Genomic DNA, 72,089 nt, shown 5'->3' on the forward strand with positions numbered 1-72,089 from the left:
GAATGGAACGAATTGTCTTGAGGGAGATGACAGATGCGGCAGGTGTGGGATGAGCAGGAGATCAGACCTAGCCAGCATGGGTTCGTGAAGGGCAGCTCCTGCTTGACCAATCTGATCTCCTTCTACGATCCTGTGACCCATCTGATGGATGAAGGAAAGAAAGAAAGGCTGTTGATGTGCTCTACTTGGACTTCAGCAAAGCCTTCACAACTGTCTCCCATGCTATTCTCCTACAAAAGCTGGCAGCCCTTTTCCAACCTTGAGAATTCTGTGATTCTGTGAGGCAGCATCTCTTGGACATCGCTCTGCAGTGAAGACCGCCCCAGCTTCCTCAGCGAAGGCATCACCACTGGTGAGTTTCTCTCTCGCTCAGAACCTCTGTACATTTGTTACCATCTTTGTTACCATCTGTATTGTTACCACCTAGACAGGGGGACATAGAGAGACACTGGGACCCATAGGGACCCATAGAGAGACACTGGGACCCATAGGGACACGTAGACACCCATAGACAGTCATTGGGAGCCATAAGGATAAACTGAGAACCATAGAGACCCCATTGAGACCCATAGTGCCCCATAGTGCCCCAAAGAAACCCATAGCGACCCCATAGTCACCCATAGCGCTCCATAGGAACACAAAGATACCCCATAGAGCCCCGTAGACACCCCATAGTGACCCATAGGGGCCCAAAGAGACCCCATAGCACCCCATAGCTACTCCATAGTGCCCCATAGCAGCCCATGGAGCCTCATAGACACTCCATTGTGCCCCACAGCACCCCATTGCACCCCATAGGGACCCATAGACACAGCATACTGTACAATAGAGCCCAATAGACACCCCATAGTTCCCCACAGCACGCCATAGCAGCCCACAGTGCCCCATAGACACCACATAAGCCCCTACAGCCACACCATAGAGCCCAATTGAACCACATAGACACCCCATATCGCCCATAGTGCCTGTAGACACCCCATAGAGCCCCATAGAGACCCACTGAACCCCATACAGACCCCATGCAGACCCCATAGAGCCCCACAGACAACCCATAGATCCCCAAAGACACCCCATAGACTCCCCATAGAGCCCCATAGGGACCCCATAGCACCCATAGAGACCCCATTCTTCCGCATAGAGCCCCATAGCAAACCATAGCACCCCATAGTCACCCATAGCGCCCCATAGGAACCCAAGGATACCCCAAAGAACCCACATAGCCACCCTACAGCACCGCATAGCCACCACATAGAGCCCCATAGACAACACATAGTGACACATAGCGCCACATAGCGACCCATAGGAACACAAAGATACCCCATATAGCCCCAAAAACACCCCATAGAGCCCCATAGGGACCTCATAGCGCCCCATAGAGACCCCATTTTTCCGCATAGAGCCCCATAGCAAACCATAGCACCACATAGTCACCTATAGCGCCCCATAGGAACCCAAGGATACCCCAAAGCACCCCATAGCCACCCTACAGCACCGCATAGCCACCCCATAGAGCCCCATAGACACCACATAGTGACCCATAGCGCCCCATAGGGGCACAAAGAGACCCCAAATCATCCCATAGCTACTCCACAGTGCCCGATAGCAGCCCATGGAGCCTCATAGACACTCCATTGTGCCCCACAGCACCCCATTGCACCCCATAGGGACCCATAGACACAGCATACTGCTCCATAGAGCCCCATAGACACCCCATAGTTCCCCACAGCACCCCATAGCAGCCCACAGTGCCCCATAGACACCACATAAGGCCCTACAGCCACACCATAGAGCCCAATTGAACCACATAGACACCCCATATCGCCCCATAGTGCCTGTAGACACCCCATAGAGCCCCATAGAGACCCACTGAACCCCATACAGACCCCATGCAGACCCCATAGAGCCCCACAGACAACCCATAGATCCCCAAAGACACCCCATAGACTCCCCATAGAGCCCCATAGGGACCCCATAGCACCCCATAGAGACCCCATTCTTCCGCATAGAGCCCCATAGCAAACCATAGCACCCCATAATCACCCATAGCGCCCCATAGGAACCCAAGGATACCCCAAAGCACCCCATAGCCACCCTACAGCACCACATAGCCACCCCTTAGTGCCCCAGAGACACCACATAGTGACCCATAGGGGCCCAAAGAGACCCTATAGCACCCCATAGCTACTCCATAGTGCCCCATAGCAGCCCATGGAGCCTCATAGACACTCCATTGTGCCCCACAGCACCCCATTGCACCCCATAGGGACCCATAGACACAGCCTACTGCTCCATAGAGCCCCATAGACACCCCATAGTTCCCCAAAGCACCCCAGAGCAGCCCACAGTGCCCATAGACACCACATAAGGCCCTACAGCCACACCATAGAGCCCAATTGAACCACATAGACACCCCATATCGCCCCATAGTGCCTGTAGACACCCCATAGAGCCCCATAGAGACCCACTGAACCCCATACAGACCCCATGCAGACCCCATAGAGCCCCACAGACAACCCATAGATCCCCAAAGACACCCCATAGACTCCCCATAAAGCCCCATAGGGACCTCATAGCGCCCCATAGAGACCCCATTCTTCCGCATAGAGCCCCATAGCAAACCACTGCACCACATAGTCACCCATAGCGCCCTATAGGAACACAAGGATACCCCAAAGCACCCAATAGCCACCCTACAGCACCGCATAGCCACCCCATAGAGCCCCATAGACACCACATAGTGACCCATAGTGACCCATAGGGGCCCAAAGAGACCCCATAGCACCCCATAGCTACTCCATAGTGCCGCATAGCAACCCATGGAGCCTCATAGACACTCCATTGTGCCCCACAGCACCCCATTGCACCCCATAGGGACCCATAGACACAGCATACTGCTCCATAGAGCCCCATAGACACCCCATAGTTCCCCACAGCACCCCAGAGCAGCCCACAGTGCCCATAGACACCACATAAGGCCCTACAGCCACACCATAGAGCCCAATTGAACCACATAGACACCCCATATCGCCCCATAGTGCCTGTAGACACCCCATAGAGCCCCATAGAGACCCACTGAACCCCATACAGACCCCATGCAGACCCCATAGAGCCCCACAGACAACCCATAGATCCCCAAAGACATCCCATAGACTCCCCATAGAGCCCCATAGGGACCTCATAGCGCCCCATAGAGACCCCATTCTTCCGCATAGAGCCCCATAGCAAACCATAGCACCCCATAGTCACCCATAGCGCCCCATAGGAACCCAAGGATACCCCAAAGCACCCCATAGCCACCCTACAGCACCGCATAGCCACCCCATAGAGCCCCATAGACACCACATAGTGACCCATAGCGCCCCATAGGGGCACAAAGAGACCCCAAATCATCCCATAGCTACTCCACAGTGCCCCATAGCAGCCCATGGAGCCTCATAGACACTCCCTTGTGCCCCACAGCGCCCCATTGCACCACATAGGGACCCATAGACACCCTATACTGCTCCATAGAGCCCCATAGCACCCCATAGTGCCTCACAGCACCCCATAGCACAACATAGTGCCACATAGACACCAAATAAGGACATATAGCCGCGCCATAGAGCCCCATAGACATCCCATAGAGCCCCGTAGGCAACCCATTGTGCCCCATAGAGCTCCCATAGCCACCCATAGAAACTCATTTTGCCACATAGACACACCATAGCGTTCCATAGACACCCTATAGATCTCCATAGAGCTCCATAGGCACCCCATAGAGCCCCATAGAGACCCCATTGAGACACTTAGCAACACATAGGAGGGACATTGGGACACATAGGGACACATTGTGACCCATAGGCTGACACTGGGACCCATAGGGTGACATTGGGACACATAGGGACACCATGGATTACAGTGGGGGACAGTGATACCCGTAGACATATAGAGACTCTGCTGAGAGCCATAAGAGACCCCATAGAGGCACATAGGGACTGCATTGAAACCCATAGATACCCATAGGAGGACATTTAAGCCCATAGATACAAATAAGAGACCCCATAGAGGCACATAGCTACCCATAGGGGGGATATTGGGACACATAGGGACACATAGTGACCCATAGGGTGACACTGGGACCCATAGGGGGACATTGGAACACATAGGGATCCCATGGATTACAGTTGGGGACAGTGAGACCCATAGAGGCACATAGGGACCACATTGAAACCCATAGGTACCCATAGGAATACATTTGGGTCCAGAGATACCCATAAGATACCCCACAGAGGCACATAGCAACCCATAGGGGAGACGTTGGGAAACATAGTGACTCATTAGTGACCCAAAGGGAGTCACTGGGACCCATATGGATACATAGAGATCCATAGGGGGACATTGGGACACATAGGGACCCCATAGAGAGACATAGAGACACATAGGGACCCATTTAGAGGCATAATAACCCCATAGAGACCTATAGGGACAGCTAGAGACCCGTAGGGAAACATTGGGACCCATAGGGGCTGTATGGGAGATTGGTAATCACAGCCTGAACCTCTGATTAATCAGCTGAGGCAAGTGTGGGGTCAGCTGCGGGAGCACAGGTGAGAGTCATGGAGCTGTGCTCCCGGGAGGGCTGGAGCTCGACTCCACCTCCTCTGAGACCTCATTTAAGGGCTGACCCTCACTCGAGCCGCTTTCCATTATCTTTCCGAGCTCCCTGTTACCGGGTGAGGTCCCAGAAGACTGGAGGCTTGCCAACGTGACTCCCATTTCCAAGCAAGGTTGTCAGGAGGATCCGGGCAACTCCAGGCCTGTTAGCCTGACCTCGGTGCCAGGGAAGGGAATGGAACGAATTGTCTTGAGGGAGATGACAGATGCGGCAGGTGTGGGATGAGCAGGAGATCAGACCTAGCCAGCATGGGTTCGTGAAGGGCAGCTCCTGCTTGACCAATCTGATCTCCTTCTACGATCCTGTGACCCATCTGATGGATGAAGGAAAGAAAGAAAGGCTGTTGATGTGCTCTACTTGGACTTCAGCAAAGCCTTCACAACTGTCTCCCATGCTATTCTCCTACAAAAGCTGGCAGCCCTTTTCCAACCTTGAGAATTCTGTGATTCTGTGAGGCAGCATCTCTTGGACATCGCTCTGCAGTGAAGACCGCCCCAGCTTCCTCAGCGAAGGCATCACCACTGGTGAGTTTCTCTCTCGCTCAGAACCTCTGTACATTTGTTACCATCTTTGTTACCATCTGTATAGTTACCACCTAGACAGGGGGACATAGAGAGACACTGGGACCCATAGGGACCCATAGAGAGACACTGGGACCCATAGGGACACGTAGACACCCATAGACAGTCATTGGGAGCCATAAGGATAAACTGAGACCCATAGAGACCCCATTGAGACCCATAGTGCCCCATAGTGCCCCAAAGAAACCCATAGCGACCCCATAGTCACCCATAGCGCTCCATAGGAACACAAAGATACCCCATAGAGCCCCATAGACACCCCATAGTGACCCATAGGGGCCCAAAGAGACCCCATAGCACCCCATAGCTACTCCATAGTGCCCCATAGCAGCCCATGGAGCCTCATAGACACTCCATTGTGCCCCACAGCACCCCATTGCACCCCATAGGGACCCATAGACACAGCATACTGCTCCATAGAGCCCCATAGACACCCCATAGTTCCCCACAGCACCCCATAGCAGCCCACAGTGCCCCATAGACACCACATAAGGCCCTACAGCCACACCATAGAGCCCAATTGAACCACATAGACACCCCATATCGCCCCATAGTGCCTGTGGACACCCCATAGAGCCCCATAGAGACCCACTGAACCCCATACAGACCCCATGCAGACCCCATAGAGCCCCACAGACAACCCATAGATCCCCAAAGACACCCCATAGACTCCTAATAGAGCCCCATAGGGACCCCATAGCGCCCCATAGAGACCCCATTCTTCCGCATAGAGCCCCATAGCAAGCCATAGCACCCCATAATCACCCATAGCGCCCCATAGGAACCCAAGGATACCCCAAAGCACCCCATAGCCACCCCACAGCACCGCATAGCCACCCCTTAGTGCCCCAGAGACACCACATAGTGACCCATAGGGTCCCAAAGAGACCCTATAGCACCCCATAGCTACTCCATAGTGCCCCATAGCAGCCCATGGAGCCTCATAGACACTCCATTGTTCCCCACGGCACCCCATTGCACCCCATAGGGACCCATAGACACAGCATACTGCTCCATAGAGCCCCATAGACACCCCATAGTTCCCCACAGCACCCCATAGCAGCCCACAGTGCCCCATAGACACCACATAAGGCCCTACAGCCACACCATAGAGCCCAATTGAACCACATAGACACCCCATATCGCCCCATAGTGCCTGTAGACACCCCATAGAGCTCCATAGAGACCCACTGAACCCCATACAGACCCCATGCAGACCCCATAGAGCCCCACAGACAACCCATAGATCCCCAAAGACATCCCAAAGACTCCCCATAGAGCCCCGTAGGGACCCCATAGCGCCCCATAGAGACCCCATTCTTCCGCATAGAGCCCCATAGCAAACCATAGCACCCCATAATCACCCATAGCGCCCCATAGGAACCCAAGGATACCCCAAAGCACCCCATAGCCAACCTACAGCACCGCATAGCCACCCCTTAGTGCCCCATAGACACCACATAGTGACCCATAGTGACCCATAGGGGCCCATAGGAACACAAAGATACCCCATAGAGCCCCATAGACACCCCATAGTGACCCATACGGGCCCAAAGAGACCCCATAGCACCCCATAGCTACTCCATAGTGCCCCATAGCAGCCCATGGAGCCTCATAGACACTCCATTGTGCCCCACAGCACCCCATTGCACCCCATAGGGACCCATAGACACAGCATACTGCTCCATAGAGCCCCATAGACACCCCATAGTTCCCCACAGCACCCCATAGCAGCCCACAGTGCCCCATAGACACCACATAAGGCCCTACAGCCACACCATAGAGCCCAATTGAACCACATAGACACCCCATATCGCCCCATAGTGCCTGTAGACACCCCATAGAGCCCCATAGAGACCCACTGAACCCCATACAGACCCCATGCAGACCCCATAGAGCCCCACAGACAACCCATAGATCCCCAAAGACACCCCATAGACTCCCCATAGAGCCCCATAGGGACCCCATAGCGCCCCATAGAGACCCCATTCTTCCGCATAGAGCCCCATAGCAAACCATAGCACCCCATAATCACCCATAGCGCCCCATAGGAACCCAAGGATACCCCAAAGCACCCCATAGCCACCCTACAGCACCGCATAGCCACCCCTTAGTGCCCCAGAGACACCACATAGTGACCCATAGGGGCCCAAAGAGACCCCATAGCACCCCATAGCTACTCCATAGTGCCCCATAGCAGCCCATGGAGCCTCATAGACACTCCATTGTGCCCCACAGCACCCCATTGCACCCCATAGGGACCCATAGACACAGCATACTGCTCCATAGAGCCCCATAGACACCCCATAGTTCCCCACAGCACCCCATAGCAGCCCACAGTGCCCCATAGACACCACATAAGGCCCTACAGCCACACCATAGAGCCCAACTGAACCACATAGACACCCCATATCGCCCCATAGTGCCTGTAGACACCCCATAGAGCCCCATAGAGACCCACAGAACCCCATACAGACCCCATGCAGACCCCATAGAGCCCCACAGACAACCCATAGATCCCCAAAGACACCCCATAGACTCCCCATAGAGCCCCATAGGGACCCCATAGCGCCCCATAGAGACCCCATTCTTCCGCATAGAGCCCCATAGCAAACCATAGCACCCCATAATCACCCATAGCGCCCCATAGGAACCCAAGGATACCCCAAAGCACCCCATAGCCACCCTACAGCACCGCATAGCCACCCCTTAGTGCCCCAGAGACACCACATAGTGACCCATAGGGGCCCAAATAGACCCTATAGCACTTCATAGCTACTCCATAGTGCCCCATAGCAGCCCATGGAGCCTCATAGACACTCCATTGTGCCCCACAGCACCCCATTGCACCCCATAGGGACCCATAGACACAGCATACTGCTCCATAGAGCCCCATAGACACCCCATAGTTCCCCACAGCACCCCATAGCAGCCCACAGTGCCCCATAGACACCACATAAGGCCCTACAGCCACACCATAGAGCCCAATTGAACCACATAGACACCCCATATCGCCCCATTGTGCCTGTAGACACCCCATAGAGCCCCATAGAGACCCACTGAACCCCATACAGACCCCATGCAGACCCCATAGAGCCCCACAGACAACCCATAGATCCCCAAAGACACCCCATAGACTCCTCATAAAGCCCCATAGGGACCTCATAGCGCCCCATAGAGACCCCATTCTTCCGCATAGAGCCCCATAGCAAACCACTGCACCACATAGTCACCCATAGCGCCCCATAGAAACCCAAGGATACCCCAAAGCACCCAATAGCCACCCTACAGCACCGCATAGCCACCCCATAGAGCCCCATAGACACCACATAGTGACCCATAGTGACCCATAGGGGCCCAAAGAGACCCCATAGCACCCCATAGCTACTCCATAGTGCCGCATAGCAACACATGGAGCCTCATAGACACTTTATTGTGCCCCACAGCAACCCATTGCACCCCATAAAGACCCATAGACACAGCATACTGCTCCATAGAGCCCCATAGACACCCCATAGTTCCCCACAGCACCCCATAGCAGCCCACAGTGCCCATAGACACCACATAAGGCCCTACAGCCACACCATAGAGCCCAACTGAACCACATAGACACCCCATATCGCCCCATAGTGCCTGTAGACACCCCATAGAGCCCCATAGAGACCCACTGAACCCCATACAGACCCCATGCAGACCCCATAGAGCCCCACAGACAACCCATAGATCCCCAAAGACATCCCAAAGACTCCCCATAGAGCCCCATAGGGACCCCATAGCGCCCCATAGAGACCCCATACTTCCGCATAGAGCCCCATAGCAAACCATAGCACCCCATAATCACCCATAGCGCCCCATAGGAACCCAAGGATACCCCAAAGCACCCCATAGCCAACCTACAGCACCGCATAGCCACCCCTTAGTGCCCCATAGACACCACATAGTGACCCATAGTGACCCATAGGGGCCCATAGGAACACAAAGATACCCCATAGAGCCCCATAGACACCCCATAGTGACCCATACGGGCCCAAAGAGACCCCATAGCACCCCATAGCTACTCCATAGTGCCCCATAGCAGCCCATGGAGCCTCATAGACACTCCATTGTGCCCCACAGCACCCCATTGCACCCCATAGGGACCCATAGACACAGCATACTGCTCCATAGAGCCCCATAGACACCCCATAGTTCCCCACAGCACCCCATAGCAGCCCACAGTGCCCCATAGACACCACATAAGGCCCTACAGCCACACCATAGAGCCCAATTGAACCACATAGACACCCCATATCGCCCCATAGTGCCTGTAGACACCCCATAGAGCCCCATAGAGACCCACTGAACCCCATACAGACCCCATGCAGACCCCATAGAGCCCCACAGACAACCCATAGATCCCCAAAGACACCCAATAGACTCCCCATAGAGCCCCATAGGGACCCCATAGCGCCCCATAGAGACCCCATTCTTCCGCATAGAGCCCCATAGCAAACCATAGCACCCCATAATCACCCATAGCGCCCCATAGGAACCCAAGGATACCCCAAAGCACCCCAGAGCCACCCTACAGCACCGCATAGCCACCCCTTAGTGCCCCAGAGACACCACATAGTGACCCATAGGGGCCCAAATAGACCCTATAGCACTTCATAGCTACTCCATAGTGCCCCATAGCAGCCCATGGAGCCTCATAGACACTCCATTGTGCCCCACAGCACCCCATTGCACCCCATAGGGACCCATAGACACAGCATACTGCTCCATAGAGCCCCATAGACACCCCATAGTTCCCCACAGCACCCCATAGCAGCCCACAGTGCCCCATAGACACCACATAAGGCCCTACAGCCACACCATAGAGCCCAATTGAACCACATAGACACCCCATATCGCCCCATAGTGCCTGTAGACACCCCATAGAGCCCCATAGAGACCCACTGAACCCCATACAGACCCCATGCAGACCCCATAGAGCCCCACAGACAACCCATAGATCCCCAAAGACACCCCATAGACTCCCCATAGAGCCCCATAGGGACCCCATAGCGCCCCATAGAGACCCCATTCTTCCGCATAGAGCCCCATAGCAAACCATAGCACCCCATAATCACCCATAGCGCCCCATAGGAACCCAAGGATACCCCAAAGCACCCCATAGCCACCCAACAGCACCGCATAGCCACCCCTTAGTGCCCCAGAGACACCACATAGTGACCCATAGGGGCCCAAATAGACCCTATAGCACTTCATAGCTACTCCATAGTGCCCCATAGCAGCCCATGGAGCCTCATAGACACTCCATTGTGCCCCACAGCACCCCATTGCACCCCATAGGGACCCATAGACACAGCATACTGCTCCATAGAGCCCCATAGACACCCCATAGTTCCCCACAGCACCCCATAGCAGCCCACAGTGCCCCATAGACACCACATAAGGCCCTACAGCCACACCATAGAGCCCAATTGAACCACATAGACACCCCATATCGCCCCATAGTGCCTGTAGACACCCCATAGAGCCCCATAGAGACCCACTGAACCCCATACAGACCCCATGCAGACCCCATAGAGCCCCACAGACAACCCATAGATCCCCAAAGACACCCCATAGACTCCCCATAAAGCCCCATAGGGACCTCATAGCGCCCCATAGAGACCCCATTCTTCCGCATAGAGCCCCATAGCAAACCACTGCACCACATAGTCACCCATAGCGCCCCATAGGAACCCAAGGATACCCCAAAGCACCCAATAGCCACCCTACAGCACCGCATAGCCACCCCATAGAGCCCCATAGACACCACATAGTGACCCATAGTGACCCATAGGGGCCCAAAGAGACCCCATAGCACCCCATAGCTACTCCATAGTGCCGCATAGCAACCCATGGAGCCTCATAGACACTTTATTGTGCCCCACAGCAACCCATTGCACCCCATAGGGACCCATAGACACAGCATACTGCTCCATAGAGCCCCATAGACACCCCATAGTTCCCCACAGCACCCCATAGCAGCCCACAGTGCCCATAGACACCACATAAGGCCCTACAGCCACACCATAGAGCCCAATTGAACCACATAGACACCCCATATCGCCCCATAGTGCCTGTAGACACCCCATAGAGCCCCATAGAGACCCAGTGAACCCCATACAGACCCCATGCAGACCCCATAGAGCCCCACAGACAACCCATAGATCCCCAAAGACATCCCATAGACTCCCCATAGAGCCCCATAGGGACCTCATAGCGCCCCATAGAGACCCCATTCTTCCGCATAGAGCCCCATAGCAAACCATAGCACCCCATAGTCACCCATAGCGCCCCATAGGAACCCAAGGATACCCCAAAGCACCCCATAGCCACCCTACAGCACCGCATAGCCACCCCATAGAGCCCCATAGACACCACATAGTGACCCATAGCGCCCCATAGGGGCACAAAGAGACCCCAAATCATCCCATAGCTACTCCACAGTGCCCCATAGCAGCCCATGGAGCCTCATAGACACTCCCTTGTGCCCCACAGCGCCCCATTGCACCACATAGGGACCCATAGACACCCTATACTGCTCCATAGAGCCCCATAGCACCCCATAGTGCCTCACAGCACCCCATAGCACAACATAGTGCCACATAGACACCAAATAAGGACATATAGCCGCGCCATAGAGCCCCATAGACATCCCATAGAGCCCCGTAGGCAACCCATTGTGCCCCATAGAGCTCCCATAGCCACCCATAGAAACTCATTTTGCCACATAGACACACCATAGCGTTCCATAGACACCCTATAGATCTCCATAGAGCTCCATAGGCACCCCATAGAGCCCCATAGAGACCCCATTGAGACACTTAGCAACACATAGGAGGGACATTGGGACACATAGGGACACATTGTGACCCATAGGCTGACACTGGGACCCATAGGGTGACATTGGGACACATAGGGACACCATGGATTACAGTGGGGGACAGTGATACCCGTAGACATATAGAGACTCTGCTGAGAGCCATAAGAGACCCCATAGAGGCACATAGGGACTGCATTGAAACCCATAGATACCCATAGGAGGACATTTAAGCCCATAGATACAAATAAGAGACCCCATAGAGGCACATAGCTACCCATAGGGGGGATATTGGGACACATAGGGACACATAGTGACCCATAGGGTGACACTGGGACCCATAGGGGGACATTGGAACACATAGGGATCCCATGGATTACAGTTGGGGACAGTGAGACCCATAGAGGCACATAGGGACCACATTGAAACCCATAGGTACCCATAGGAATACATTTGGGTCCAGAGATACCCATAAGATACCCCACAGAGGCACATAGCAACCCATAGGGGAGACGTTGGGAAACATAGTGACTCATTAGTGACCCAAAGGGAGTCACTGGGACCCATATGGATACATAGAGATCCATAGGGGGACATTGGGACACATAGGGACCCCATAGAGAGACATAGAGACACATAGGGACCCATTTAGAGGCATAATAACCCCATAGAGACCTATAGGGACAGCTAGAGACCCGTAGGGAAACATTGGGACCCATAGGGGCTGTATGGGAGATTGGTAATCACAGCCTGAACCTCTGATTAATCAGCTGAGGCAAGTGTGGGGTCAGCTGCGGGAGCACAGGTGAGAGTCATGGAGCTGTGCTCCCGGGAGGGCTGGAGCTCGACTCCACCTCCTCTGAGACCTCATTTAAGGGCTGACCCTCACTCGAGCCGCTTTCCATTATCTTTCCGAGCTCCCTGTTACCCGGTGAGGTCCCAGAAGACTGGAGGCTTGCCAACGTGACTCCCATTTCCAAGCAAGGTTGTCAGGAGGATCCGGGCAACTCCAGGCCTGTTAGCCTGACCTCGGTGCCAGGGAAGGGAATGGAACGAATTGTCTTGAGGGAGATGACAGATGCGGCAGGTGTGGGATGAGCAGGAGATCAGACCTAGCCAGCATGGGTTCGTGAAGGGCAGCTCCTGCTTGACCAATCTGATCTCCTTCTACGATCCTGTGACCCATCTGATGGATGAAGGAAAGAAAGAAAGGCTGTTGATGTGCTCTACTTGGACTTCAGCAAAGCCTTCACAACTGTCTCCCATGCTATTCTCCTACAAAAGCTGGCAGCCCTTTTCCAACCTTGAGAATTCTGTGATTCTGTGAGGCAGCATCTCTTGGACATCGCTCTGCAGTGAAGACCGCCCCAGCTTCCTCAGCGAAGGCATCACCACTGGTGAGTTTCTCTCTCGCTCAGAACCTCTGTACATTTGTTACCATCTTTGTTACCATCTGTATTGTTACCACCTAGACAGGGGGACATAGAGAGACACTGGGACCCATAGGGACCCATAGAGAGACACTGGGACCCATAGGGACACGTAGACACCCATAGACAGTCATTGGGAGCCATAAGGATAAACTGAGAACCATAGAGACCCCATTGAGACCCATAGTGCCCCATAGTGCCCCAAAGAAACCCATAGCGACCCCATAGTCACCCATAGCGCTCCATAGGAACACAAAGATACCCCATAGAGCCCCGTAGACACCCCATAGTGACCCATAGGGGCCCAAAGAGACCCCATAGCACCCCATAGCTACTCCATAGTGCCCCATAGCAGCCCATGGAGCCTCATAGACACTCCATTGTGCCCCACAGCACCCCATTGCACCCCATAGGGACCCATAGACACAGCATACTGTACAATAGAGCCCAATAGACACCCCATAGTTCCCCACAGCACGCCATAGCAGCCCACAGTGCCCCATAGACACCACATAAGCCCCTACAGCCACACCATAGAGCCCAATTGAACCACATAGACACCCCATATCGCCCATAGTGCCTGTAGACACCCCATAGAGCCCCATAGAGACCCACTGAACCCCATACAGACCCCATGCAGACCCCATAGAGCCCCACAGACAACCCATAGATCCCCAAAGACACCCCATAGACTCCCCATAGAGCCCCATAGGGACCCCATAGCACCCATAGAGACCCCATTCTTCCGCATAGAGCCCCATAGCAAACCATAGCACCCCATAGTCACCCATAGCGCCCCATAGGAACCCAAGGATACCCCAAAGAACCCACATAGCCACCCTACAGCACCGCATAGCCACCACATAGAGCCCCATAGACAACACATAGTGACACATAGCGCCACATAGCGACCCATAGGAACACAAAGATACCCCATATAGCCCCAAAAACACCCCATAGAGCCCCATAGGGACCTCATAGCGCCCCATAGAGACCCCATTTTTCCGCATAGAGCCCCATAGCAAACCATAGCACCACATAGTCACCTATAGCGCCCCATAGGAACCCAAGGATACCCCAAAGCACCCCATAGCCACCCTACAGCACCGCATAGCCACCCCATAGAGCCCCATAGACACCACATAGTGACCCATAGCGCCCCATAGGGGCACAAAGAGACCCCAAATCATCCCATAGCTACTCCACAGTGCCCGATAGCAGCCCATGGAGCCTCATAGACACTCCATTGTGCCCCACAGCACCCCATTGCACCCCATAGGGACCCATAGACACAGCATACTGCTCCATAGAGCCCCATAGACACCCCATAGTTCCCCACAGCACCCCATAGCAGCCCACAGTGCCCCATAGACACCACATAAGGCCCTACAGCCACACCATAGAGCCCAATTGAACCACATAGACACCCCATATCGCCCCATAGTGCCTGTAGACACCCCATAGAGCCCCATAGAGACCCACTGAACCCCATACAGACCCCATGCAGACCCCATAGAGCCCCACAGACAACCCATAGATCCCCAAAGACACCCCATAGACTCCCCATAGAGCCCCATAGGGACCCCATAGCACCCCATAGAGACCCCATTCTTCCGCATAGAGCCCCATAGCAAACCATAGCACCCCATAATCACCCATAGCGCCCCATAGGAACCCAAGGATACCCCAAAGCACCCCATAGCCACCCTACAGCACCACATAGCCACCCCTTAGTGCCCCAGAGACACCACATAGTGACCCATAGGGGCCCAAAGAGACCCTATAGCACCCCATAGCTACTCCATAGTGCCCCATAGCAGCCCATGGAGCCTCATAGACACTCCATTGTGCCCCACAGCACCCCATTGCACCCCATAGGGACCCATAGACACAGCCTACTGCTCCATAGAGCCCCATAGACACCCCATAGTTCCCCAAAGCACCCCAGAGCAGCCCACAGTGCCCATAGACACCACATAAGGCCCTACAGCCACACCATAGAGCCCAATTGAACCACATAGACACCCCATATCGCCCCATAGTGCCTGTAGACACCCCATAGAGCCCCATAGAGACCCACTGAACCCCATACAGACCCCATGCAGACCCCATAGAGCCCCACAGACAACCCATAGATCCCCAAAGACACCCCATAGACTCCCCATAAAGCCCCATAGGGACCTCATAGCGCCCCATAGAGACCCCATTCTTCCGCATAGAGCCCCATAGCAAACCACTGCACCACATAGTCACCCATAGCGCCCTATAGGAACACAAGGATACCCCAAAGCACCCAATAGCCACCCTACAGCACCGCATAGCCACCCCATAGAGCCCCATAGACACCACATAGTGACCCATAGTGACCCATAGGGGCCCAAAGAGACCCCATAGCACCCCATAGCTACTCCATAGTGCCGCATAGCAACCCATGGAGCCTCATAGACACTCCATTGTGCCCCACAGCACCCCATTGCACCCCATAGGGACCCATAGACACAGCATACTGCTCCATAGAGCCCCATAGACACCCCATAGTTCCCCACAGCACCCCAGAGCAGCCCACAGTGCCCATAGACACCACATAAGGCCCTACAGCCACACCATAGAGCCCAATTGAACCACATAGACACCCCATATCGCCCCATAGTGCCTGTAGACACCCCATAGAGCCCCATAGAGACCCACTGAACCCCATACAGACCCCATGCAGACCCCATAGAGCCCCACAGACAACCCATAGATCCCCAAAGACATCCCATAGACTCCCCATAGAGCCCCATAGGGACCTCATAGCGCCCCATAGAGACCCCATTCTTCCGCATAGAGCCCCATAGCAAACCATAGCACCCCATAGTCACCCATAGCGCCCCATAGGAACCCAAGGATACCCCAAAGCACCCCATAGCCACCCTACAGCACCGCATAGCCACCCCATAGAGCCCCATAGACACCACATAGTGACCCATAGCGCCCCATAGGGGCACAAAGAGACCCCAAATCATCCCATAGCTACTCCACAGTGCCCCATAGCAGCCCATGGAGCCTCATAGACACTCCCTTGTGCCCCACAGCGCCCCATTGCACCACATAGGGACCCATAGACACCCTATACTGCTCCATAGAGCCCCATAGCACCCCATAGTGCCTCACAGCACCCCATAGCACAACATAGTGCCACATAGACACCAAATAAGGACATATAGCCGCGCCATAGAGCCCCATAGACATCCCATAGAGCCCCGTAGGCAACCCATTGTGCCCCATAGAGCTCCCATAGCCACCCATAGAAACTCATTTTGCCACATAGACACACCATAGCGTTCCATAGACACCCTATAGATCTCCATAGAGCTCCATAGGCACCCCATAGAGCCCCATAGAGACCCCATTGAGACACTTAGCAACACATAGGAGGGACATTGGGACACATAGGGACACATTGTGACCCATAGGCTGACACTGGGACCCATAGGGTGACATTGGGACACATAGGGACACCATGGATTACAGTGGGGGACAGTGATACCCGTAGACATATAGAGACTCTGCTGAGAGCCATAAGAGACCCCATAGAGGCACATAGGGACTGCATTGAAACCCATAGATACCCATAGGAGGACATTTAAGCCCATAGATACAAATAAGAGACCCCATAGAGGCACATAGCTACCCATAGGGGGGATATTGGGACACATAGGGACACATAGTGACCCATAGGGTGACACTGGGACCCATAGGGGGACATTGGAACACATAGGGATCCCATGGATTACAGTTGGGGACAGTGAGACCCATAGAGGCACATAGGGACCACATTGAAACCCATAGGTACCCATAGGAATACATTTGGGTCCAGAGATACCCATAAGATACCCCACAGAGGCACATAGCAACCCATAGGGGAGACGTTGGGAAACATAGTGACTCATTAGTGACCCAAAGGGAGTCACTGGGACCCATATGGATACATAGAGATCCATAGGGGGACATTGGGACACATAGGGACCCCATAGAGAGACATAGAGACACATAGGGACCCATTTAGAGGCATAATAACCCCATAGAGACCTATAGGGACAGCTAGAGACCCGTAGGGAAACATTGGGACCCATAGGGGCTGTATGGGAGATTGGTAATCACAGCCTGAACCTCTGATTAATCAGCTGAGGCAAGTGTGGGGTCAGCTGCGGGAGCACAGGTGAGAGTCATGGAGCTGTGCTCCCGGGAGGGCTGGAGCTCGACTCCACCTCCTCTGAGACCTCATTTAAGGGCTGACCCTCACTCGAGCCGCTTTCCATTATCTTTCCGAGCTCCCTGTTACCGGGTGAGGTCCCAGAAGACTGGAGGCTTGCCAACGTGACTCCCATTTCCAAGCAAGGTTGTCAGGAGGATCCGGGCAACTCCAGGCCTGTTAGCCTGACCTCGGTGCCAGGGAAGGGAATGGAACGAATTGTCTTGAGGGAGATGACAGATGCGGCAGGTGTGGGATGAGCAGGAGATCAGACCTAGCCAGCATGGGTTCGTGAAGGGCAGCTCCTGCTTGACCAATCTGATCTCCTTCTACGATCCTGTGACCCATCTGATGGATGAAGGAAAGAAAGAAAGGCTGTTGATGTGCTCTACTTGGACTTCAGCAAAGCCTTCACAACTGTCTCCCATGCTATTCTCCTACAAAAGCTGGCAGCCCTTTTCCAACCTTGAGAATTCTGTGATTCTGTGAGGCAGCATCTCTTGGACATCGCTCTGCAGTGAAGACCGCCCCAGCTTCCTCAGCGAAGGCATCACCACTGGTGAGTTTCTCTCTCGCTCAGAACCTCTGTACATTTGTTACCATCTTTGTTACCATCTGTATAGTTACCACCTAGACAGGGGGACATAGAGAGACACTGGGACCCATAGGGACCCATAGAGAGACACTGGGACCCATAGGGACACGTAGACACCCATAGACAGTCATTGGGAGCCATAAGGATAAACTGAGACCCATAGAGACCCCATTGAGACCCATAGTGCCCCATAGTGCCCCAAAGAAACCCATAGCGACCCCATAGTCACCCATAGCGCTCCATAGGAACACAAAGATACCCCATAGAGCCCCATAGACACCCCATAGTGACCCATAGGGGCCCAAAGAGACCCCATAGCACCCCATAGCTACTCCATAGTGCCCCATAGCAGCCCATGGAGCCTCATAGACACTCCATTGTGCCCCACAGCACCCCATTGCACCCCATAGGGACCCATAGACACAGCATACTGCTCCATAGAGCCCCATAGACACCCCATAGTTCCCCACAGCACCCCATAGCAGCCCACAGTGCCCCATAGACACCACATAAGGCCCTACAGCCACACCATAGAGCCCAATTGAACCACATAGACACCCCATATCGCCCCATAGTGCCTGTGGACACCCCATAGAGCCCCATAGAGACCCACTGAACCCCATACAGACCCCATGCAGACCCCATAGAGCCCCACAGACAACCCATAGATCCCCAAAGACACCCCATAGACTCCTAATAGAGCCCCATAGGGACCCCATAGCGCCCCATAGAGACCCCATTCTTCCGCATAGAGCCCCATAGCAAGCCATAGCACCCCATAATCACCCATAGCGCCCCATAGGAACCCAAGGATACCCCAAAGCACCCCATAGCCACCCCACAGCACCGCATAGCCACCCCTTAGTGCCCCAGAGACACCACATAGTGACCCATAGGGTCCCAAAGAGACCCTATAGCACCCCATAGCTACTCCATAGTGCCCCATAGCAGCCCATGGAGCCTCATAGACACTCCATTGTTCCCCACGGCACCCCATTGCACCCCATAGGGACCCATAGACACAGCATACTGCTCCATAGAGCCCCATAGACACCCCATAGTTCCCCACAGCACCCCATAGCAGCCCACAGTGCCCCATAGACACCACATAAGGCCCTACAGCCACACCATAGAGCCCAATTGAACCACATAGACACCCCATATCGCCCCATAGTGCCTGTAGACACCCCATAGAGCCCCATAGAGACCCACTGAACCCCATACAGACCCCATGCAGACCCCATAGAGCCCCACAGACAACCCATAGATCCCCAAAGACATCCCATAGACTCCCCATAGAGCCCCATAGGGACCTCATAGCGCCCCATAGAGACCCCATTCTTCCGCATAGAGCCCCATAGCAAACCATAGCACCCCATAGTCACCCATAGCGCCCCATAGGAACCCAAGGATACCCCAAAGCACCCCATAGCCGCCCTACAGCACTGCATAGCCACCCCATAGAGCCCCATAGACACCACATAGTGACCCATAGCGCCCCATAGGGGCACAAAGAGACCCCAAATCATCCCATAGCTACTCCACTGTGCCCCATAGCAGCCCATGGAGCCTCATAGACACTCCCTTGTGCCCCACAGCACCCCATTGCACCCCATAGGGACCCATAGACACCCTATACTGCTCCATAGAGCCCCATAGCACCCCATAGTGCCTCACAGCACCCCATAGCACAACATAGTGCCACATAGACACCAAATAAGGACATATAGCCGCGCCATAGAGTCCCATAGACATCCCATAGAGCCCCGTAGGCAACCCATTGTGCCCCATAGAGCTCCCATAGCCACCCATAGAAACTCATTTTGCCACATAGACACACCATAGCGTTCCATAGACACCCTATAGATCTCCATAGAGCTCCATAGGCACCCCATAGAGCCCCATAGAGACCCCATTGAGACACTTAGCAACACATAGGAGGGACATTGGGACACATAGGGACACATTGTGACCCATAGGCTGACACTGGGACCCATAGGGTGACATTGGGACACATAGGGACACCATGGATTACAGTGGGGGACAGTGATACCCGTAGACATATAGAGACTCTGCTGAGAGCCATAAGAGACCCCATAGAGGCACATAGGGACTGCATTGAAACCCATAGATACCCATAGGAGGACATTTAAGCCCATAGATACAAATAAGAGACCCCATAGAGGCACATAGCTACCCATAGGGGGGATATTGGGACACATAGGGACACATAGTGACCCATAGGGTGACACTGGGACCCATAGGGGGACATTGGAACACATAGGGATCCCATGGATTACAGTTGGGGACAGTGAGACCCATAGAGGCACATAGGGACCACATTGAAACCCATAGGTACCCATAGGAATACATTTGGGTCCAGAGATACCCATAAGATACCCCACAGAGGCACATAGCAACCCATAGGGGAGACGTTGGGAAACATAGTGACTCATTAGTGACCCAAAGGGAGTCACTGGGACCCATATGGATACATAGAGATCCATAGGGGGACATTGGGACACATAGGGACCCCATAGAGAGACATAGAGACACATAGGGACCCATTTAGAGGCATAATAACCCCATAGAGACCTATAGGGACAGCTAGAGACCCGTAGGGAAACATTGGGACCCATAGGGGCTGTATGGGAGATTGGTAATCACAGCCTGAACCTCTGATTAATCAGCTGAGGCAAGTGTGGGGTCAGCTGCGGGAGCACAGGTGAGAGTCATGGAGCTGTGCTCCCGGGAGGGCTGGAGCTCGACTCCACCTCCTCTGAGACCTCATTTAAGGGCTGACCCTCACTCGAGCCGCTTTCCATTATCTTTCCGAGCTCCCTGTTACCCGGTGAGGTCCCAGAAGACTGGAGGCTTGCCAACGTGACTCCCATTTCCAAGCAAGGTTGTCAGGAGGATCCGGGCAACTCCAGGCCTGTTAGCCTGACCTCGGTGCCAGGGAAGGGAATGGAACGAATTGTCTTGAGGGAGATGACAGATGCGGCAGGTGTGGGATGAGCAGGAGATCAGACCTAGCCAGCATGGGTTCGTGAAGGGCAGCTCCTGCTTGACCAATCTGATCTCCTTCTACGATCCTGTGACCCATCTGATGGATGAAGGAAAGAAAGGCTGTTGATGTGCTCTACTTGGACTTCAGCAAAGCCTTCACAACTGTCTCCCATGCTATTCTCCTACAAAAGCTGGCAGCCCTTTTCCAACCTTGAGAATTCTGTGATTCTGTGAGGCAGCATCTCTTGGACATCGCTCTGCAGTGAAGACCGCCCCAGCTTCCTCAGCGAAGGCATCACCACTGGTGAGTTTCTCTCTCGCTCAGAACCATGTACATTTGTTACCATCTTTGTTACCATCTGTATAGTTACCACCTAGACAGGGGGACATAGAGAGACACTGGGACCCATAGGGACCCATAGAGAGACACTGGGACCCATAGGGACACGTAGACACCCATAGACAGTCATTGGGAGCCATAAGGATAAACTGAGACCCATAGAGACCCCATTGAGACCCATAGTGCCCCATAGTGCCCCAAAGAAACCCATAGCGACCCCATAGTCACCCATAGCGCTCCATAGGAACACAAAGATACCCCATAGAGCCCCATAGACACCCCATAGTGACACATAGGGGCCCAAAGAGACCCCATAGCACCCCATAGCTACTCCATAGTGCCCCATAGCAGCCCATGGAGCCTCATAGACACTCCATTGTGCCCCACAGCACCCCATTGCACCCCATAGGGACCCATAGACACAGCATACTGTACAATAGAGCCCCATAGACACCCCATAGTTCCCCACAGCACGCCACAGCAGCCCACAGTGCCCCATAGACACCACATAAGGCCCTACAGCCACACCATAGAGCCCAATTGAACCACATAGACACCCCATATCGCCCATAGTGCCTGTAGACACCCCATAGAGCCCCATAGAGACCCACTGAACCCCATACAGACCCCATGCAGACCCCATAGAGCCCCACAGACAACCCATAGATCCCCAAAAACACCCCATAGACTCCCCATAGAGCCCCATAGAGACCCCATTCTTCCGCATAGAGCCCCATAGCAAACCATAGCACCCCATAGTCACCCATAGCGCCCCATAGGAACCCAAGGATACCCCAAAGAACCCACATAGCCACCCTACAGCACCGCATAGCCAACCCTTAGAGCCCCATAGACAACACATAGTGACACATAGCGCCACATAGCGACCCATAGGAACACAAAGATACCCCATATAGCCCCAAAAACACCCCATAGAGCCCCATAGGGACCTCATAGCGCCCCATAGAGACCCCATTTTTCCGCATAGAGCCCCATAGCAAACCATAGCACCACATAGTCACCTCACCATAGCCCCATAGGAACCCAAGGATACCCCAAAGCACCCCATAGCCGCCCTACAGCACCGCATAGCCACCCCATAGAGCCCCATAGACACCACATAGTGACCCATAGCGCCCCATAGGGGCACAAAGAGACCCCAAATCATCCCATAGCTACTCCACAGTGCCCGATAGCAGCCCATGGAGCCTCATAGACACTCCATTGTGCCCCACAGCACCCCATTGCACCCCATAGGGACCCATAGACACAGCATACTGCTCCATAGAGCCCCATAGACACCCCATAGTTCCCCACAGCACCCCATAGCAGCCCACAGTGCCCCATAGACACCACATAAGGCCCTACAGCCACACCATAGAGCCCAATTGAACCACATAGACACCCCATATCGCCCCATAGTGCCTGTAGACACCCCATAGAGCCCCATAGAGACCCACTGAACCCCATACAGACCCCATGCAGACCCCATAGAGCCCCACAGACAACCCATAGATCCCGAAAGACACCCCATAGACTCCCCATAGAGCCCCATAGGGACCCCATAGCGCCCCATAGAGACCCCATTCTTCCGCATAGAGCCCCATAGCAAACCATAGCACCCCATAATCACCCATAGCGCCCCATAGGAACCCAAGGATACCCCAAAGCACCCCATAGCCACCCTACAGCACCGCATAGCCACCCCTTAGTGCCCCAGAGACACCACATAGTGACCCATAGGGGCCCAAAGAGACCCTATAGCACCCCATAGCTACTCCATAGTGCCCCATAGCAGCCCATGGAGCCTCATAGACACTCCATTGTGCCCCACAGCACCCCATTGCACCCCCTAGGGACCCATAGACACAGCATACTGCTCCATAGAGCCCCATAGACACCCCATAGTTCCCCACAGCACCCCATAGCAGCCCACAGTGCCCCATAGACACCACATAAGGCCCTACAGCCACACCATAGAGCCCAATTGAACCACATAGACACCCCATATCGCCCCATAGTGCCTGTAGACACCCCATAGAGCCCCATAGAGACCCACTGAACCCCATACAGACCCCATGCAGACCCCATAGAGCCCCACAGACAACCCATAGATCCCCAAAGACACCCCATAGACTCCCCATAGAGCCCCATAGAGACCCCATTCTTCCGCATAGAGCCCCATAGCAAACCACTGCACCACATAGTCACCCATAGCGCCTCATAGGAACCCAAGGATACCCCAAAGCACCCAATAGCCACCCTACAGCACCGCATAGCCACCCCATAGAGCCCCATAGACACCACATAGTGACCCATAGTGACCCATAGGGGCCCAAGGAGAACCCATAGCACCCCATAGCTACTCCATAGTGCCGCATAGCAACCCATGGAGCCTCATAGACACTCCATTGTGCCCCACAGCACCCCATTGCACCCCATAGGGACCCATAGACACAGCATACTGCTCCATAGAGCCCCATAGACACCCCATAGTTCCCCACAGCACCCCAGAGCAGCCCACAGTGCCCATAGACACCACATAAGGCCCTACAGCCACACCATAAAGCCCAATTGAACCACATAGACACCCCATATCGCCCCATAGTGCCTGTAGACACCCCATAGAGCCCCATAGAGACCCACTGAACCCCATACAGACCCTATGCAGACCCCATAGAGCCTGACAGACAACCCGTAGATCCCCAAAGACACCCCATAGACTCCCCTTAGAGCCTCATAGGGACCCAAGAGCGCTCCATAGACACCCCATAGATAACCATAGAGAACCCATAGCCACCCACAGAACACCATAGAGCCCAATAGGCACCACATAGCACACAATAGACACCCCATAGCACACCATAGACACCTCATAGTGCTTCGTAGAGACCCCATTCTTCCGCATAGAGCCCCAAAGTGCCGCATAGGAACCCAAGGATACCTCAAAGCACCGTATAGCCACCCTACAGCACCCCATAGCCACTCCATAGAGCCCCATAGACACCACATAGTGACCCATAGCGCCACATAGGGGCACAAAGAGACCCCAAATCATCCCATAGCTACTCCACAGTGCCCCATAGCAGCCCAAGGAGCCTCATAGACACACCCTTGTGCCCCACAGCACCCCATTGCACCCCATAAGGTCCCACAGACACCCTATACTGCTCCATAGAGCCCCATAGCACCCCATAGTGCCTCACAGCACCCCATAGCACAACATAGTGCCACATAGACACCAAATAAGGACATATAGCCGCCCCATAGAGACCCCATAGTGCCCATAGACATCCCATAGAGCCCCATAGGCAATCATTGTGCCCCATAGAGATCCCATAGCCACCCATAGAAACTCATTTTGCCCCATAGACACCCCATAGCCATGCATAGTGCCCCTTAGAGTCCCATAGACACCCCATAGAAACCTCAGAATGCCCCATAGAACCCCATAGAGCTCCATAGGCACCCCATAGAGCCCAATAGCTACCCACAGAACACCACAGAGCCCAAGAGGCACCCATTAGCCACCCCATAGTGCTCCACAGACATCACATAGAGCCCCATAGTGCCCTATGTGTCCCTATGTGTCCCAATGTCCCCCCTATGGGTTGCTATGTGCCTCTATGGGGTCTCTATGGGGTATCTTATGGGTATCTCTTGGTCCAAATGTCTTCCTATGGGTATCTATGGGTCTCAGCAAGGTCCCTATGTGTCTCTATGGGTCTCACTGTCCCCCACTGTAGTCCATGGGGTCCCTATGTGTCCCATTGTTCCGCTGTGGGTCCCAGTGTCTACCTATGGGTCACTGTGTGTCTCTATGTTTCCCAATGTCCCGCCTATGGGATGCTATGTGCCTCTATAGGGTTTCTATAGGGTCTCTTATGCGTATCTCTGTGCCCAAATGTCTTCCTATGGGTATCTATGGGTTTCTATGTGGTCCCTATGTTCCCCTAAATTATTGGGTTTCATCTCGAAAAGAAGACACATTCTCTTTAAAATGATGCTTTGTAACAAATTATGACTCATTGATTCCAGAATATCTGTCTTCCCCTACAAAATAATGACATTAACATAAGAATTATCCATTTCAGACAAATTTCCCATGTATTTCACACTAATATCAAGACTTACACCAGAAAAAAAAAATGTGTTCTCTCCTAGGTATCACTCTTGAATCTTGCAAAAAATTCATTTTTTTACCAACAGAAAAACATCTCTAACCCCGCTATTCTGGGTTTTCCGCCACTTTAACCCCGCTTTTCTTGGTTTTCCTCCGCTCTAACTTCGCTTTTCTTGGTTTTCCTCTGCTCTAGCCCCGCTTTTCTTGGTATTCCACCGCTCTAACCCCTCTTTTCTTAGTTTTCCTCTGCTCTAACCCCGCTTTTCTTGGTTTTCCTTTACTCTATCCCGGTTTTCTTGGTTTTCCTCCGCTGGGGAGCGATGGGGACATCAAGTCGATTTCTCTCCGACGGCGTATATCCCAGAGCTACTCAGCTAGCTAGTCAGATATGTATGAAGGAGATATTCGTTTCTTTCCTCTGTTGACAGAGAAACTAAAAGTGTATTACCGAAAAAATGAAAGAAACGAAAACTTTCCCCATTTGAAAGGTAACACCTCGAAACAGTTCAAGGAGTTGTGCTTTTAGCGAGAAAAGAAGTTGAGCACAAAATTGCTTTTTTCCGGGCAACAGAGAGAAACCCCCCTCAACGGAAGAAAGCAGCCTGCTAAAGTCGCTCTTTTTCGTCTACCGATTTGTCCACAACCGCTCATTTCTCTCACAAGCGGCAGTCGCTGTGAACCGTGATTCCAACATCTCCGTTGCATTCGGGAGTGCGTCATTAGCCGGCTTATTTCTTCAGAGGAAAAAGCTTGTCCCTGCAGCCCAGAAAGGAGCAATGGGGACATCACGTCGATTTCTCTCCGACGGCGTATATTCCAGAGCTACTCAGCTAGATAGTCAGATATGTATGAAGGAGATATTCGTTTCTTTCCTCTGTTGACAGAGAAACTAAAAGTGTAGTACCGAAAAAAATGAAAGAAACGAAATCTTTCCTCATTTGAAAGGTAACACCTCGAAACAGTTCAAGGAGTTGTGCTTTTAGCGAGAAAAGAAGTTGAGCACAAAATTGCTTTTTTCCGGGCTACAGAGAGAAAACCCCCTCAACGGAAGAAAGCAGCCTGCTAATGTCGCTCTTTTTCGTCTACCGATTTGTCCACAACCGCTCATTTCTCTCACAAGCGGCAGTCGCTGTGAACCGTGATTCCAACATCTCCGTTGCATTCGGGAGTGCGTCTTTAGCCGGCTTATTTCTTCAGAGGAAAACGCTTGTCCCTGCAGCCCAGAAAGGAGCGATGGGGACATCAAGTCGATTTCTCTCCGACGGCGTATATCCCAGAGCTACTCAGCTAGATAGTCAGATATGTATGAAGGAGATATTCGTTTCTTTCCTCTGTCGACAGAGAAACTAAAAGTGTAGTACCGAAAAAAAATGAAAGAAACGAAATCTTTCCCCATTTGAAAGGTAACACTATAAAAATAGTTCGAGAAGTTGTGCTTTTAGCGAGAAAAGAAGATGAGCACAAAATTGCTTTTTTCCGGGCTACAGAGAGAAACCCCCCTCAACGGAAGAAAGCAACCGGCTAATATCGCTCTTTTTCGTCTACCGAGTTGTCCGCAACCGCTCATTTCTCTCACAAGCGGCAGTCGCTGTGAACCGTGATTCCAACATCTCCGTTGCATTCGGGAGTGCGTCTTTAGCCGGCTTATTTCTTCAGAGGAAAAAGCTTGTCCCTGCAGCACAGAAAGGAGCGATGGGGACATCAAGTCGATTTCTCTCCGACGGCGTATATCCCAGAGCTACTCAGCTATATAGTCAGATATGTAAGATGGAGATATTCGTTTCTTTGCTCTGTCGACAGAGAAACTAAAAGTGTAGTACCGAAAAAAATGAAAGAAACGAAAACTTTCCCCATTTGAAAGGTAACACCTCGAAACAGTTCAAGGAGTTGTGCTTTTAGCGAGAAAAGAAGTTGAGCACAAAATTGCTTTTTTCCGGGGTACAGAGAGAAACCCCCCTCAACGGAAGAAAGCAGCCTGCTAAAGTCGCTCTTTTTCGGCTACCGATTTGTCCGCAACCGCTCTTTTCTCTCACAAGCGGCAGTCGCTGGGAACCGTGATTCCAACATCTCCGTTGCATTCGGGAGTGCGTCTTTAGCCGGCTTATTTCTTCAGAGGAAAAAGCTTGTCCCTGCAGCCCAGAAAGGAGCGATAGGGACATCAAGTCGATTTCTCTTCGATGGCGTATATCCCAGAGCTAATCAGCTAGATAGTCAGATATGTATGAAGGAGATATTCGTTTCTTTCCTCTGTCGACAGAGAAACTAAAAGTGTATTACCGAAAAAAATGAAAGAAACGAAAACTTTCCCCATTTGAAAGGTAACACCTCGAAACAGTTCAAGGAGTTGTGCTTTTAGCGAGAAAAGAAGTTGAGCACAAAATTGCTTTTTTCCGGGCTACAGAGAGAAACCCCCCTCAACGGAAGAAAGCAGCCTGCTAAAGTCGCTCTTTTTCGGCTACCGATTTGTCCGCAACCGCTCTTTTCTCTCACAAGCGGCAGTCGCTGGGAACCGTGATTCCAACATCTCCGTTGCATTCGGGAGTGCGTCTTTAGCCGGCTTATTTCTTCAGAGGAAAAAGCTTGTCCCTGCAGCCCAGAAAGGAGCGATAGGGACATCAAGTCGATTTCTCTCCGATGGCGTATATCCCAGAGCTAATCAGCTAGATAGTCAGATATGTATGAAGGAGATATTCGTTTCTTTCCTCTGTCGACAGAGAAACTAAAAGTGTAGTACCGAAAAAAAATGAAAGAAACGAAATCTTTCCCCATTTGAAAGGTAACACTATAAAAATAGTTCGAGAAGTTGTGCTTTTAGCGAGAAAAGAAGATGAGCACAAAATTGCTTTTTTCCGGGCTACAGAGAGAAACCCCCCTCAACGGAAGAAAGCAACCGGCTAATATCGCTCTTTTTCGTCTACCGAGTTGTCCGCAACCGCTCTTTTCTCTCACAAGCGGCAGTCGCTGTGAACCGTGATTCCAACATCTCCGTTGCATTCGGGAGTGCGTCTTTAGCCGGCTTATTTCTTCAGAGGAAAAAGCTTGTCCCTGCAGCCCAGAAAGGAGCGATGGGGACATCAAGTCGATTTCTCTCCGACGGCGTATAGCCCAGAGCTACTCAGCTAGATAGTCAGATATGTATGAAGGAGATATTCGTTTCTTTCCTCTGTTGACAGAGAAACTAAAAGTGTAGTACCGAAAAAAAATGAAAGAAACGAAATCTTTCCCCATTTGAAAGGTAACACTATAAAAATAGTTCGAGAAGTTGTGCTTTTAGCGAGAAAAGAAGATGAGCACAAAATTGCTTTTTTCCGGGCTACAGAGAGAAACCCCCCTCAACGGAAGAAAGCAGCCTGCTAAAGTCGCTCTTTTTCGGCTACCGATTTGTCCGCAACCGCTCTTTTCTCTCACAAGCGGCAGTCGCAGGGAACCGTGATTCCAACATCTCCGTTGCATTCGGGAGTGCGTCTTTAGCCGGCTTATTTCTTCAGAGGAAAACGCTTGTCCCTGCAGCCCAGAAAGGAGCGATAGGGACATCAAGTCGATTTCTCTCCGATGGCGTATATCCCAGAGCTACTCAGCTAGATAGTCAGATATGTATGAAGGAGATATTCGTTTCTTTCCTCTGTTGACAGAGAAACTAAAAGTGTAGTACCGAAAAAAATGAAAGAAACGAAAACTTTCCCCATTTGAAAGGTAACACCTCGAAACAGTTCAAGGAGTTGTGCTTTTAGCGAGAAAAGAAGTTGAGCACAAAATTGCTTTTTTCCGGGCAACAGAGAGAAACCCCCCTCAACGGAAGAAAGCAGCCTGCTAAAGTCGCTCTTTTTCGTCTACCGATTTGTCCACAACCGCTCATTTCTCTCACAAGCGGCAGTCGCTGTGAACCGTGATTCCAACATCTCCGTTGCATTCGGGAGTGCGTCATTAGCCGGCTTATTTCTTCAGAGGAAAAAGCTTGTCCCTGCAGCCCAGAAAGGAGCGATAGGGACATCAAGTCGATTTCTCTCCGATGGCGTATATCCCAGAGCTACTCAGCTAGATAGTCAGATATGTATGAAGGAGATATTCGTTTCTTTCCTCTGTTGACAGAGAAACTAAAAGTGTAGTACCGAAAAAAATGAAAGAAACGAAAACTTTCCCCATTTGAAAGGTAACACCTCGAAACAGTTCAAGGAGTTGTGCTTTTAGCGAGAAAAGAAGTTGAGCACAAAATTGCTTTTTTCCGGGCAACAGAGAGAAACCCCCCTCAACGGAAGAAAGCAGCCTGCTAAAGTCGCTCTTTTTCGTCTACCGATTTGTCCACAACCGCTCATTTCTCTCACAAGCGGCAGTCGCTGTGAACCGTGATTACAACATCTCCGTTGCATTCGGGAGTGCGTCATTAGCCGGCTTATTTCTTCAGAGGAAAAAGCTTGTCCCTGCAGCCCAGAAAGGAGCAATGGGGACATCACGTCGATTTCTCTCCGACGGCGTATATTCAAGAGCTACTCAGCTAGATAGTCAGATATGTATGAAGGAGATATTCGTTTCTTTCCTCTGTCGACAGAGAAACTAAAAGTGTAGTACCGAAAAAAAATGAAAGAAACGAAATCTTTCCCCATTTGAAAGGTAACACTATAAAAATAGTTCGAGAAGTTGTGCTTTTAGCGAGAAAAGAAGATGAGCACAAAATTGCTTTTTTCCGGGCTACAGAGAGAAACCCCCCTCAACGGAAGAAAGCAACCGGCTAATATCGCTCTTTTTCGTCTACCGAGTTGTCCGCAACCGCTCATTTCTCTCACAAGCGGCAGTCGCTGTGAACCGTGATTCCAACATCTCCGTTGCATTCGGGAGTGCGTCTTTAGCCGGCTTATTTCTTCAGAGGAAAAAGCTTGTCCCTGCAGCCCAGAAAGGAGCGATGGGGACATCAAGTCGATTTCTCTCCGACGGCGTATATCCCAGAGCTACTCAGCTAGATAGTCAGATATGTAAGAAGGAGATATTCGTTTCTTTCCTCTGTTGACAGAGAAACTAAAAGTGTAGTACCGAAAAAAATGAAAGAAACGAAAACTTTCCCCATTTGAAAGGTAACACCTCGAAAGAGTTCAAGGAGTTGTGCCTTTAGCGAGAAAAGAAGTTGAGCACAAAATTGCTTTTTTCCGGGCTACAGAGAGAAACCCCCCTCAACGGAAGAAAGCAGCCTGCTAAAGTCGCTCTTTTTCGGCTACCGATTTGTCCGCAACCGCTCTTTTCTCTCACAAGCGGCAGTCGCTGGGAACCGTGATTCCAACATCTCCGTTGCATTCGGGAGTGCGTCTTTAGCCGGCTTATTTCTTCAGAGGAAAACGCTTGTCCCTGCAGCCCAGAAAGGAGCGATAGGGACATCAAGTCGATTTCTCTCCGATGGCGTATATCCCAGAGCTACTCAGCTAGATAGTCAGATATGTATGAAGGAGATATTCGTTTCTTTCCTCTGTCGACAGAGAAACTAAAAGTGTAGTACCGAAAAAAAATGAAAGAAACGAAATCTTTCCCCATTTGAAAGGTAACACTATAAAAATAGTTCGAGAAGTTGTGCTTTTAGCGAGAAAAGAAGATGAGCACAAAATTGCTTTTTTCCGGGCAACAGAGAGAAACCCCCCTCAACGGAAGAAAGCAACCGGCTAATATCGCTCTTTTTCGTCTACCGAGTTGTCCGCAACCGCTCATTTCTCTCACAAGCGGCAGTCGCTGTGAACCGTGATTCCAACATCTCCGTTGCATTCGGGAGTGCGTCTTTAGCCGGCTTATTTCTTCAGAGGAAAAAGCTTGTCCCTGCAGCCCAGAAAGGAGCGATGGGGACATCAAGTCGATTTCTCTCCGACGGCGTATATCCCAGAGCTACTCAGCTAGATAGTCAGATATGTATGAAGGAGATATTCGTTTCTTTCCTCTGTTGACAGAGAAACTAAAAGTGTAGTACCGAAAAAAATGAAAGAAACGAAAACTTTCCCCATTTGAAAGGTAACACCTCGAAAGAGTTCAAGGAGTTGTGCCTTTAGCGAGAAAAGAAGTTGAGCACAAAATTGCTTTTTTCCGGGCTACAGAGAGAAACCCCCCTCAACGGAAGAAAGCACCCTGCTAAAGTCGCTCTTTTTCGGCTACCGATTTGTCCGCAACCGCTCTTTTCTCTCACAAGCGGCAGTCGCTGGGAACCGTGATTCCAACATCTCCGTTGCATTCAGGAGTGCGTCTTTAGCCGGCTTATTTCTTCAGAGGAAAACGCTTGTCCCTGCAGCCCAGAAAGGAGCGATAGGGACATCAAGTCGATTTCTCTCCGATGGCGTATATCCCAGAGCTACTCAGCTAGATAGTCAGATATGTATGAAGGAGATATTCGTTTCTTTCCTCTGTTGACAGAGAAACTAAAAGTGTAGTACCGAAAAAAATGAAAGAAACGAAAACTTTCCCCATTTGAAAGGTAACACCTCGAAACAGTTCAAGGAGTTGTGCTTTTAGCGAGAAAAGAAGATGAGCACAAAATTGCTTTTTTCCGGGCTACAGAGAGAAACCCCCCTCAACGGAAGAAAGCAACCGGCTAATATCGCTCTTTTTCGTCTACCGAGTTGTCCGCAACCGCTCATTTCTCTCACAAGCGGCAGTCGCTGTGAACCGTGATTCCAACATCTCCGTTGCATTCGGGAGTGCGTCTTTAGCCGGCTTATTTCTTCAGAGGAAAAAGCTTGTCCCTGCAGCCCAGAAAGGAGCGATGGGGACATCACGTCGATTTCTCTCCGACGGCGTATATCCCAGAGCTACTCAGCTAGATAGTCAGATATGTATGAAGGAGATATTCGTTTCTTTCCTCTGTTGACAGAGAAACTAAAAGTGTAGTACCGAAAAAAATGAAAGAAACGAAAACTTTCCCCATTTGAAAGGTAACACCTCGAAAGAGTTCAAGGAGTTGTGCCTTTAGCGAGAAAAGAAGTTGAGCACAAAATTGCTTTTTTCCGGGCTACAGAGAGAAACCCCCCTCAACGGAAGAAAGCACCCTGCTAAAGTCGCTCTTTTTCGGCTACCGATTTGTCCGCAACCGCTCTTTTCTCTCACAAGCGGCAGTCGCTGGGAACCGTGATTCCAACATCTCCGTTGCATTCAGGAGTGCGTCTTTAGCCGGCTTATTTCTTCAGAGGAAAACGCTTGTCCCTGCAGCCCAGAAAGGAGCGATAGGGACATCAAGTCGATTTCTCTCCGATGGCGTATATCCCAGAGCTACTCAGCTAGATAGTCAGATATGTATGAAGGAGATATTCGTTTCTTTCCTCTGTTGACAGAGAAACTAAAAGTGTAGTACCGAAAAAAATGAAAGAAACGAAAACTTTCCCCATTTGAAAGGTAACACCTCGAAACAGTTCAAGGAGTTGTGCTTTTAGCGAGAAAAGAAGTTGAGCACAAAATTGCTTTTTTCCGGGCAACAGAGAGATACCCCCCTCAACGGAAGAAAGCAGCCTGCTAAAGTCGCTCTTTTTCGTCTACCGATTTGTCCACAACCGCTCATTTCTCTCACAAGCGGCAGTCGCTGTGAACCGTGATTCCAACATCTCCGTTGCATTCGGGAGTGCGTCATTAGCCGGCTTATTTCTTCAGAGGAAAAAGCTTATCCCTGCAGCCCAGAAAGGAGCGATGGGTACATCACGTCGATTTCTCTCCGACGGCGTATATTCCAGAGCTACTCAGCTAGATAGTCAGATATGTATGAAGGGGATATTCGTTTCTTTTTTCTGTTGACAGAGAAACTAAAAGTGTAGTACCGAAAAAAATGAAAGAAACGAAATCTTTCCTCATTTGAAAGGTAACACCTCGAAACAGTTCAAGGAGTTGTGCTTTTAGCGAGAAAAGAAGTTGAGGACAAAATTGCTTTTTTCCGGGCTACAGAGAGAAAACCCCCTCAACGGAAGAAAGCAGCCTGCTAATGTCGCTCTTTTTCGTCTACCGATTTGTCCACAACCGCTCATTTCTCTCACAAGCGGCAGTCGCTGTGAACCGTGATTCCAACATCTCCGTTGCATTCGGGAGTGCGTCTTTAGCCGGCTTATTTCTTCAGAGGAAAACGCTTGTCCCTGCAGCCCAGAAAGGAGCGATGGGGACATCAAGTCGATTTCTCTCCGACGGCGTATATCCCAGAGCTACTCAGCTAGATAGTCAGATATGTATGAAGGAGATATTCGTTTCTTTCCTCTGTCGACAGAGAAACTAAAAGTGTAGTACCGAAAAAAAATGAAAGAAACGAAATCTTTCCCCATTTGAAAGGTAACACTATAAAAATAGTTCGAGAAGTTGTGCTTTTTGCGAGAAAAGAAGATGAGCACAAAATTGCTTTTTTCCGGTCTACAGAGAGAAACCCCCCTCAACGGAAGAAAGCAACCGGCTAATATCGCTCTTTTTCGTCTACCGAGTTGTCCGCAACCGCTCATTTCTCTCACAAGCGGCAGTCGCTGTGAACCGTGATTCCAACATCTCCGTTGCATTCGGGAGTGCGTCTTTAGCCGGCTTATTTCTTCAGAGGAAAAAGCTTGTCCCTGCAGCCCAGAAAGGAGCGATGGGGACATCAAGTCGATTTCTCTCCGACGGCGTATATCCCAGAGCTACTCAGCTAGATAGTCAGATATGTATGAAGGAGATATTCGTTTCTTTCCTCTGTTGACAGAGAAACTAAAAGTGTAGTACCGAAAAAAATGAAAGAAACGAAAACTTTCCCCATTTGAAAGGTAACACCTCGAAAGAGTTCAAGGAGTTGTGCTTTTAGCGAGAAAAGAAGATGAGCACAAAATTGCTTTTTTCCGGGCTACAGAGAGAAACCCCCCTCAACGGAAGAAAGCAGCCTGCTAAAGTCGCTCTTTTTCGGCTACCGATTTGTCCGCAACCGCTCTTTTCTCTCACAAGCGGCAGTCGCTGTGAACCGTGATTCCAACATCTCCGTTGCATTCTGGAGTGCGTCTTTAGCCGGCTTATTTCTTCAGAGGAAAACGCTTGTCCCTGCAGCCCAGAAAGGAGCGATGGGGACATCAAGTCGATTTCTCTCCGACGGCGTATATCCCAGAGCTACTCAGCTAGATAGTCAGATATGTAAGAAGGAGATATTCGTTTCTTTCCTCTGTTGACAGAGAAACTAAAAGTGTAGTACCGAAAAAAATGAAAGAAACGAAAACTTTCCCCATTTGAAAGGTAACACCTCGAAAGAGTTCATGGAGTTGTGCCTTTAGCGAGAAAAGAAGTTGAGCACAAAATTGCTTTTTTCCGGGGTACAGAGAGAAACCCCCCTCAACGGAAGAAAGCAGCCTGCTAAAGTCGCTCTTTTTCGTCTACCGGTTTGTCCACAACCGCTCATTTCTCTCACAAGCGGCAGTCGCTGTGAACCGTGATTCCAACATCTCCGTTGCATTCGGGAGTGCGTCATTAGCCGGCTTATTTCTTCAGAGGTAAAAGCTTGTCCCTGCAGCCCAGAAAGGAGCAATGGGGACATCACGTCGATTTCTCTCCGACGGCGTATATTCCAGAGCTACTCAGCTAGATAGTCAGATATGTAAGAAGGAGATATTCGTTTCTTTCCTCTGTTGACAGAGAAACTAAAAGTGTAGTACCGAAAAAAATGAAAGAAACGAAAACTTTCCCCATTTGAAAGGTAACACCTCGAAAGAGTTCAAGGAGTTGTGCCTTTAGCGAGAAAAGAAGTTGAGCACAAAATTGCTTTTTTCCGGGCTACAGAGAGAAACCCCCCTCAACGGAAGAAAGCAGCCTGCTAAAGTCGCTCTTTTTCGGCTACCGATTTGTCCGCAACCGCTCTTTTCTCTCACAAGCGGCAGTCGCTGGGAACCGTGATTCCAACATCTCCGTTGCATTCGGGAGTGCGTCTTTAGCCGGCTTATTTCTTCAGAGGAAAACGCTTGTCCCTGCAGCCCAGAAAGGAGCGATAGGGACATCAAGTCGATTTCTCTCCGATGGCGTATATCCCAGAGCTACTCAGCTAGATAGTCAGATATGTATGAAGGAGATATTCGTTTCTTTCCTCTGTCGACAGAGAAACTAAAAGTGTAGTACCGAAAAAAAATGAAAGAAACGAAATCTTTCCCCATTTGAAAGGTAACACTATAAAAATAGTTCGAGAAGTTGTGCTTTTAGCGAGAAAAGAAGATGAGCACAAAATTGCTTTTTTCCGGGCAACAGAGAGAAACCCCCCTCAACGGAAGAAAGCAGCCTGCTAAAGTCGCTCTTTTTCGTCTACCGATTTGTCCACAACCGCTCATTTCTCTCACAAGCGGCAGTCGCTGTGAACCGTGATTCCAACATCTCCGTTGCATTCGGGAGTGCGTCATTAGCCGGCTTATTTCTTCAGAGGAAAAAGCTTGTCCCTGCAGCCCAGAAAGGAGCGATAGGGACATCAAGTCGATTTCTCTCCGATGGCGTATATCCCAGAGCTACTCAGCTAGATAGTCAGATATGTATGAAGGAGATATTCGTTTCTTTCCTCTGTTGACAGAGAAACTAAAAGTGTAGTACCGAAAAAAATGAAAGAAACGAAAACTTTCCCCATTTGAAAGGTAACACCTCGAAACAGTTCAAGGAGTTGTGCTTTTAGCGAGAAAAGAAGTTGAGCACAAAATTGCTTTTTTCCGGGCAACAGAGAGAAACCCCCCTCAACGGAAGAAAGCAGCCTGCTAAAGTCGCTCTTTTTCGTCTACCGATTTGTCCACAACCGCTCATTTCTCTCACAAGCGGCAGTCGCTGTGAACCGTGATTACAACATCTCCGTTGCATTCGGGAGTGCGTCATTAGCCGGCTTATTTCTTCAGAGGAAAAAGCTTGTCCCTGCAGCCCAGAAAGGAGCAATGGGGACATCACGTCGATTTCTCTCCGACGGCGTATATTCAAGAGCTACTCAGCTAGATAGTCAGATATGTATGAAGGAGATATTCGTTTCTTTCCTCTGTCGACAGAGAAACTAAAAGTGTAGTACCGAAAAAAAATGAAAGAAACGAAATCTTTCCCCATTTGAAAGGTAACACTATAAAAATAGTTCGAGAAGTTGTGCTTTTAGCGAGAAAAGAAGATGAGCACAAAATTGCTTTTTTCCGGGCTACAGAGAGAAACCCCCCTCAACGGAAGAAAGCAACCGGCTAATATCGCTCTTTTTCGTCTACCGAGTTGTCCGCAACCGCTCATTTCTCTCACAAGCGGCAGTCGCTGTGAACCGTGATTCCAACATCTCCGTTGCATTCGGGAGTGCGTCTTTAGCCGGCTTATTTCTTCAGAGGAAAAAGCTTGTCCCTGCAGCCCAGAAAGGAGCGATGGGGACATCAAGTCGATTTCTCTCCGACGGCGTATATCCCAGAGCTACTCAGCTAGATAGTCAGATATGTAAGAAGGAGATATTCGTTTCTTTCCTCTGTTGACAGAGAAACTAAAAGTGTAGTACCGAAAAAAATGAAAGAAACGAAAACTTTCCCCATTTGAAAGGTAACACCTCGAAAGAGTTCAAGGAGTTGTGCCTTTAGCGAGAAAAGAAGTTGAGCACAAAATTGCTTTTTTCCGGGCTACAGAGAGAAACCCCCCTCAACGGAAGAAAGCAGCCTGCTAAAGTCGCTCTTTTTCGGCTACCGATTTGTCCGCAACCGCTCTTTTCTCTCACAAGCGGCAGTCGCTGGGAACCGTGATTCCAACATCTCCGTTGCATTCGGGAGTGCGTCTTTAGCCGGCTTATTTCTTCAGAGGAAAACGCTTGTCCCTGCAGCCCAGAAAGGAGCGATAGGGACATCAAGTCGATTTCTCTCCGATGGCGTATATCCCAGAGCTACTCAGCTAGATAGTCAGATATGTATGAAGGAGATATTCGTTTCTTTCCTCTGTCGACAGAGAAACTAAAAGTGTAGTACCGAAAAAAAATGAAAGAAACGAAATCTTTCCCCATTTGAAAGGTAACACTATAAAAATAGTTCGAGAAGTTGTGCTTTTAGCGAGAAAAGAAGATGAGCACAAAATTGCTTTTTTCCGGGCAACAGAGAGAAACCCCCCTCAACGGAAGAAAGCAACCGGCTAATATCGCTCTTTTTCGTCTACCGAGTTGTCCGCAACCGCTCATTTCTCTCACAAGCGGCAGTCGCTGTGAACCGTGATTCCAACATCTCCGTTGCATTCGGGAGTGCGTCTTTAGCCGGCTTATTTCTTCAGAGGAAAAAGCTTGTCCCTGCAGCCCAGAAAGGAGCGATGGGGACATCAAGTCGATTTCTCTCCGACGGCGTATATCCCAGAGCTACTCAGCTAGATAGTCAGATATGTATGAAGGAGATATTCGTTTCTTTCCTCTGTTGACAGAGAAACTAAAAGTGTAGTACCGAAAAAAATGAAAGAAACGAAAACTTTCCCCATTTGAAAGGTAACACCTCGAAAGAGTTCAAGGAGTTGTGCCTTTAGCGAGAAAAGAAGTTGAGCACAAAATTGCTTTTTTCCGGGCTACAGAGAGAAACCCCCCTCAACGGAAGAAAGCACCCTGCTAAAGTCGCTCTTTTTCGGCTACCGATTTGTCCGCAACCGCTCTTTTCTCTCACAAGCGGCAGTCGCTGGGAACCGTGATTCCAACATCTCCGTTGCATTCGGGAGTGCGTCTTTAGCCGGCTTATTTCTTCAGAGGAAAACGCTTGTCCCTGCAGCCCAGAAAGGAGCGATAGGGACATCAAGTCGATTTCTCTCCGATGGCGTATATCCCAGAGCTACTCAGCTAGATAGTCAGATATGTATGAAGGAGATATTCGTTTCTTTCCTCTGTCGACAGAGAAACTAAAAGTGTAGTACCGAAAAAAAATGAAAGAAACGAAATCTTTCCCCATTTGAAAGGTAACACTATAAAAATAGTTCGAGAAGTTGTGCTTTTAGCGAGAAAAGAAGATGAGCACAAAATTGCTTTTTTCCGGGCAACAGAGAGAAACCCCCCTCAACGGAAGAAAGCAACCGGCTAATATCGCTCTTTTTCGTCTACCGAGTTGTCCGCAACCGCTCATTTCTCTCACAAGCGGCAGTCGCTGTGAACCGTGATTCCAACATCTCCGTTGCATTCGGGAGTGCGTCTTTAGCCGGCTTATTTCTTCAGAGGAAAAAGCTTGTCCCTGCAGCCCAGAAAGGAGCGATGGGGACATCAAGTCGATTTCTCTCCGACGGCGTATATCCCAGAGCTACTCAGCTAGATAGTCAGATATGTATGAAGGAGATATTCGTTTCTTTCCTCTGTTGACAGAGAAACTAAAAGTGTAGTACCGAAAAAAATGAAAGAAACGAAAACTTTCCCCATTTGAAAGGTAACACCTCGAAAGAGTTCAAGGAGTTGTGCCTTTAGCGAGAAAAGAAGTTGAGCACAAAATTGCTTTTTTCCGGGCTACAGAGAGAAACCCCCCTCAACGGAAGAAAGCACCCTGCTAAAGTCGCTCTTTTTCGGCTACCGATTTGTCCGCAACCGCTCTTTTCTCTCACAAGCGGCAGTCGCTGGGAACCGTGATTCCAACATCTCCGTTGCATTCAGGAGTGCGTCTTTAGCCGGCTTATTTCTTCAGAGGAAAACGCTTGTCCCTGCAGCCCAGAAAGGAGCGATAGGGACATCAAGTCGATTTCTCTCCGATGGCGTATATCCCAGAGCTACTCAGCTAGATAGTCAGATATGTATGAAGGAGATATTCGTTTCTTTCCTCTGTTGACAGAGAAACTAAAAGTGTAGTACCGAAAAAAATGAAAGAAACGAAAACTTTCCCCATTTGAAAGGTAACACCTCGAAACAGTTCAAGGAGTTGTGCTTTTAGCGAGAAAAGAAGATGAGCACAAAATTGCTTTTTTCCGGGCTACAGAGAGAAACCCCCCTCAACGGAAGAAAGCAACCGGCTAATATCGCTCTTTTTCGTCTACCGAGTTGTCCGCAACCGCTCATTTCTCTCACAAGCGGCAGTCGCTGTGAACCGTGATTCCAACATCTCCGTTGCATTCGGGAGTGCGTCTTTAGCCGGCTTATTTCTTCAGAGGAAAAAGCTTGTCCCTGCAGCCCAGAAAGGAGCGATGGGGACATCACGTCGATTTCTCTCCGACGGCGTATATCCCAGAGCTACTCAGCTAGATAGTCAGATATGTATGAAGGAGATATTCGTTTCTTTCCTCTGTTGACAGAGAAACTAAAAGTGTAGTACCGAAAAAAATGAAAGAAACGAAAACTTTCCCCATTTGAAAGGTAACACCTCGAAAGAGTTCAAGGAGTTGTGCCTTTAGCGAGAAAAGAAGTTGAGCACAAAATTGCTTTTTTCCGGGCTACAGAGAGAAACCCCCCTCAACGGAAGAAAGCACCCTGCTAAAGTCGCTCTTTTTCGGCTACCGATTTGTCCGCAACCGCTCTTTTCTCTCACAAGCGGCAGTCGCTGGGAACCGTGATTCCAACATCTCCGTTGCATTCAGGAGTGCGTCTTTAGCCGGCTTATTTCTTCAGAGGAAAACGCTTGTCCCTGCAGCCCAGAAAGGAGCGATAGGGACATCAAGTCGATTTCTCTCCGATGGCGTATATCCCAGAGCTACTCAGCTAGATAGTCAGATATGTATGAAGGAGATATTCGTTTCTTTCCTCTGTTGACAGAGAAACTAAAAGTGTAGTACCGAAAAAAATGAAAGAAACGAAAACTTTCCCCATTTGAAAGGTAACACCTCGAAACAGTTCAAGGAGTTGTGCTTTTAGCGAGAAAAGAAGTTGAGCACAAAATTGCTTTTTTCCGGGCAACAGAGAGATACCCCCCTCAACGGAAGAAAGCAGCCTGCTAAAGTCGCTCTTTTTCGTCTACCGATTTGTCCACAACCGCTCATTTCTCTCACAAGCGGCAGTCGCTGTGAACCGTGATTCCAACATCTCCGTTGCATTCGGGAGTGCGTCATTAGCCGGCTTATTTCTTCAGAGGAAAAAGCTTATCCCTGCAGCCCAGAAAGGAGCAATGGGTACATCACGTCGATTTCTCTCCGACGGCGTATATTCCAGAGCTACTCAGCTAGATAGTCAGATATGTATGAAGGGGATATTCGTTTCTTTTTTCTGTTGACAGAGAAACTAAAAGTGTAGTACCGAAAAAAATGAAAGAAACGAAATCTTTCCTCATTTGAAAGGTAACACCTCGAAACAGTTCAAGGAGTTGTGCTTTTAGCGAGAAAAGAAGTTGAGGACAAAATTGCTTTTTTCCGGGCTACAGAGAGAAAACCCCCTCAACGGAAGAAAGCAGCCTGCTAATGTCGCTCTTTTTCGTCTACCGATTTGTCCACAACCGCTCATTTCTCTCACAAGCGGCAGTCGCTGTGAACCGTGATTCCAACATCTCCGTTGCATTCGGGAGTGCGTCTTTAGCCGGCTTATTTCTTCAGAGGAAAACGCTTGTCCCTGCAGCCCAGAAAGGAGCGATGGGGACATCAAGTCGATTTCTCTCCGACGGCGTATATCCCAGAGCTACTCAGCTAGATAGTCAGATATGTATGAAGGAGATATTCGTTTCTTTCCTCTGTCGACAGAGAAACTAAAAGTGTAGTACCGAAAAAAAATGAAAGAAACGAAATCTTTCCCCATTTGAAAGGTAACACTATAAAAATAGTTCGAGAAGTTGTGCTTTTTGCGAGAAAAGAAGATGAGCACAAAATTGCTTTTTTCCGGTCTACAGAGAGAAACCCCCCTCAACGGAAGAAAGCAACCGGCTAATATCGCTCTTTTTCGTCTACCGAGTTGTCCGCAACCGCTCATTTCTCTCACAAGCGGCAGTCGCTGTGAACCGTGATTCCAACATCTCCGTTGCATTCGGGAGTGCGTCTTTAGCCGGCTTATTTCTTCAGAGGAAAAAGCTTGTCCCTGCAGCCCAGAAAGGAGCGATGGGGACATCAAGTCGATTTCTCTCCGACGGCGTATATCCCAGAGCTACTCAGCTAGATAGTCAGATATGTATGAAGGAGATATTCGTTTCTTTCCTCTGTTGACAGAGAAACTAAAAGTGTAGTACCGAAAAAAATGAAAGAAACGAAAACTTTCCCCATTTGAAAGGTAACACCTCGAAAGAGTTCAAGGAGTTGTGCTTTTAGCGAGAAAAGAAGATGAGCACAAAATTGCTTTTTTCCGGGCTACAGAGAGAAACCCCCCTCAACGGAAGAAAGCAGCCTGCTAAAGTCGCTCTTTTTCGGCTACCGATTTGTCCGCAACCGCTCTTTTCTCTCACAAGCGGCAGTCGCTGTGAACCGTGATTCCAACATCTCCGTTGCATTCTGGAGTGCGTCTTTAGCCGGCTTATTTCTTCAGAGGAAAACGCTTGTCCCTGCAGCCCAGAAAGGAGCGATGGGGACATCAAGTCGATTTCTCTCCGACGGCGTATATCCCAGAGCTACTCAGCTAGATAGTCAGATATGTAAGAAGGAGATATTCGTTTCTTTCCTCTGTTGACAGAGAAACTAAAAGTGTAGTACCGAAAAAAATGAAAGAAACGAAAACTTTCCCCATTTGAAAGGTAACACCTCGAAAGAGTTCATGGAGTTGTGCCTTTAGCGAGAAAAGAAGTTGAGCACAAAATTGCTTTTTTCCGGGGTACAGAGAGAAACCCCCCTCAACGGAAGAAAGCAGCCTGCTAAAGTCGCTCTTTTTCGTCTACCGATTTGTCCACAACCGCTCATTTCTCTCACAAGCGGCAGTCGCTGTGAACCGTGATTCCAACATCTCCGTTGCATTCGGGAGTGCGTCATTAGCCGGCTTATTTCTTCAGAGGTAAAAGCTTGTCCCTGCAGCCCAGAAAGGAGCAATGGGGACATCACGTCGATTTCTCTCCGACGGCGTATATTCCAGAGCTACTCAGCTAGATAGTCAGATATGTAAGAAGGAGATATTCGTTTCTTTCCTCTGTTGACAGAGAAACTAAAAGTGTAGTACCGAAAAAAATGAAAGAAACGAAAACTTTCCCCATTTGAAAGGTAACACCTCGAAAGAGTTCAAGGAGTTGTGCCTTTAGCGAGAAAAGAAGTTGAGCACAAAATTGCTTTTTTCCGGGCTACAGAGAGAAACCCCCCTCAACGGAAGAAAGCAGCCTGCTAAAGTCGCTCTTTTTCGGCTACCGATTTGTCCGCAACCGCTCTTTTCTCTCACAAGCGGCAGTCGCTGGGAACCGTGATTCCAACATCTCCGTTGCATTCGGGAGTGCGTCTTTAGCCGGCTTATTTCTTCAGAGGAAAACGCTTGTCCCTGCAGCCCAGAAAGGAGCGATAGGGACATCAAGTCGATTTCTCTCCGATGGCGTATATCCCAGAGCTACTCAGCTAGATAGTCAGATATGTATGAAGGAGATATTCGTTTCTTTCCTCTGTCGACAGAGAAACTAAAAGTGTAGTACCGAAAAAAAATGAAAGAAACGAAATCTTTCCCCATTTGAAAGGTAACACTATAAAAATAGTTCGAGAAGTTGTGCTTTTAGCGAGAAAAGAAGATGAGCACAAAATTGCTTTTTTCCGGGCAACAGAGAGAAACCCCCCTCAACGGAAGAAAGCAACCGGCTAATATCGCTCTTTTTCGTCTACCGAGTTGTCCGCAACCGCTCATTTCTCTCACAAGCGGCAGTCGCTGTGAACCGTGATTCCAACATCTCCGTTGCATTCGGGAGTGCGTCTTTAGCCGGCTTATTTCTTCAGAGGAAAAAGCTTGTCCCTGCAGCCCAGAAAGGAGCGATGGGGACATCACGTCGATTTCTCTCCGACGGCGTATATCCCAGAGCTACTCAGCTAGATAGTCAGATATGTATGAAGGAGATATTCGTTTCTTTCCTCTGTTGACAGAGAAACTAAAAGTGTAGTACCGAAAAAAATGAAAGAAACGAAAACTTTCCCCATTTGAAAGGTAACACCTCGAAAGAGTTCAAGGAGTTGTGCCTTTAGCGAGAAAAGAAGTTGAGCACAAAATTGCTTTTTTCCGGGCTACAGAGAGAAACCCCCCTCAACGGAAGAAAGCACCCTGCTAAAGTCGCTCTTTTTCGGCTACCGATTTGTCCGCAACCGCTCTTTTCTCTCACAAGCGGCAGTCGCTGGGAACCGTGATTCCAACATCTCCGTTGCATTCAGGAGTGCGTCTTTAGCCGGCTTATTTCTTCAGAGGAAAACGCTTGTCCCTGCAGCCCAGAAAGGAGCGATAGGGACATCAAGTCGATTTCTCTCCGATGGCGTATATCCCAGAGCTACTCAGCTAGATAGTCAGATATGTATGAAGGAGATATTCGTTTCTTTCCTCTGTTGACAGAGAAACTAAAAGTGTAGTACCGAAAAAAATGAAAGAAACGAAAACTTTCCCCATTTGAAAGGTAACACCTCGAAACAGTTCAAGGAGTTGTGCTTTTAGCGAGAAAAGAAGATGAGCACAAAATTGCTTTTTTCCGGGCTACAGAGAGAAACCCCCCTCAACGGAAGAAAGCAACCGGCTAATATCGCTCTTTTTCGTCTACCGAGTTGTCCGCAACCGCTCATTTCTCTCACAAGCGGCAGTCGCTGTGAACCGTGATTCCAACATCTCCGTTGCATTCGGGAGTGCGTCTTTAGCCGGCTTATTTCTTCAGAGGAAAAAGCTTGTCCCTGCAGCCCAGAAAGGAGCGATGGGGACATCACGTCGATTTCTCTCCGACGGCGTATATCCCAGAGCTACTCAGCTAGATAGTCAGATATGTATGAAGGAGATATTCGTTTCTTTCCTCTGTTGACAGAGAAACTAAAAGTGTAGTACCGAAAAAAATGAAAGAAACGAAAACTTTCCCCATTTGAAAGGTAACACCTCGAAAGAGTTCAAGGAGTTGTGCCTTTAGCGAGAAAAGAAGTTGAGCACAAAATTGCTTTTTTCCGGGGTACAGAGAGAAACCCCCCTCAACGGAAGAAAGCAGCCTGCTAAAGTCGCTCTTTTTCGGCTACCGATTTGTCCGCAACCGCTCTTTTCTCTCACAAGCGGCAGTCGCTGGGAACCGTGATTCCAACATCTCCGTTGCATTCAGGAGTGCGTCTTTAGCCGGCTTATTTCTTCAGAGGAAAACGCTTGTCCCTGCAGCCCAGAAAGGAGCGATAGGGACATCAAGTCGATTTCTCTCCGATGGCGTATATCCCAGAGCTACTCAGCTAGATAGTCAGATATGTATGAAGGAGATATTCGTTTCTTTCCTCTGTTGACAGAGAAACTAAAAGTGTAGTACCGAAAAAAATGAAAGAAACGAAAACTTTCCCCATTTGAAAGGTAACACCTCGAAACAGTTCAAGGAGTTGTGCTTTTAGCGAGAAAAGAAGATGAGCACAAAATTGCTTTTTTCCGGGCAACAGAGAGATACCCCCCTCAACGGAAGAAAGCAGCCTGCTAAAGTCGCTCTTTTTCGTCTACCGATTTGTCCACAACCGCTCATTTCTCTCACAAGCGGCAGTCGCTGTGAACCGTGATTCCAACATCTCCGTTGCATTCGGGAGTGCGTCATTAGCCGGCTTATTTCTTCAGAGGAAAAAGCTTATCCCTGCAGCCCAGAAAGGAGCAATGGGGACATCACGTCGATTTCTCTCCGACGGCGTATATTCCAGAGCTACTCAGCTAGATAGTCAGATATGTATGAAGGGGATATTCGTTTCTTTTTTCTGTTGACAGAGAAACTAAAAGTGTAGTACCGAAAAAAATGAAAGAAACGAAATCTTTCCTCATTTGAAAGGTAACACCTCGAAACAGTTCAAGGAGTTGTGCTTTTAGCGAGAAAAGAAGTTGAGGACAAAATTGCTTTTTTCCGGGCTACAGAGAGAAAACCCCCTCAACGGAAGAAAGCAGCCTGCTAATGTCGCTCTTTTTCGTCTACCGATTTGTCCACAACCGCTCATTTCTCTCACAAGCGGCAGTCGCTGTGAACCGTGATTCCAACATCTCCGTTGCATTCGGGAGTGCGTCTTTAGCCGGCTTATTTCTTCAGAGGAAAACGCTTGTCCCTGCAGCCCAGAAAGGAGCGATGGGGACATCAAGTCGATTTCTCTCCGACGGCGTATATCCCAGAGCTACTCAGCTAGATAGTCAGATATGTATGAAGGAGATATTCGTTTCTTTCCTCTGTCGACAGAGAAACTAAAAGTGTAGTACCGAAAAAAAATGAAAGAAACGAAATCTTTCCCCATTTGAAAGGTAACACTATAAAAATAGTTCGAGAAGTTGTGCTTTTTGCGAGAAAAGAAGATGAGCACAAAATTGCTTTTTTCCGGTCTACAGAGAGAAACCCCCCTCAACGGAAGAAAGCAACCGGCTAATATCGCTCTTTTTCGTCTACCGAGTTGTCCGCAACCGCTCATTTCTCTCACAAGCGGCAGTCGCTGTGAACCGTGATTCCAACATCTCCGTTGCATTCGGGAGTGCGTCTTTAGCCGGCTTATTTCTTCAGAGGAAAAAGCTTGTCCCTGCAGCCCAGAAAGGAGCGATGGGGACATCAAGTCGATTTCTCTCCGACGGCGTATATCCCAGAGCTACTCAGCTAGATAGTCAGATATGTATGAAGGAGATATTCGTTTCTTTCCTCTGTTGACAGAGAAACTAAAAGTGTAGTACCGAAAAAAATGAAAGAAACGAAAACTTTCCCCATTTGAAAGGTAACACCTCGAAAGAGTTCAAGGAGTTGTGCTTTTAGCGAGAAAAGAAGATGAGCACAAAATTGCTTTTTTCCGGGCTACAGAGAGAAACCCCCCTCAACGGAAGAAAGCAGCCTGCTAAAGTCGCTCTTTTTCGGCTACCGATTTGTCCGCAACCGCTCTTTTCTCTCACAAGCGGCAGTCGCTGTGAACCGTGATTCCAACATCTCCGTTGCATTCTGGAGTGCGTCTTTAGCCGGCTTATTTCTTCAGAGGAAAACGCTTGTCCCTGCAGCCCAGAAAGGAGCGATGGGGACATCAAGTCGATTTCTCTCCGACGGCGTATATCCCAGAGCTACTCAGCTAGATAGTCAGATATGTAAGAAGGAGATATTCGTTTCTTTCCTCTGTTGACAGAGAAACTAAAAGTGTAGTACCGAAAAAAATGAAAGAAACGAAAACTTTCCCCATTTGAAAGGTAACACTATAAAAATAGTTCGAGAAGTTGTGCTTTTTGCGAGAAAAGAAGATGAGCACAAAATTGCTTTTTTCCGGTCTACAGAGAGAAACCCCCCTCAACGGAAGAAAGCAGCCTGCTAAAGTCGCTCTTTTTCGTCTACCGATTTGTCCACAACCGCTCATTTCTCTCACAAGCGGCAGTCGCTGTGAACCGTGATTCCAACATCTCCGTTGCATTCGGGAGTGCGTCATTAGCCGGCTTATTTCTTCAGAGGTAAAAGCTTGTCCCTGCAGCCCAGAAAGGAGCAATGGGGACATCACGTCGATTTCTCTCCGACGGCGTATATTCCAGAGCTACTCAGCTAGATAGTCAGATATGTATGAAGGAGATATTCGTTTCTTTCCTCTGTTGACAGAGAAACTAAAAGTGTAGTACCGAAAAAAATGAAAGAAACGAAATCTTTCCTCATTTGAAAGGTAACACCTCGAAACAGTTCAAGGAGTTGTGCTTTTAGCGAGAAAAGAAGTTGAGCACAAAATTGCTTTTTTCCGGGCTACAGAGAGAAAACCCCCTCAACGGAAGAAAGCAGCCTGCTAATGTCGCTCTTTTTCGTCTACCGATTTGTCCACAACCGCTCATTTCTCTCACAAGCGGCAGTCGCTGTGAACCGTGATTCCAACATCTCCGTTGCATTCGGGAGTGCGTCTTTAGCCGGCTTATTTCTTCAGAGGAAAACGCTTGTCCCTGCAGCCCAGAAAGGAGCGATGGGGACATCAAGTCGATTTCTCTCCGACGGCGTATATCCCAGAGCTACTCAGCTAGATAGTCAGATATGTATGAAGGAGATATTCGTTTCTTTCCTCTGTCGACAGAGAAACTAAAAGTGTAGTACCGAAAAAAAATGAAAGAAACGAAATCTTTCCCCATTTGAAAGGTAACACTATAAAAATAGTTCGAGAAGTTGTGCTTTTAGCGAGAAAAGAAGATGAGCACAAAATTGCTTTTTTCCGGTCTACAGAGAGAAACCCCCCTCAACGGAAGAAAGCAACCGGCTAATATCGCTCTTTTTCGTCTACCGAGTTGTCCGCAACCGCTCATTTCTCTCACAAGCGGCAGTCGCTGTGAACCGTGATTCCAACATCTCCGTTGCATTCGGGAGTGCGTCTTTAGCCGGCTTATTTCTTCAGAGGAAAAAGCTTATCCCTGCAGCCCAGAAAGGAGCGATGGGGACATCAAGTCGATTTCTCTCCGACGGCGTATATCCCAGAGCTACTCAGCTAGCTAGTCAGATATGTAAGAAGGAGATATTCGTTTCTTTCCTCTGTCGACAGAGAAACTAAAAGTGTAGTACCGAAAAAAATGAAAGAAACGAAATCTTTCCCCATTTGAAAGGTAACACCTCCATACAGTTCTAGGAGTTGTGCTTTTAGCGAGAAAAGAAGTTGAGAACAAAATTGCTTCTTTCCGGGCTACAGAGAGAAACCCCCCTCAGCGGAAGAAAGCAGCCGGCTAATGTCGCTCTTTTTCGGCTACCGATTTGTCCGCAACCGCTCTTTTCTCTCACAAGCGGCAGTCGCTGGGAACCGTGATTCCAACATCTCCGTTGCATTCGGGGAGTGCGTTTTTAACCGGCTTATTTCTTCCGAGGGTAAAACAATGGTGGTGTATGCAATTTGTTTTTAAGGATAAAAAATAAAATTGAACTTTTAAAAATGAGTAAAAAAAAGGAAGGCAGGAAGGCTCATTCTTGTATTCCTTTCCTTCAGGAAGGAACAAGAATAGTCTCTGTTTTTCTAGCTCATTCAGGAAGTCATACATAGCAAAAATAGCCCTGTTATCTAATGGTCAATGTTTATTTAGGTTGTTTAAGCAGGTTCCCTACACCAGGTCGCACAGGTAGGCATCCCAGCGGGTCTTGAATATCTCCAGAGAAGGAGACTCCTCAACCCCCCTGGGCAGCCTGTTCCAGTGCTCTGTCACCCTCACTGTGAAGAAGTTCCTGCAAACATTCGTGTGGAACTTCCTATGTTCCAGCTTATGTCCATTTCCCCTTGTCCTGTCTCCACGTACCACTGGAAAGAGACTAGCCTCCCCACTATGGCCCCCACACCTCAGATATTTATAAACCTGTCATGTTTCATCTTCTTCTAGGTTCTGAGAACAGTTGCTAGAAGTCTGACAATAGTTGCTGCTCTGACCTGAATTTCTTCCCCTTTTCATTGCTAAGCCAGGTGATGTTTTTAGGTTCAAATTATACAGAAAGCACATTAACTATCACAGCTGAGAAAAACAGTAAACATGCTGCAAACAAACCAACTATTCATATTAAAAAAAAACATTTTTTTGGTTTGTTTGTTTTGCTTAGCGCATGATGAGTCCATCAAAAAGCTACTTGGGAGATGGAATGTATGCCTGCCTAGTTTGCTTCCTGTTAGGTTATTAACACTTACTGCAACTATGACTGCTGGTTATTGAAGGAGGGGCTTAGCTTTCTATCAGAACCCTGGGACTAATTAAAACATTGCTATTAATGTTTAAAGAGCAAGTTGTTACTTTCACCAGTAAATAGAAAAGAAAAACCAAAAAAAATTTTTTTAAAAGGAAAAACCAAGAAAAGCAGGGTCAGAGAGGAGGAAATCCAAGAAAAGCGAAGTTAGATCGGAGGAAAACCAAGAAAAGAGGGGTCAGAGCGAAGGGAAAACCAAGAAAAGCGAAGTTAGAGCGGAGAAAAACCATGAAAAATAGGTTCGAGAAGAGGAAAATCAAAAAAAGCATGGATAGAGGGAGGAAAACAAAAAAAAAGCAGTGTTAGAGAGGTGGAAAACCATGAAAAACGGGGTTTGTGCGCAAGAAAACCAAGAAAAGCGAAGTTAGTGCAAAGGAAAACCAAGAAAAGCGGGAGTAGAGCAGAGGAAATCCAAAAAAAGTGAAGTTAGTGCGGATGAAAACCAAGAAAAGCAAGGTTAGAGCGAAGGAAATCCAAGAAAAGCGAAGTTAGAGCAAAGGAAAACCAAGAAAACCGGGGTTAGAGCAGAGGAAATCCAAGAGAAGCGGGGTTAGAGCGCAGGAAATAATAGAAAAGCGAAGTTAGAGAGGAGGAAACCAAAGTAAATGGGGTTAGAGTGGAGGAAAAGGAAGAAAAGCGGGGAGCAGAGGGAAACCAAGAAAAGCAAAGTTAGAGCGGAGGAAAAAAAAGAAAAGCGGAGTTAGAGCGGAGGAAAAACAAGAAAAGCGAAGTTAGAGCGGAGGAAAACCATGAAAACAAGGTTAGAGAAGAGGAAAATCTAGAAAAGCAGGGCTAGAGCGGAGGAAAAGCAAGAAAAGAAAAGTTAGAGCGGAGGAAAACCAAAAAAAGCGGGGTCAGACCGGAGGAAAACCAAGAAAAGCGGGGTTTGTGCGAAGGAAAACCAACAAAAGCCAAGTTAGAGCAAAGGAAAACCAAGAAAAGCGGGGTTAGAGCGGAGGAAATCCAAGAAAAGCAAAGTTAGTGCGGATGAAAACCAAGAAAATCAAGGTTAGAGCGGAGAAAACCAAGAAAAGCGGGGTTAGAGCGGAAGAAAACCAAGAAAACGGGGTTAGAGAGGAGGAAAACTATAAAAAGCGAACTTAGAGCAGAGGAAAACCAAGAAAAGCGAAGTTAGAGCGGAGGAAAACCAAGAAAAGCGGAGTTAGAGCGAAGGAAAACCATGAGAAGCGGGGTTAGAGCAGAAGAAAACCAAGAAAACGGGGTTATAGCGGAGGAAAATCAAGAAAAGCAGGGTTAGAGCGGAGGAAAAGCAAGAAAATCGGGGTTAGAGTGGAGGAAAACCAAGAAAACGGGGTTATAGCGGAGGAAAAACCAAGAAAAGTAGGGTTAGAGTGGAGGAAATCCAAGAAAAGCGAAGTTACAGCTGAGGAAAACCGTGAAAAGCGGGGTTAGAGCGGAGGAAAACAAAGAAAAAGAAAGTTAGATCGGAGGAAAACCAAGAAAAGCGAGGTTAGAGTGGAGGAAGAGAGAAAAAAGTGAAGTTAGCGCGGAGGAAAACGAAGAAAAACGAAGTTAGAGCGGAGGAAAACCAAGAAAAGCGGGGTTAGAGTGGAGGAAAACCATGAAAACAAGGTTAGAGAAGAGGAAAATCAAGAAAAGCAGGGCTAGAGCGGAGGAAAAGCAAGAAAAGCAAAGTTAGAGCGGAGGAAAACCAAAAAAAAGCGGGGTTAGAGCTAAGGAAAACCAAGAAAAGCGGGGTTTCTGCGCAAAAAACTAGGAAATGCCAAGTTAGAGCAAAAGAAAACCAAGAAAAGCGGGGTTAGAGTGGAGGAAATCCAAGAAAAGCGAAGTTAGATCGGAGGAAAACCAAGAAAAGCGGGGTTAGAGCGGAGGAAAACCAAGAAAAGCAGGGTTAGAGCAGTGGAAAACTCTCTTGGGAAGCATAGAGACACACAGTGACCCATAGGTAGACACTGGGACCCACAGCGGAACAATGGGACACATAGGGACCCCATGGATTACAGTGGGGGACATTGAGACCCATAGAGACACATAGGGACCCCGCTGAGACCCATAAGAGACCCCATAGAGGCACATAGGTAACACATTGAAACCCATAAATACCAATAAGAAGACATATGGGCCCAGAGATACCCATAAGAGACCCCATAGAGTCCCCAAAGAGGCACATAGCAATCTATACGGGGGACACTGGGACAAATAGGGACACATACTGACTCATAGGGAGACACTGGGAACCATAGGGACAATGGGACAAATAGGGACCCCATGGATTACAAGGGGGACAGTGAGACCCATAGAGACACATAGGGACCTTGCTGAGACCCATTAAAGACCTCATAGAGGCGCATAGGGACCACACTGAAACCCATAGATACCCATAGGAAGACATTTGGACCAAGAGATACCCATAAGATACCCCATAGAGACCCCATAGAGGCAAATAGCAACCCATAGGGGGGACATTGGGAAACATAGGGACAAATAGTGGCCCATAGGGAGACACTGGGACCCATAGGGAGACATTGGCACACATAGGGACCACATGCATTACATTGGGGGACAGTGAGACCCCTAGAGACACACAGGGACCCGGTTGAGACCCATAAGAGACCCAATAGAGGCACATACGGACGACACTGAAACCCATAGATACACAGAGGGAGAATTTTCGGCCCAGAGATACGCATAAGAGACCCCATAGAGACCCTATAGAGGCACATAGCAACCCATAGGGGGGACATTGGGACACATAGGGACACATAGTGACCCATAGGGATACACTGGGACCCATAGGGGGACAATGGGACACATAGGGACCATATGGATTACAAGGGGGACAGTGAAACCCATAGAGACACATAGGGACCCCGCTGAGACCAATTACAGACCTCATAGAGGCGCATAGGGACCACATTGAAACCCATAGATACCCATAGGAAAATATTTGGGCCCAGAGATACCCATAGGAGACCCTATAGAGACCCCATAGAGGCACATAGCAACCCATAGGGGGGACATTGGGAAACATAGGGACACATAGTGGCCCATAGGGAGACACTGGGACCCATAGGGAGACATTGGCACACATAGGGACCACATGCATTACATTGGGGGACAGTGAGACCCCTAGAGACACACAGGGACCCGGTTGAGACCCATAAGAGACCCCATAGAGGCACATACGGACGACACTGAAACCCATAGATACACAGAGGGAGAATTTTCGACCCAGAGATACGCATAAGAGACCCCATAGAGACCCTATAGAGGCACATAGCAACCCATAGGGGGGACATTGGGACACATAGGGACACATAGTGACCCATAGGGATACACTGGGACCCATAGGGGGACAATGGGACACATAGGGACCATATGGATTACAAGGGGGACAGTGAAACCCATAGAGACACATAGGGACCCCACTGAGACCAATTAAAGACCTCATAGAGGCGCATAGGGACCACATTGAAACCCATAGACACCCATAGGAAGACATTTGGGCCCAGAGATACCCATAAGAGACCCCATAGAGACCCCATAGAGGCACATAGCAACCCACAGGGGGGACACTGGGACCCATAGGGACGCATAGTGATCCATAGGGAGACACTGGGACACATAGGGGGACACTGGGAAACATAGGGACCCCATGGATTACAGAGGGGGACAGTGAGACCCATAGAGACACATAGGGACCCCGCTGTGACCCATAAGAGACCCCATAGAGGCACATAGGTAACACACTGAAACCCATAAATACCAATAAGAAGACATATGGGCCCAGAGATACCCATAAGAGACCCCATAGAGTCCCCAAAGAGGCACATAGCAATCCATACGGGGGACACTGGGACAAATAGGGACACATAGTGACCCATAGGGAGACACTGGGAACCATAGGGACAATGGGACAAATAGGGACCCCATGGATTACAAGGGGGACAGTGAGACCCATAGAGACACATAGGGACCTTGCTGAGACCCATAAGAGACCCCATAGAGGCACATAGGGACCACACTGAAACCCATAGATAACCATAGGAAGAAATTTGGGCCCAGAGATACCCATGAGAGACCACATAGAGGCACATAGCAACCCACAGGGGGGACATTGGGACACATAGGGACACATAGTGACCCATAGGGAGACACTGGGACCCATAGGGGGACATTGGGACACATAGGGACCCCATGGATTACAGTGGGGGACAGTGAGACCCATAGAGACACATAGAGACTCTGCTGAGACCCATAAGAGACCCCATAGAGGCACATACGGAGACACTGGGACCCATGGGGGGACATAGACATCCATAGGAGGACATTGGGACACATTGGAACCCCATAGAGTGACATAGAGACACATAGGGACACATTTAGAAGGTTTCTATGGGGTCTCTTATGGGCATCTCTGGACCCAAGTGTATTCCTATGGGTAGCTATGGGTTTCAATGTGGTCCCTATGTGACTCTATGGGTTCTTTTATGGGTCTCAGCAGGGTCCCTCTGTGTCTCTATTGGTCTCACTGTCCCCCAGTGTAATGCATGGTGTCCATATGTGTCCCAGTGTCCCCCTATGGGTCTCAGTGTCTCCCTATGGGTCACTATGTGTCCCTATATGTCCCAATGTCCCACCTATGAGTTTCTTGTGCCTCTATGTAGTCTTTATTGGGTCTCTTATGGGTATCTCTGGGCCCAAATGTCTTCCTATGGGTATCTATGGGTTTCAGTGCGGTTCCTATGTGTCTGTATGGGTCTCTCTGTCCGCCACTGTAATCCATGGGCTCCCTATGTGTCCCAATGTCCACCTATTGGTCCCAGTGTCTCCCTATGGGTCACTATATGTTTCTATATGTCCCAATGTCACCCCTGTGGGTTGCTATGTGCCTCTATGGGTTCTCTATGGGGTCTCTTATGGGTATCTCTGGGCCCGAATATCTTCCTATTGGTCTCTATGTGTTTCAAAGTTGTCCGATGTGTCCCTATTGGTCTTAATGGCTCCTAATGTGTCCCTATTAGTTTATATGGGGTCTCTATAGGTCCCAATGTGTCTCTTTGTGTTCCTATGTGTCTATATGGAGTCTCTATGTGGTTTCTATGGGTCCCAACTTCTCTCAATGTGTCACTATGTGCCTCTATGGGGTCTCCATGGGTTTCTATGGGGTCTCTCTATGGGTCCCTATTGGTCCCAATGGGTCCCTATGAGTCTCTATGATGTCTCCCTTTGTCCCCATATGGGTCCCAGTGTCTTTCTATGGGTCTCTATGGTACTCACTGTGTCACTATTAGGTTTCAATGGGTCCCTATGGAATTTCTATGGGTCCCAGTGTTCCCCTATGGGGTCTCTATTGGTCTCTATGTGGTCCATATGTCTGTCTATAAGTCTCTATGGGTCCCAGTGTCCCCCTATGTGTCCCAATGTCTCCCTATGGGTGTCTATGTGCGTCTATGGGGTCTCTATGGGGTGTCTATGGGGTGCTATGTGTCTTTATGGGTCCCTATGTGTTTCTATGGGATGCTATGTGTGTCTATGGTGCTCTATGGGGTAGTATGGGGTGCTGTGGACTGGCTATGGGGCACTGTAGGGTGCCTATGGGGCTCTATGGAGTAGTATAGGGTGTCTATGGGGCTCTATGAGGTATGTATGGGGTTCAATCGGGCACTGTGTGTCGATGTGGGGCACTATGGGGCTATATGTGATGTCTGTGGAGCACTATTGGGTGGCTATTGGGTGCCTATTGGGCTCTGTGGTGTTCTGTGGGTAGCTATTGGGCTCTATGGGGTGCCTATGGAGCTCTATGGGGTTCTATGGGGCGTTCTGAGGTTTCTATGGGGTGTCTATGGAACGCTATGGTGTGTCTATGTGGCAAAATGAGTTTCTATGGGTGGCTATGGGAGCTCTATGGGGCACAATGGGTTGCCTACGGGGCTCTATGGGATGTCTATGGGCACTATGGGGTCTCTATGGCACGGCTATATGTCCTTATTTGGTGTCTATGTGGCACTATGTTGTGCTATGGGGTGCTGTGAGGCACTATGGGGTGCTATGGGGCTCTATGGAGCAGTATAGGGTGTCTATGGGTCCCTATGGGGTGCAATGGGGCGCTGTGGGGCACAAGGGAGTGTCTATGAGGCTCCATGGGCTGCTATGGGGCACTGTGGAGTAGCTATGGGATGATTTGGGGTCTCTTTGTGCCCCTATGTGGCGCTATGGGTCACTATGTGGTGTCTATGGGGCTCTATGGGGTGGCTATGCGGTGCTGTAGGGTGGCTATTGGGTGCTTTGGGGTATCCTTGGGTTCCTATGGGGCGCTATGGGTGACTATGGGGTGCTATGGTTTGCTATGGGGCTCTATGCGGAAGAATGGGGTCTCTATGGGGCGCTATGGGGTCCCTATGGGGCTCTATGGGGAGTCTATGGGGTGTCTTTGGGGATCTATGGGTTGTCTGTGGGGCTCTATGGGGTCTGCATGGGGTCTGTATGGGGTTCAGTGGGTCTCTATGGGGCTCTATGGGGTGTCTACAGGCACTATGGGCGATATGGGGTGTCTATGTGGTTCAATTGGGCTCTATGGTGTGGCTGTAGGGCCTTATGTGGTGTCTATGGGGCACTGTGGGCTGCTATGGGGTGCTGTGGGGAACTATGGGGTGTCTATGGGGCTCTATGGAGCAGTATGCTGTGTCTATGGGTCCCTATGGGGTGCAATGGGGTGCTGTGGGGCACAATGGAGTGTCTATGAGGCTCCATGGGTTGCTATGCGGCACTATGGAGTAGCTATGGGGTGCTATGGGGTCTCTTTGGGCCCCTATGGGTCACTATGGGTCACTATGTGGTGTCTATGGGGCTCTATGGGGTGGCTATGCGGTGCTGTAGGGTGGCTATTGGGTGCTTTGGGGTATACTTGGGTTCCTATGGGGCGCTATGGGTGACTATGTGGTGCAGTGGTTTGCTATGGAGCTCTATGCGGAAGAATGGGGTCTCTATGGGGCGCTATGGGGTCCCTATGGGGCTCTATGGGGAGTCTATGGGGTGTCTTTGGGGATCTATGGGTTGTCTGTGGGGCTCTATGGGGTCTGCATGGGGTCTGTATGGGGTTCACTGGGTCTCTATGGGGTGTCTACAGGCACTATGGGGCGATATGGGGTGTCTATGTGGTTCAATTGGGCTCTATGGTGTGGCTGTAGGGCCTTATGTGGTGTCTATGGGGCACTGTGGGCTGCTCTGGGGTGCTGTGGGGAACTATGGGGTGTCTATGGGGCTCTATGGAGCAGTATGCTGTGTCTATGGGTCCCTATGGGGTGCAATGGGGTGCTGTGGGGCACAATGGAGTGTCTATGAGGCTCCATGGGCTGCTATGGGGCACTATGGAGTAGCTATGGGGTGCTATAGGGTCTCTTTGGGCCCCTATGGGTCACTATGTGGTGTCTCTGGGGCACTAAGGGGTGGCTATGCGGTGCTGTAGGGTGGCTATGGGGTGATTTGGGGTATCCTTGGGTTCCTATGGGGCGCTATGGGTGATTATGGGGTGCTATGGTTTGCTATGGGGCTCTATGCGGAAGAATGGGGTCTCTATGAAGCGCTATGGGGTCCCTATGGGGCTCTATGGGGAGTCTATGGGATGTCTTTGGGGATCTATGGGTTGTCTGTGGGGCTCTATGGGGTCTGCATGGGGTCTGTATGGGGTTCAGTGGGTCTCTATGGGGCTCTATGGGGTGTCTACAGGCACTATGGGCGATATGGGGTGTCTATGTGGTTCAATTGGGCTCTATGGTGTGGCTGTAGGGCCTTATGTGGTGTCTATGGGGCACTGTGGGCTGCTATGGGGTGCTGTGGGGAACTATGGGGTGTCTATGGGGCTCTATGGAGCAGTATGCTGTGTCTATGGGTCCCTATGGGGTGCAATGGGGTGCTGTGGGGCACAATGGAGTGTCTATGAGGCTCCATGGGCTGCTATCGGGCACTGTGGAGTAGCTATGGGATGATTTGGGGTCTCTTTGTGCCCCTATGGGGCGCTATGGGTCACTATGTGGTGTCTATGGGGCTCTATGGGGTGGCTATGCGGTGCTGTAGGGTGGCTATGGGGTGCTTTGGGGTATCCTTGGGTTCCTATGGGGCGCTATGGGTGATTATGGGGTGCTATGGTTTGCTATGGGGCTCTATGCGGAAGAATGGGGTCTTTATGGGGCGCTATGGGGTCCCTATGGGGCTCTATGGGGAGTCTATGGGGTGTCTTTGGGGATCTATGGGTTGTCTGTGGGGCTCTATGGGGTCTGCATGGGGTATGTATGGGGTTCAGTGGGTCTCTATGGGGCTCTATGGTGTGTCTACAGGCACTATGGGGCGATATGGGGTGTCTATGTGGTTCAATTGGGCTCTATGGTGTGGCTGTAGGGCCTTATGTGGTGTCTATGGGCACTGTGGGCTGCTCTGGGGTGCTGTGGGGAACTATGGGGTGTCTATGGGGCTCTATGGAGCAGTATGCTGTGTCTATGGGTCCCTATGGGGTGCAATGGGGTACTGTGGGGCACAATGGAGTGTCTATGAGGCTCCATGGGTTGCTATGCGGCACTATGGAGTAGCTATGGGGTGCTCTGGGGTCTCTTTGGGCCCCTATGGGTCACTATGGGTCACTATGTGGTGTCTATGGGGCTCTATGGGGTGGCTATGCGGTGCTGTAGGGTGGCTATTGGGTGCTTTGGGGTATACTTGGGTTCCTATGGGGCGCTATGGGTGACTATGTGGTGCAGTGGTTTGCTATGGAGCTCTATGCGGAAGAATGGGGTCTCTATGGGGCGCTATGGGGTCCCTATGGGGCTCTATGGGGAGTCTATGGGGTGTCTTTGGGGATCTATGGGGTGTCTGTGGGGCTCTATGGGGTCTGCATGGGGTCTGTATGGGGTTCAGTGGGTCTCTATGGGGCTCTATGGGGTGTCTACAGGCACTATGGGGCGATATGGGGTGTCTATGTGGTTCAATTGGGCTCTATGGTGTGGCTGTAGGGCCTTATGTGGTGTCTATGGGGCACTGTGGGCTGCTATGGGGTGCTGTGGGGAACTATGGGGTGTCTATGGGGCTCTATGGAGCAGTATGCTGTGTCTATGGGTCCCTATGGGGTGCAATGGGGTGCTGTGGGGCACAATGGAGTGTCTATGAGGCTCCATGGGCTGCTATGGGGCACTATGGGGTAGCTATGGGGTGCTATAGTGTCTCTTTGGGCCCCTATGGGTCACTATGTGGTGTCTCTGGGGCACTAAGGGGTGGCTATGCGGTGCTGTAGGGTGGCTATTGGGTGCTTTGGGGTATCCTTGGGTTCCTATGGGGCGCTATGGGTGATTATGGGGTGCTATGGTTTGCTATGGGGCTCTATGCGGAAGAATGGGGTCTCTATGGGGCGCTATGAGGTCCCTATGGGGCTCTATGGGGAGTCAATGGGATGTCTTTGGGGATCTATGGGTTGTCTGTGGGGCTCTATGGGGTCTGCATGGGGTCTGTATGGGGTTCAGTGGGTCTCTATGGGGCTCTATGGGGTGTCTACAGGCACTATGGGGCGATATGGGGTGTCTATGTGGTTCAATTGGGCTCTATGGTGTGGCTGTAGGGCCTTATGTGGTGTCTATGGGCACTGTGGGCTGCTCTGGGGTGCTGTGGGGAACTATGGGGTGTCTATGGGGCTCTATGGAGCAGTATGCTGTGTCTATGGGTCCCTATGGGGTGCAATGGGGTGCTGTGGGGCACAATGGAGTGTCTATGAGGCTCCATGGGTTGCTATGCGGCACTATGGAGTAGCTATGGGGTGCTATGGGGTCTCTTTGGGCCCCTATGGGTCACTATGGGTCACTATGTGGTGTCTATGGGGCTCTATGGGGTGGCTATGCGGTGCTGTAGGGTGGCTATTGGGTGCTTTGGGGTATACTTGGGTTCCTATGGGGCGCTATGGGTGACTATGTGGTGCAGTGGTTTGCTATGGAGCTCTATGCGGAAGAATGGGGTCTCTATGGGGCGCTATGGGGTCCCTATGGGGCTCTATGGGGAGTCTATGGGGTGTCTTTGGGGATCTATGGGTTGTCTGTGGGGCTCTATGGGGTCTGCATGGGGTCTCTATGGGGGTCACTGGGTCTCTATGGGGTGTCTACAGGCACTATGGGGCGATATGGGGTGTCTATGTGGTTCAATTGGGCTCTATGGTGTGGCTGTAGGGCCTTATGTGGTGTCTATGGGGCACTGTGGGCTGCTATGGGGTGCTGTGGGGAACTATGGGGTGTCTATGGGGCTCTATGGAGCAGTATGCTGTGTCTATGGGTCCCTATGGGGTGCAATGGGGTGCTGTGGGGCACAATGGAGTGTCTATGAGGCTCCATGGTCTGCTATGGGGCACTATGGAGTAGCTATGGGGTGCTATAGGGTCTCTTTGGGCCCCTATGGGTCACTATGTGGTGTCTCTGGGGCACTAAGGGGTGGCTATGCGGTGCTGTAGGGTGGCTATGGGGTGCTTTGGGGTATCCTTGGGTTCCTATGGGGCGCTATGGGTGATTATGGGGTGCTATGGTTTGCTATGGGGCTCTATGCGGAAGAATGGGGTCTCTATGGGGCGCTATGGGGTCCCTATGGGGCTCTATGGGGAGTCTATGGGGTGTCTTTGGGGATCTATGGGTTGTCTGTGGGGCTCTATGGGGTCTGCATGGGGTCTGTATGGGGTTCAGTGGGTCTCTATGGGTCTCTATGGGGTGTCTACAGGCACTATGGCCGATATGGGGTGTCTATGTGGTTCAATTGGGCTCTATTGTGTGGCTGTAGGGCCTTATGTGGTGTCTATGGGGCACTGTGGGCTGCTCTGGGGTGCTGTGGGGAACTATGGGGTGTCTATGGGGCTCTATGGAGCAGTATGCTGTGTCTATGGGTCCCTATGGGGTGCAATGGGGTGCTGTGGGGCACAATGGAGTGTCTATGAGGCTCCATGGGCTGCTATCGGGCACTGTGGAGTAGCTATGGGATGATTTGGGGTCTCTTTGTGCCCCTATGGTGCGCTATGGGTCACTATGTGGTGTCTATGGGGCTCTATGGGGTGGCTATGCGGTGCTGTAGGGTGGCTATGGGGTGCTTTGGGGTATCCTTAGGTTCCTATGGGGCGCTATGGGTGATTATGGGGTGCTATGGTTTGCTATGGGGCTCTATGCGGAAGAATGGGGTCTTTATGGGGCGCTATGGGGTCCCTATGGGGCTCTATGGGGAGTCTATGGGGTGTCTTTGGGGATCTATGGGTTGTCTGTGGGGCTCTATGGGGTCTGCATGGGGTCTGTATGGGGTTCAGTGGGTCTCTATGGGGCTCTATGGTGTGTCTACAGGCACTATGGGGCGATATGGGGTGTCTATGTGGTTCAATTGGGCTCTATGGTGTGGCTGTAGGGCCTTATGTGGTGTCTATGGGCACTGTGGGCTGCTCTGGGGTGCTGTGGGGAACTATGGGGTGTCTATGGGGCTCTATGGAGCAGTATGCTGTGTCTATGGGTCCCTATGGGGTGCAATGGGGTGCTGTGGGGCACAATGGAGTGTCTATGAGGCTCCATGGGTTGCTATGCGACACTATGGAGTAGCTATGGGGTGCTATGGGGTCTCTTTGGGCCCCTATGTGTCACTATGGGTCACTATGTGGTGTCTATGGGGCTCTATGGGGTGGCTATGCGGTGCTGTAGGGTGGCTATTGGGTGCTTTGGGGTATACTTGGGTTCCTATGGGGCGCTATGGGTGACTATGTGGTGCAGTGGTTTGCTATGGAGCTCTATGCGGAAGAATGGGGTCTCTATGGGGCGCTATGGGGTCCCTATGGGGCTCTATGGGGAGTCTATGGGGTGTCTTTGGGGATCTATGGGGTGTCTGTGGGGCTCTATGGGGTCTGCATGGGGTCTGTATGGGGTTCAGTGGGTCTCTATGGGGCTCTATGGGGTGTCTACAGGCACTATGGGGCGATATGGGGTGTCTATGTGGTTCAATTGGGCTCTATGGTGTGGCTGTAGGGCCTTATGTGGTGTCTATGGGGCACTGTGGGCTGCTATGGGGTGCTGTGGGGAACTATGGGTTGTCTATGGGGCTCTATGGAGCAGTATGCTGTGTCTATGGGTCCCTATGGGGTGCAATGGGGTGCTGTGGGGCACAATGGAGTGTCTATGAGGCTCCATGGGCTGCTATGGGGCACTATGGAGTAGCTATGGGGTGCTATAGTGTCTCTTTGGGCCCCTATGGGTCACTATGTGGTGTCTCTGGGGCACTAAGGGGTGGCTATGCGGTGCTGTAGGGTGGCTATGGGGTGCTTTGGGGTATCCTTGGGTTCCTATGGGGCGCTATGGGTGATTATGGGGTGCTATGGTTTGCTATGGGGCTCTATGCGGAAGAATGGGGTCTCTATGGGGCGCTATGGGGTCCCTATGGGGCTCTATGGGGAGTCTATGGGGTGTCTTTGGGGATCTATGGGTTGTCTGTGGGGCTCTATGGGGTCTGCATGGGGTCTCTATGGGGTTCACTGGGTCTCTATGGGTCTCTATGGGGTGTCTACAGGCACTATGGGCGATATGGGGTGTCTATGTGGTTCAATTGGGCTCTATGGTGTGGCTGTAGGGCCTTATGTGGTGTCTATGGGGCACTGTGGGCTGCTATGGGGTGCTGTGGGGAACTATGGGGTGTCTATGGGGCTCTATGGAGCAGTATGCTGTGTCTATGGGTCCCTATGGGGTGCAATGGGGTGCTGTGGGGCACAATGGAGTGTCTATGAGGCTCCATGGGCTGCTATGGGGCACTATGGGGTAGCTATGGGGTGCTATAGTGTCTCTTTGGGCCCCTATGGGTCACTATGTGGTGTCTCTGGGGCACTAAGGGGTGGCTATGCGGTGCTGTAGGGTGGCTATGGGGTGCTTTGGGGTATCCTTGGGTTCCTATGGGGCGCTATGGGTGATTATGGGGTGCTATGGTTTGCTATGGGGCTCTATGCGGAAGAATGGGGTCTCTATGGGGCGCTATGAGGTCCCTATGGGGCTCTATGGGGAGTCTATGGGATGTCTTTGGGGATCTATGGGTTGTCTGTGGGGCTCTATGGGGTCTGCATGGGGTCTGTATGGGGTTCAGTGGGTCTCTATGGGGCTCTATGGGGTGTCTACAGGCACTATGGGGCGATATGGGGTGTCTATGTGGTTCAATTGGGCTCTATGGTGTGGCTGTAGGGCCTTATGTGGTGTCTATGGGCACTGTGGGCTGCTCTGGGGTGCTGTGGGGAACTATGGGGTGTCTATGGGGCTCTATGGAGCAGTATGCTGTGTCTATGGGTCCCTATGGGGTGCAATGGGGTGCTGTGGGGCACAATGGAGTGTCTATGAGGCTCCATGGGTTGCTATGCGGCACTATGGAGTAGCTATGGGGTGCTATGGGGTCTCTTTGGGCCCCTATGGGTCACTATGGGTCACTATGTGGTGTCTATGGGGCTCTATGGGGTGGCTATGCGGTGCTGTAGGGTGGCTATTGGGTGCTTTGGGGTATACTTGGGTTCCTATGGGGCGCTATGGGTGACTATGTGGTGCAGTGGTTTGCTATGGGGCTCTTTGCGGAAGAATGGGGTCTCTATGGGGCGCTATGGGGTCCCTATGGGGCTCTATGGGGAGTCTATGGGGTGTCTTTGGGGATCTATGGGTTGTCTGTGGGGCTCTATGGGGTCTGCATGGGGTCTCTATGGGGTTCACTGGGTCTCTATGGGGTGTCTACAGGCACTATGGGGCGATATGGGGTGTCTATGTGGTTCAATTGGGCTCTATGGTGTGGCTGTAGGGCCTTATGTGGTGTCTATGGGGCACTGTGGGCTGCTATGGGGTGCTGTGGGGAACTATGGGGTGTCTATGGGGCTCTATGGAGCAGTATGCTGTGTCTATGGGTCCCTATGGGGTGCAATGGGGTGCTGTGGGGCAGAATGGAGTGTCTATGAGGCTCCATGGGCTGCTATGGGGCACTATGGAGTAGCTATGGGGTGCTATAGGGTCTCTTTGGGCCCCTATGGGTCACTATGTGGTGTCTCTGGGGCACTAAGGGGTGGCTATGCGGTGCTGTAGGGTGGCTATGGGGTGATTTGGGGTATCCTTGGGTTCCTATGGGGCGCTATGGGTGATTATGGGGTGCTATGGTTTGCTATGGGGCTCTATGCGGAAGAATGGGGTCTCTATGGGGCGCTATGGGGTCCCTATGGGGCTCTATGGGGAGTCTATGTGGTGTCTTTGGGGATCTATGGGTTGTCTGTGGGGCTCTATGGGGTCTGCATGGGGTCTGTATGGGGTTCAGTGGGTCTCTATGGGGCTCTATGGGGTGTCTACAGGCACTATGGGCGATATGGGGTGTCTATGTGGTTCAATTGGGCTCTATGGTGTGGCTGTAGGGCCTTATGTGTTGTCTATGGGGCACTGTGGGCTGCTATGGGGTGCTGTGGGGAACTATGGGTTGTCTATGGGGCTCTATGGAGCAGTATGCTGTGTCTATGGGTCCCTATGGGGTGCAATGGGGTGCTGTGGGGCACAATGGAGTGTCTATGAGGCTCCATGGGTTGCTATGCGGCACTATGGAGTAGCTATGGGGTGCTATGGGGTCTCTTTGGGCCCCTATGGGTCACTATGGGTCACTATGTGGTGTCTATGGGGCTCTATGGGGTGGCTATGCGGTGCTGTAGGGTGGCTATTGGGTGCTTTGGGGTATACTTGGGTTCCTATGGGGCGCTATGGGTGACTATGTGGTGCAGTGGTTTGCTATGGAGCTCTATGCGGAAGAATGGGGTCTCTATGGGGCGCTATGGGGTCCCTATGGGGCTCTATGGGGAGTCTATGGGGTGTCTTTGGGGATCTATGGGTTGTCTGTGGGGCTCTATGGGGTCTGCATGGGGTCTCTATGGGGGTCACTGGGTCTCTATGGGGTTTCTACAGGCACTATGGGGCGATATGGGGTGTCTATGTGGTTCAATTGGGCTCTATGGTGTGGCTGTAGGGCCTTATGTGGTGTCTATGGGGCACTGTGGGCTGCTATGGGGTGCTGTGGGGAACTATGGGGTGTCTATGGGGCTCTATGGGGTATCTTTGTGTTCCTATGGGCCCCTATGGGTCACTATGGGTCACTATGTGGTGTCTATGGGGCACTAAGGGGTGGCTATGCGGTGCTGTAGGTTGGCTATGGGGTGCTTTGGGGTATCCTTGGGTTCCTATGGGGCGCTATGGGTGATTATGGGGTGCTATGGTTTGCTATGGGGCTCTATGCGGAAGAATGGGGTCTCTATGGGGCACTATGGGGTCCTTATGGGGCTCTACGGGGAGTCTTTGGGATGTCTTTGGGGATCTATGAGTTGTCTGTGGGGCTCTATGGGGTCTGCATGGGGTCTGTATGGGGTTCAGTGGGTCTCTATGGAGCTCTATCGGGTGTCTACAGGCACTATGGGGCGATATGGGGTGTCTATGTGGTTCAATTGGGCTCTATGGTGTGGCTGTAGGGCCTTATGTGGTGTCTATGGGGCACTGTGGGCTGCTATGGGGTGCTGTGGGGAACTATGGGGTGTCTATGGGGCTCTATGGAGCAGTATGCTGTGTCTATGGGTCCCTATGGGGTGCAATGGGGTGCTGTGGGGCACAATGGAGTGTCTATGAGGCTCCATGGGCTGCTATCGGGCACTGTGGAGTAGCTATGGGATGATTTGGGGTCTCTTTGTGCCCCTATGGGGCGCTATGGGTCACTATGTGGTGTCTATGGGGCTCTATGGGGTGGCTATGCGGTGCTGTAGGGTGGCTATGGGGTGCTTTGGGGTATCCTTGGGTTCCTATGGGGCGCTATGGGTGATTATGGGGTGCTATGGTTTGCTATGGGGCTCTATGCGGAAGAATGGGGTCTTTATGGGGCGCTATGGGGTCCCTATGGGGCTCTATTGGGAGTCTATGGGGTGTCTTTGGGGATCTATGGGTTGTCTGTGGGGCTCTATGGGGTCTGCATGGGGTATGTATGGGGTTCAGTGGGTCTCTATGGGGCTCTATGGTGTGTCTACAGGCACTATGGGGCGATATGGGGTGTCTATGTGGTTCAATTGGGCTCTATGGTGTGGCTGTAGGGCCTTATGTGGTGTCTATGGGCACTGTGGGCTGCTCTGGGGTGCTGTGGGGAACTATGGGGTGTCTATGGGGCTCTATGGAGCAGTATGCTGTGTCTATGGGTCCCTATGGGGTGCAATGGGGTACTGTGGGGCACAATGGAGTGTCTATGAGGCTCCATGGGTTGCTATGCGGCACTATGGAGTAGCTATGGGGTGCTCTGGGGTCTCTTTGGGCCCCTATGGGTCACTATGGGTCACTATGTGGTGTCTATGGGGCTCTATGGGGTGGCTATGCGGTGCTGTAGGGTGGCTATTGGGTGCTTTGGGGTATACTTGGGTTCCTATGGGGCGCTATGGGTGACTATGTGGTGCAGTGGTTTGCTATGGAGCTCTATGCGGAAGAATGGGGTCTCTATGGGGCGCTATGGGGTCCCTATGGGGCTCTATGGGGAGTCTATGGGGTGTCTTTGGGGATCTATGGGGTGTCTGTGGGGCTCTATGGGGTCTGCATGGGGTCTGTATGGGGTTCAGTGGGTCTCTATGGGGCTCTATGGGGTGTCTACAGGCACTATGGGGCGATATGGGGTGTCTATGTGGTTCAATTGGGCTCTATGGTGTGGCTGTAGGGCCTTATGTGGTGTCTATGGGGCACTGTGGGCTGCTATGGGGTGCTGTGGGGAACTATGGGGTGTCTATGGGGCTCTATGGAGCAGTATGCTGTGTCTATGGGTCCCTATGGGGTGCAATGGGGTGCTGTGGGGCACAATGGAGTGTCTATGAGGCTCCATGGGCTGCTATGGGGCACTATGGGGTAGCTATGGGGTGCTATAGTGTCTCTTTGGGCCCCTATGGGTCACTATGTGGTGTCTCTGGGGCACTAAGGGGTGGCTATGCGGTGCTGTAGGGTGGCTATTGGGTGCTTTGGGGTATCCTTGGGTTCCTATGGGGCGCTATGGGTGATTATGGGGTGCTATGGTTTGCTATGGGGCTCTATGCGGAAGAATGGGGTCTCTATGGGGCGCTATGAGGTCCCTATGGGGCTCTATGGGGAGTCTATGGGATGTCTTTGGGGATCTATGGGTTGTCTGTGGGGCTCTATGGGGTCTGCATGGGGTCTGTATGGGGTTCAGTGGGTCTCTATGGGGCTCTATGGGGTGTCTACAGGCACTATGGGGCGATATGGGGTGTCTATGTGGTTCAATTGGGCTCTATTGTGTGGCTGTAGGGCCTTATGTGGTGTCTATGGGCACTGTGGGCTGCTCTGGGGTGCTGTCGGGAACTATGGGGTGTCTATGGGGCTCTATGGAGCAGTATGCTGTGTCTATGGGTCCCTATGGGGTGCAATGGGGTGCTGTGGGGCACAATGGAGTGTCTATGAGGCTCCATGGGCTGCTATCGGGCACTGTGGAGTAGCTATGGGATGATTTGGGGTCTCTTTGTGCCCCTATGGGGCGCTATGGGTCACTATGTGGTGTCTATGGGGCTCTATGGGGTGGCTATGCGGTGCTGTAGGGTGGCTATGGGGTGCTTTGGGGTATCCTTGGGTTCCTATGGGGCGCTATGGGTGATTATGGGGTGCTATGGTTTGCTATGGGGCTCTATGCGGAAGAATGGGGTCTTTATGGGGCGCTATGGGGTCCCTATGGGGCTCTATGGGGAGTCTATGGGGTGTCTTTGGGGATCTATGGGTTGTCTGTGGGGCTCTATGGGGTCTGCATGGGGTCTGTATGGGGTTCAGTGGGTCTCTATGGGGCTCTATGGTGTGTCTACAGGCACTATGGGGCGATATGGGGTGTCTATGTGGTTCAATTGGGCTCTATGGTGTGGCTGTAGGGCCTTATGTGGTGTCTATGGGCACTGTGGGCTGCTCTGGGGTGCTGTGGGGAACTATGGGGTGTCTATGGGGCTCTATGGAGCAGTATGCTGTGTCTATGGGTCCCTATGGGGTGCAATGGGGTGCTGTGGGGCACAATGGAGTGTCTATGAGGCTCCATGGGTTGCTATGCGACACTATGGAGTAGCTATGGGGTGCTATGGGGTCTCTTTGGGCCCCTATGTGTCACTATGGGTCACTATGTGGTGTCTATGGGGCTCTATGGGGTGGCTATGCGGTGCTGTAGGGTGGCTATTGGGTGCTTTGGGGTATACTTGGGTTCCTATGGGGCGCTATGGGTGACTATGTGGTGCAGTGGTTTGCTATGGAGCTCTATGCGGAAGAATGGGGTCTCTATGGGGCGCTATGGGGTCCCTATGGGGCTCTATGGGGAGTCTATGGGGTGTCTTTGGGGATCTATGGGGTGTCTGTGGGGCTCTATGGGGTCTGCATGGGGTCTGTATGGGGTTCAGTGGGTCTCTATGGGGCTCTATGGGGTGTCTACAGGCACTATGGGGCGATATGGGGTGTCTATGTGGTTCAATTGGGCTCTATGGTGTGGCTGTAGGGCCTTATGTGGTGTCTATGGGGCACTGTGGGCTGCTATGGGGTGCTGTGGGGAACTATGGGGTGTCTATGGGGCTCTATGGAGCAGTATGCTGTGTCTATGGGTCCCTATGGGGTGCAATGGGGTGCTGTGGGGCACAATGGAGTGTCTATGAGGCTCCATGGGCTGCTATGGGGCACTATGGAGTAGCTATGGGGTGCTATAGTGTCTCTTTGGGCCCCTATGGGTCACTATGTGGTGTCTCTGGGGCACTAAGGGGTGGCTATGCGGTGCTGTAGGGTGGCTATGGGGTGCTTTGGGGTATCCTTGGGTTCCTATGGGGCGCTATGGGTGATTATGGGGTGCTATGGTTTGCTATGGGGCTCTATGCGGAAGAATGGGGTCTCTATGGGGCGCTATGGGGTCCCTATGGGGCTCTATGGGGAGTCTATGGGGTGTCTTTGGGGATCTATGGGTTGTCTGTGGGGCTCTATGGGGTGTGCATGGGGTCTCTATGGGGTTCACTGGGTCTCTATGGGTCTCTATGGGGTGTCTACAGGCACTATGGGCGATATGGGGTGTCTATGTGGTTCAATTGGGCTCTATGGTGTGGCTGTAGGGCCTTATGTGGTGTCTATGGGGCACTGTGGGCTGCTATGGGGTGCTGTGGGGAACTATGGGGTGTCTATGGGGCTCTATGGAGCAGTATGCTGTGTCTATGGGTCCCTATGGGGTGCAATGGGGTGCTGTGGGGCACAATGGAGTGTCTATGAGGCTCCATGGGCTGCTATGGGGCACTATGGGGTAGCTATGGGGTGCTATAGTGTCTCTTTGGGCCCCTATGGGTCACTATGTGGTGTCTCTGGGGCACTAAGGGGTGGCTATGCGGTGCTGTAGGGTGGCTATTGGGTGCTTTGGGGTATCCTTGGGTTCCTATGGGGCGCTATGGGTGATTATGGGGTGCTATGGTTTGCTATGGGGCTCTATGCAGAAGAATGGGGTCTCTATGGGGCGCTATGAGGTCCCTATGGGGCTCTATGGGGAGTCTATGGGATGTCTTTGGGGATCTATGGGTTGTCTGTGGGGCTCTATGGGGTCTGCATGGGGTCTGTATGGGGTTCAGTGGGTCTCTATGGGGCTCTATGGGGTGTCTACAGGCACTATGGGGCGATATGGGGTGTCTATGTGGTTCAATTGGGCTCTATGGTGTGGCTGTAGGGCCTTATGTGGTGTCTATGGGCACTGTGGGCTGCTCTGGGGTGCTGTGGGGAACTATGGGGTGTCTATGGGGCTCTATGGAGCAGTATGCTGTGTCTATGGGTCCCTATGGGGTGCAATGGGGTGCTGTGGGGCAGAATGGAGTGTCTATGAGGCTCCATGGGCTGCTATGGGGCACTATGGAGTAGCTATGGGGTGCTATAGGGTCTCTTTGGGCCCCTATGGGTCACTATGTGGTGTCTCTGGGGCACTAAGGGGTGGCTATGCGGTGCTGTAGGGTGGCTATGGGGTGATTTGGGGTATCCTTGGGTTCCTATGGGGCGCTATGGGTGATTATGGGGTGCTATGGTTTGCTATGGGGCTCTATGCGGAAGAATGGGGTCTCTATGGGGCGCTATGGGGTCCCTATGGGGCTCTATGGGGAGTCTATGTGGTGTCTTTGGGGATCTATGGGTTGTCTGTGGGGCTCTATGGGGTCTGCATGGGGTCTGTATGGGGTTCAGTGGGTCTCTATGGGGCTCTATGGGGTGTCTACAGGCACTATGGGCGATATGGGGTGTCTATGTGGTTCAATTGGGCTCTATGGTGTGGCTGTAGGGCCTTATGTGTTGTCTATGGGGCACTGTGGGCTGCTATGGGGTGCTGTGGGGAACTATGGGGTGTCTATGGGGCTCTATGGAGCAGTATGCTGTGTCTATGGGTCCCTATGGGGTGCAATGGGGTGCTGTGGGGCACAATGGAGTGTCTATGAGGCTCCATGGGTTGCTATGCGGCACTATGGAGTAGCTATGGGGTGCTATGGGGTCTCTTTGGGCCCCTATGGGTCACTATGGGTCACTATGTGGTGTCTATGGGGCTCTATGGGGTGGCTATGCGGTGCTGTAGGGTGGCTATTGGGTGCTTTGGGGTATACTTGGGTTCCTATGGGGCGCTATGGGTGACTATGTGGTGCAGTGGTTTGCTATGGAGCTCTATGCGGAAGAATGGGGTCTCTATGGGGCGCTATGGGGTCCCTATGGGGCTCTATGGGGAGTCTATGGGGTGTCTTTGGGGATCTATGGGTTGTCTGTGGGGCTCTATGGGGTCTGCATGGGGTCTCTATGGGGGTCACTGGGTCTCTATGGGGTGTCTACAGGCACTATGGGGCGATATGGGGTGTCTATGTGGTTCAATTGGGCTCTATGGTGTGGCTGTAGGGCCTTATGTGGTGTCTATGGGGCACTGTGGGCTGCTATGGGGTGCTGTGGGGAACTATGGGGTGTCTATGGGGCTCTATGGAGCAGTATGCTGTGTCTATGGGTCCCTATGGGGTGCAATGGGGTGCTGTGGGGCACAATGGAGTGTCTATGAGGCTCCATGGTCTGCTATGGGGCACTATGGAGTAGCTATGGGGTGCTATAGGGTCTCTTTGGGCCCCTATGGGTCACTATGTGGTGTCTCTGGGGCACTAAGGGGTGGCTATGCGGTGCTGTAGGGTGGCTATGGGGTGCTTTGGGGTATCCTTGGGTTCCTATGGGGCGCTATGGGTGATTATGGGGTGCTATGGTTTGCTATGGGGCTCTATGCGGAAGAATGGGGTCTCTATGGGGCGCTATGGGGTCCCTATGGGGCTCTATGGGGAGTCAATGGGGTGTCTTTGGGTTTCTATGGGTTGTCTGTGGGGCTCTATGGGGTCTGCATGGGGTCTGTATGGGGTTCAGTGGGTCTCTATGGGTCTCTATGGGGTGTCTACAGGCACTATGGCCGATATGGGGTGTCTATGTGGTTCAATTGGGCTCTATGGTGTGGCTGTAGGGCCTTATGTGGTGTCTATGGGGCACTGTGGGCTGCTCTGGGGTGCTGTGGGGAACTATGGGGTGTCTATGGGGCTCTATGGAGCAGTATGCTGTGTCTATGGGTCCCTATGGGGTGCAATGGGGTGCTGTGGGGCACAATGGAGTGTCTATGAGGCTCCATGGTCTGCTATGGGGCACTATGGAGTAGCTATGGGGTGCTATAGGGTCTCTTTGGGCCCCTATGGGTCACTATGTGGTGTCTCTGGGGCACTAAGGGGTGGCTATGCGGTGCTGTAGGGTGGCTATGGGGTGCTTTGGGGTATCCTTGGGTTCCTATGGGGCGCTATGGGTGATTATGGGGTGCTATGGTTTGCTATGGGGCTCTATGCGGAAGAATGGGGTCTTTATGGGGCGCTATGGGGTCCCTATGGGGCTCTATGGGGAGTCTATGGGGTGTCTTTGGGGATCTATGGGTTGTCTGTGGGGCTCTATGGGGTCTGCATGGGGTCTGTATGGGGTTCAGTGGGTCTCTATGGGGCTCTATGGTGTGTCTACAGGCACTATGGGGCGATATGGGGTGTCTATGTGGTTCAATTGGGCTCTATGGTGTGGCTGTAGGGCCTTATGTGGTGTCTATGGGCACTGTGGGCTGCTCTGGGGTGCTGTGGGGAACTATGGGGTGTCTATGGGGCTCTATGGAGCAGTATGCTGTGTCTATGGGTCCCTATGGGGTGCAATGGGGTGCTGTGGGGCACAATGGAGTGTCTATGAGGCTCCATGGGTTGCTATGCGGCACTATGGAGTAGCTATGGGGTGCTATGGGGTCTCTTTGGGCCCCTATGGGTCACTATGGGTCACTATGTGGTGTCTATGGGGCTGTATGGGGTGGCTATGCGGTGCTGTAGGGTGGCTATTGGGTGCTTTGGGGTATACTTGGGTTCCTATGGGGCGCTATGGGTGACTATGTGGTGCAGTGGTTTGCTATGGAGCTCTATGCGGAAGAATGGGGTCTCTATGGGGCGCTATGGGGTCCCTATGGGGCTCTATGGGGAGTCTATGGGGTGTCTTTGAGGATCTATGGGGTGTCTGTGGGGCTCTATGGGGTCTGCATGGGGTCTGTATGGGGTTCAGTGGGTCTCTATGGGGCTCTATGGGGTGTCTACAGGCACTATGGGGCGATATGGGGTGTCTATGTGGTTCAATTGGGCTCTA

Source organism: Coturnix japonica, chromosome 20 (assembly GCF_054131305.1).
Source record: "Coturnix japonica strain WE chromosome 20, WE-NBRP24, whole genome shotgun sequence".
Lineage (NCBI taxonomy): Eukaryota > Metazoa > Chordata > Aves > Galliformes > Phasianidae > Coturnix > Coturnix japonica.